The sequence below is a fragment of the Leucopleurus acutus genome (genome assembly GCF_964270905.1).
Source record: "Leucopleurus acutus genome assembly, chromosome: X".
NCBI classification, from domain to species: domain Eukaryota; kingdom Metazoa; phylum Chordata; class Mammalia; order Artiodactyla; family Delphinidae; genus Leucopleurus; species Leucopleurus acutus.
In genome coordinates, this window is record NC_139148.1 from 81,767,791 (window position 1) to 81,839,879 (window position 72,089).

A 72,089-nucleotide genomic window follows, 5' to 3' on the forward strand; every position below is an offset into this window, starting at 1 on the left:
TCATCTGCAAACAGTGAAAGCTTTATTTCTTCTTTTCCGGTTTGGATTCCTTTTATTTCCTTTACTTTTCTGATTGCTGTGGCTAAAACTTCTAAAACTATGTTGAATAAGAGCTGTGAGAGTGGGCAGCCTTCTCTTGTTTCTGATCTTAGTGGAAATGTTTTCAGTTTTTCACCATTGAGGATTATGTTGGCTGTAGGTTTTTCATATATGGCTTTTATTATGTTGAGGAAAGTTCACTCTATGCCTACTTTCTGCAGGGTTTTTATCATAAATGGGTGTTGAATTTTGTTGAAAGCCTTTTCTGCATCTATTGAGATGATCATATGTTTTTTTTTCCTTCAGTTTGTTAATATGGTTTTTCACATTGATTGATTTGCGTATATTGAAGAATCCTTGCATTCCTGGAATAAAGCCCACTTGATCATGGTGTATGATCCTTTTAATGTGCTGTTGGATTCTGTTTCCTAGTATTTTGTTGAGGATTTTTGTATCTATGTTCATCAGTGATATTGGACTGTAGTTATCTTTCTTTGTGACATACTTGTCTGCTTTTGGTATCAGGGTGATCATGGCCTCGTAGAATGAGTTTGGGAGTGTTCTGCCCTCTGCTATAGTTTGGAAGAGTTTGAGAAGAAGAGGTGTTAGCTCTTCTCTAAATGTTTAGTAGAATTTGCCTGTGAAGCCATCTGGTCTCGTGCTTTTGTTTGTTGGAAGATTTTTATCACAGTTTCAATTTCAGTGCTTGTGATTCTTCTGTTCATATTTTCTATTTCTTCCTGATTCAGTCTTGGCAGGTTGTGCATTTCTAAGAATTTGTCCATTTCTTCCAGATTGTCCATTTTATTGGAATAGAGTTGTTTGTAGTAATCTCTCATGGTCCTTTGTATTTCTGCAGTGTCAGTTGTTACTTCTCCTTTTGCATTTCTAATTCTATTGATTTGAATCTTCTCCCTTATTTTCCTGATGAGTCTGGCTAATGGTTTTTCAATTATTTTATCTTCTCAAAGATCCAGTTTTTAGTTTTTTTCATCTTTGCTATTGTTTCCTTCATTTCTTCATCGTTTATTTCTGATCTGATTTTTATGAGTTCTTTCCTTTGCTAACTTTGTGGTTTTTTGGTTCTTCTTTCTCTAATTGCTTTAGGTGCAAGGTTAGGTTTTTTACTCGAGATGTTTCCTGTTTCTTAAGATGGGCTTGTATTGCTATAAACTTGCCTCTTAGAACTGCTTTTGCTGCATCCCATAGATTTTGGGTCATCATGTCTCCATTGTCATTTGTTTCTAGGTATTTTTTTATGTCTTCTTTGACTTCTTCAGTGATCACTTCATTATTAATTAGTGTATTGTTTAGCCTCCATATTTTTGTATTTTTTACAGATCCTTTCATGTAATTGATATCTAGTTTCATAGCGTTGTGGTTGGAAAAGATACTTGATACAATGTCCATTTTCTTAAATTTACCAATGCTTGATTTGTGATGCAAGATATGATCTATCCTGGAGAATGCTCCATGGGCACTTGAGAAAAATGTGTATTTTTTTTGTTTTTGGATGGAATGTCCTATAAATATTAATTAAGTCCATCTTGTTTAATATATCATTTAAAGCTTGTGTTTCCTTACTTATTTTCATTTTGGATGATCTGTCCATTGGTGAAGGTGGGGTGTTAAAGTCTCATACTATGAATGTGTTACTGTTGATTTCCCCTTTTTTGGCTGTTAGTATTTGCCTTATGTATTGAGGTGCTCCTATGTTGGGTGAATAAATATTTACAATTGTTATATCTTCTTCTTGGATCGATCCCTTGATCATTAGGTAGTGCTCTTCTTTGTCTCTTCAAATAGTCTTTATTTTAAAGTCTATTTTGTCTGATATGAGAATTGCTACAGCAGCTTTCTTTTGGTTTCCATTTGCATGGAATACCTTTTTCCATCCCCTCACTTTCAGTCTGTATTTGTCTCTAGGTCTGAAGTGGGTCTCTTGTAGACAGTATATATATGGGTCTTGTTTTTGCATCCATGCAGCCAATCTGTGTCTTTTGGTGGGAGCATTTAGTCCATTTACATTTAAGGTAATTATTGATATGTATGTTCCTATTTCCATTTCCTAAATTGTTTTGGGGTCGTTATTGTAGGTCTTTTCCTTCTCTTGTGTTTCTTGCCTAGAGAAGTTCCTTTAGCATTTGTTTTCAAGCTGGTTTGGTAGTGCTGAACTCTCTCAGCTTTTGCTTGTCTGTAAAGGTTTTAATTTCTCCATCAAATCTGAATGAGATCCTTGCTGGGTAGAGTAATCTTGGTTGCAGGTTTTTCTCCTTCATCACTTTAAATATGTCTTGTCACTCCCTTCTGGCTACAGAGTTTCTGCTCAAAGATCAGCTGTTAACCTTATGGGGATTCCCTTGTGTATTACTTGTTGTTTCTCTTGCTGATTTTAATATGCTTTTTTTTGTATTTAATTTTTTACAGTGATTAATATGTGTCTTGGTGTATTTCTCTTTGGATTTATCCTGTATGTGGCTCTCTGTGCTTCCTGGACTTGATTAACTATTTCCTTTCCCATATTAGGGAAGTTTTCAACTATAAGCTCTTCAAATATTTTCTCAGTCCCTTTCCTTTTCTCTTCTTCTTCTGGAACCCCTATAATTCGAATGTTGGTGTGTTTAATTTTGTTCCAGAGGTCTCTGAGACTGTCCTCAGTTCTTTTCATTCTTTTTTCTTTTTTCTGCTCTTCAGTAATTATTTCCACTATTTTATCTTCCAGGTCACTTATCCGTTCTTCTGCCTCAGTTATTCTGCTATTGATCCAATCTAGAGTATTTTTCATTTCATTTATTGTGTTGTTCATCATTGTTTGTTTCATCTTTAGTTCTTCTAGGTCCTTGTTAAATGTTTCTTGCATTTTCTCTATTTCCAAGATTTTCGATCATCTTTACTATCATTATTCTGAATTCTTTTTCTGGTAGACTGCCTATTTCCTCTTCATTTGTTAGTTCTGGTCCGTTTTTATCTTGCTCCTTCATCTGCGGTGTGTTTTTCTGTCTTCTCATTTTGCTTATCTTATTGTGTTTGGGGTCTCCTTTTTGCAGGCTACAGGTTCGTAGTTCCCGTTGTTTATGGTGTCTGTCCCCAGGGACTCAAGTTGGTTCAGTGGGTTGTGTAAGCTTCTTGGTGGAGGGGACTAGTGCCTGTGTTCTGGTGGATGAGCCTGGATCTTGTCTTTCTGGTGGGAAGTTCCATGTCTGGTGTTGTGTTTTAGGGTGTCTGTGTACTTATTATGATTTTAGGCAGCCTCTGTGCTAATGGGTGGGGTTGTTCCTGTTTTGCTAGTTGTTTGGCATAGGGTGTCCAGCACTGTAGCTTGCTGCTCATTGAGTGAAGCTCGGTGCTGTCATTGAGATGGAGATCTCTGGGAGATTTTCGCCGTTTGATATTATGTGGAGCTGGGAGGTCTCTTGTTGATCAGTGTCCTGAAGTTGGCTCTCCCACCTCAGAGGCACAGCACTGACTCCTGGCTGGAGCACCAAGAGCCTTTCATCCACATGGCTCAGAATAAAACAGGGAAAAAGTAGAGAGAAAGAATTAGTAGAAGTAGGGAGAAAGAAAGAAAGAAAGGAAGGAAGGAAGGAAGAAAGAAAGAAAGAATAAAAGAAGAAATGGAAAGAAAGGAGGGGGGATGGAGGGAGGAAGGAAGGAGGGAAGGAAAGAAAATGAAAGAAAGAAAGAAGATAATGTAAAATATAATAAAGTTATTAAATTAAAAAAAATTATTAAGAAAATAATTTAGAAAAACAAACAAACCAAAAAAAAAAACGGACCGATAGAACCTTAGGACAAAGGGTGGAAGTAAAGCTATACAGACATCATCTCATACAGAAGCGTACACATACACACTCACAAAAAGTGGAAAAGGGGAAAAAATCATAAATCTTGCTCTCAAAGTCCACCTCCTCAATTTGGGATGATTTGCTGTCTATCCATGTGTTCCACAGATGCAGGGTACATCAAGTTGATTGTGGAGCTTTAATCCACTGCTTCTGAGGCTGCTGGGAGAGATTTCCCTTTCTCTTCTTTGTTCTCACAGCTCCCTGGGGCTCAACTTTGGATTTGGCCCCACCTCTGCATGTAGGTCGCCAGAGGGCATCTGTTTTTTGCTCAGACGGGACGGGGTTAAAGGAGCCGCTGATTCGGGGGCTCTGGCTCACTCAGGCCGGGAGGGAGTGAGGGTCACGGATTGCGGGGCGAGGCTGCGGCGGCAGAGGCCAGTGTGACGTTGCACCAGCCTGAGGCTCACTGTGTGCTCTCCCGGGGAAGTTGTCCTTGGATCCCAGGAACCTGGCCGTGGCAGGCTGCACAGTCTCCCTGGAAGGGAGCTGTGGATAGTGACCTGTGCTCGCACACAGGCTTTTGGTGGCAGCAACAGCAGCCTTAGAGTCTCCTGACCGTCTCTTGGGTCTGTGCTTTTAGCCGTGGCTTGCGCCTGTCTCTGGAGCTCCTTTAAGCAGTGCTCTTAATCTCCTCTCCTTGCCCACCAGGAAACAAATAGGGAAGAAAAAGTCTCTTGCCTCTTCCACAGCTCCAGACATTTTCCCGGACTCCCTGCCGGCTAGCCTTGGTGCACTAACCCCTTCAGGCTGTGTTCACGCAGCCAACCCCAGTGCTCTCCCTGTGCTCCGACCAAAGCCCGAGCCTCATCTCGCTGCTCCGCCCGCCCCGGCGGGTGAGCAGAGAAGCCTCTTGGGTGGTGAGTGCTGGTCGGCACCGCTCCTCTATGCGGGAATCTCCCCACTTTTCCCTCCGGACCCCAGTTGCTGCGCTCTCCTCCACGGCTCCGAAACTGCCCCCTCCACCACCCACAGTCTCCGCCCACGAAGGGGCTTCCTAGTGTGTGGAGACCTTTCCTCCTTCACAGCTCCCTCCCATTGGTGCAGGTCCCATCCCTATTCTTTTGTCTCTGTTTTTTTCTTTTGCCCTACCCAGGTACGTGGGGAGTTTCTTGCCTTTTGGGAGGTCTGAGGTCTTCTGCCAGCGTTCAGTAGGTGTTCTGTAGGAGTTGTTCCACGTGTAGATGTATTTCTGGTGTATCTGTGGGGAGGAAGGTGATCTCTGTGTCTTAGTCTTCCATCATCTTCCCCTCGTCCCGATAAAGTACTTTTATGTAGAATATATAAACAACACTTACAACTCACTAATAAAATACTAAATAACCCAATTAAAATAAGGCAAAGGATATGAATAGATCCTTTTTCACAGAATGTGTAGAAATGGACAATAGTCACATGGAAATATGCTCAGCATCATTAGATTTTGAAGATGTGTTGCACACTCTTTGAAAATCCTAAATACCATTGAATTGAATACTTTAAAGGGTACATTGTGTGGTATGTGAAATATGTCTAAACAAAGCTGTAAAAAAAGTGAATGAGAAGAAATTTGCCTTTTGTAAGAATTCTGGGATAATCTGTGTCAGGTGTCATTCCCTCCACAGTGGAGATAGGAAGCAGAGCCCACATTATTTCAATATTTAAAGAAGAGCAATAAGATAACCCAGTAAGTGGGGATTTTATTAGGAGAGTGTGAGCCTGGAAAAACTTAGTGATATTAGGCTGGCCCAAAAGAATTACACCTAAAATCAGAGCTTTAGGATATCATTAATGACACAATTTGATATCTCATAGTATTTTAAATTGAATTCTAATTATGCTGAGATAAGGGGAATCAGGTACAGTGCTATGTTCACCATCACCCTAAATACTGTGCCAAAGTTTTCCACCCTCATCGCCTTACTCATGGGACACTTCTGCCTTTAAGGGTGAAAGACAGAGAAATACCAAAGCTGTATTTTCCAATTGTGCAAAAATAAATTAGGAATAAACAACTCCTGGTATATAGTACAATAAGCTAAACTTTTGAGAACTTCTTTTTCATCACACTCCTAATGATGAAACTTCATGTGACCTCTTTCAGTCTTAAGCTAACCTTCAGTAAGGATTTTACCTATCATTTGGTGAGGGGGAATTAGCTCAAGTTGTAATAATCTCCATTACAATTCATATCAATTCTTTCTGAAGCTATAGAATTGCACGGTCTTCCCCTCATAGGTAAGCCTGAGTTAAATTCTGCTGCCCGGACTTCCCTGGTGGCACAGTGGTTGAGAGTCCACCTGCCGATGCAGGGGACACGGGTTCATGCCCCAGTCTGAGAAGATCCCACATGCCGCAGGGCAGCTGGGCCCATGAGCCATGGCTGCTGAGCCTGCGCGTCCGGAGCCTGTGCTCCACAACGGGAGAGGCCACAACAGTGAGAGGCCCATGTACTGCAAAAACAAATAAACAAACAAACAAAAATTCTGCTGCCCATATAACCAGAATTATGTTTGAAAATAGAACCACTTCAAACTTTCTCTTCATACAGCATCCAACTTATATCTGGGATCTTGTTTTAGTAATAACTACAAGCAGCTATTATTGTACGATTACCATCATTACCAGACTAACATTCTTGGATCATTCCTCCTATTATGTCAACAAAAGCAATTTTCCAGTGCAGACTATGAGTGTTTCTGTCTCCTTATAGAGGCATTTTAATTTAAACAAGATTAACAGGTAGTAAGACAAGAAGATAGAGTAAGAGTAGGGTCCTCTTCTGTGAGTATGTGATCTAATAGCTTCTTGGACTGTGTCCTTGTCATTTTGTTTGATGATGGAATATTTAGTAGCCCTGCAAAGCCAATTGAGATTTTAGGGTATTTATATAAAGAAAACTAATGAAAGAAAACAATCATGTTTTATACTTAAAACCACATTCCCTGCAAGAGTTCTGTCTGCTCGTCTAGGTTATTAATTAGATAAAATATTGCTAGTTATTTTGTCTCAGTAATGACTGTGGTGGGAATAGAGCACAAGTTAAGATTTTCAATTAACATTCTTCACAAAGGAAAACATTTTAAAATGTAGTGTATTCAAACAAATAATTTAATTTTCTTAATTTCCAGCTTATTTTTTAATTATCTAAATCCAACAACCAAAAATGAAAATCATGTTAGGACTGAATACCAACTAGTTGGTATTTCCTTAGTTTACTAAAGCCACTTTACTAAATAAAAGATTTAAATTGTGAATAAATGATAAATTTTCATTATTTTTAAATTGATCATCTTCTTAGATAATCTCTGTACACTTAGTGATAAATGGGGTAATTTAGTGTCAAAAAATAATACAATAGACATTCATTTCTGGGTTGCATTTATTTTCATGGATAATAATTATTTCAAATGGAAAATAAAGAGCACTCACTCTCCACTCTTCCAGGGCTGTATCCTAAACAGAAATATTTTATTTAAATAATAGTGTAGATGAGTAGAACTGTCACAATGGGGCTTTCAGGTAGTATAAAATTTAAACAGCAGACAGGGCGGAAAGTAAAAATTACCTTGCAGAAAATATACTACCACCTGTCAAGTGCCCATATTTCTAACTTAATTTTATCATATTTGTTGTACTACATGCTTCTCTAAGTTTGAAATTTGCATGGTAGTTTCTTTTAAATCACAGTCTCATTTATTGATCAAGTTGAAATCATTCAAATGGAACATTGGAAAGCATTCAGATGTGAAACTGAAAACTCTCATTATTTTCCAGAATAAGAGCTGTCTCCCTTTCCAGGCAGAGGTTCAGAAAATGCTTTTATCTTAACTGGTGTATTAAAGTGCTAATTGTTTTTTTTAAATAATAAAAGTTAATCTAGCATTTTATTTTTTTAACATCTTTATTGGGGTATAATTGCTTTACAATGGTGTGTTAGTTTCTGCTTTATAACAAAGTGAATCAGTTATACATATACATATGTTCCCATATCTCTTCCCTCTTGTGTCTCCCTCCCTCCCACCCTCCCTATCCCACCCCTCCAGGTGGTCACAAAGCACCGAGCTGATCTCCCTGCCCTATGCGGCTGCCCCCCACCAGCTATCTACCTTACGTTTGGTAGTGTATATATGTCCATGCCTCTCTCTCGCTTTGTCACAGCTCACCCTTCCCCCTCCCCATATCCTCAAGTCCGTTCTCTAGTAGGTCTTTGTCTTTATTCCTGTCTTACCCCTAGGTTCTTCATGACATTTTTTTCCCTTAAATTCCATATATATGTGTTAGCATACGGTATTTGTCTTTCTCTTTCTGACTTATTTCACTCTGTATGACAGACTCTAGGTCTATCCACTTCATTACAAATAGCTCAATTTCGTTTCTTTTTATGGCTGAGTAATATTCCATTGTATATATATGCCACATTCTGACATCCTGTGCTGGAAAGCATGCTCTGCCCTATAAGTGAGAAAAAAAAACAGGCTTTAAGCTGGAAAACAATCTCAAAATTACTCAATACTGAGTTAGTGAAAGGCAGTGAAAATATCATGAGCAGTATTTAAAATGCTTTATCCAGATCTGTGTTTACCACCTATCTCTGCAGATGCATATGTTAGAACATATTCTCTATTCTGTCTGCATTTTTCAATATAACTTCTATTGTGCCATTTCCTCTCTTTAATACCATAGACAAATCAATCAGGTTAATTTTCCACTAATAACTTAAAAACACAACAAATCACAAGAACATTCATGTGTTGCTGCTTACTCCAAAGGTCAATGATATTCTCCTGCTTTTTCCTCTCTAGTATGAGATGCTAAATTCATTGTTTCCCAGTACAAATTCACAGTCATTATAATGAGGTATCCTACACTAGTGATAATCCATTTACTATCATTAATTTCTGTGTTTGTTTCTAAGTGGTTTGGCATTTCAGTTAATTTTTATTTTTTTGAGGACTCTTTCAGAGGTTACCATCTTGCCTCATAAAAATTTACTTTCCCAAAATCATGCTCAGGATGAGAAATTCCTCTTCATTTCAATTAAGTAATGAATGTCTGGAACTCAAAAAATTCCACAAGAAAAATCCTAAAATAGAAAATAATTAAACATCAATGACAGGTTGCTTTGTTCATGTTAAATTATGAATGGTTCAAGAAGGCTTGTGTGGTAAATATTAACATGTGAATTCCCTAGGAACTATGAATATCACTATAATCAAGGATGCTCATATCATTGCCCAGAGAGAGTAGAAGGAACTTGAGGAACCATCTAGTAGAACAGCAGTCCCCAACATTTTTGGCACCAGGGACAAATTTCATGGAAGACAATTTTTCCACGTGGGGGAGGGGAGGATAGTTCAGGCAGTAATGTGAGCAATGGGGAGCAATGGGGAGCATCAGATAAAGCTTTGCTCACTCACCTGCCACTCATCTCCTGCTGTGCGGCCCAGTTCCTAACAGGCTGTGGACTGGTAGCGGTCTGTGGCTTGGGGGTTGGGGACCCTTGTAGTAGAAGACAAAATTCAGCCTGTTCTTTCCAACCACTGCCCCTTTGTCCAATCTCCTTCTCCAGCCCAAGCATATGCTAGCTACAACTATCTATTTAGTTCTGCTTGATGTCAAAATTTCAAAAGGAAGATAGCCTACGTTTTCTAAATCACATACTAAGAATTATTCAGACAGCATACTGATTCCAAATGGTTCTTCTTTTTCTAACAGGATAAAAGAAAGTTTCTCTTTTTACATATGCATTTCTCTTTTTACATCTTTCAAATAAATTAACAAGGAGACAGACAGAGGTCATACTCTTTAAAGTATATTCTGACAGTCATGATCAAGTAAGAAACTGTTTTTAACTTAGAAGACACCAGATGAAAATGTGCAAAATGCAATTCCCTTTCTAAAAAAATTGGAAATCAAAGAAAATTTTTTCAGATTTTTTTCCAATTTGAGAAGGTCAAATTTTAGAATTGAGTTTGAAAAACTTTGTTTCTGTATAAACTACTCAGAAAGAACTTTCTTAAAGATTTATGCTACATGTAAATTTACTTGTTGTTGTGTTGTAAGTGTTTATTGTGGTAAAATATACATAATTTACCCTTTTAACCATTTATAATTGTGACATTATATTCACAATATTATGAAACCATTATTATTATTCACTTCCAGAAATTCTTTATCATCCCAAGCAGAAACTCTGCATCTATTAAACAATTACTCTTCATTCCCCCTATTTCTATACTATGTTAATCTCTATTCTACTTTCTGTCTTTATGAATTTGTCTATTCTGAGGATTTCATATAGCTGTAATCATATAATGTTTTTCTCTTCTGTCTGGATTATTTAACTTAGAATATTTTTTCAGAGTTCATCCATGTGGTAGCATGCCTCAGCTTGTAAAGGTTGGATAATATTTCACTGTATGTGTGCACGTGTGTGTGTGTGTATAATTCTATTTTTGGTTGTCATGAATAATGCTGATAAGAACATTGGTTTACAAGTACCAGTTTTAGTACTCGCTTTCAATGTTTGGGATATATAGCTAGAAGTGGAATTGCTCTTACAATTTAGGTTTTACATCCATTTTGAGTTAATTTTTGTGTGTGGTATGGGGAAGGGGTCCAACTTAGTTGTTATATGAGCATGCTTTCATATTAACCAATGCACTTAATTACTTTTTTATAGGATACAGTATTTTAGGACATGTCTATTTCATTCGTAGAAAGGATGCTTCTTCCTCAGGACTTGTGCTTGCTCTTAGCTTTTAAAATTAATTCCCTTATTTATGTAAATTTCAATAATACAGAAAATTTCAGAGGAAAATTTGATAAAATATGTGAACCTATCAATAAGCTCTATACCATATTAATATTTTGACATTTTCTCAGAGTGTTTCCAGAAAATAATTCAATAATAATATATTTCAAGTTTGATATGTACCTCTGCCCAATGCCATTCTTTTCTCCCTGTTGGTAAATACTATACTGATTTATGAAAACGTTTTGTTACATATGCAGTATCCATAAATAATACATATCAATTTTGCATGCTTAAACTGTGTATAATGATATAAATGATATCATATTTCATGTCTCTTTCTGTAATTTGCCCTTTTCACAGAGAATTAGGCTTTGAGAGTTACCTACATTGCTGCATGTAGTTTTGTATAGTGATCAAATGCATAAATGAGCTAAAGCTCATGTAATCAAATGAATAAATGAGCTAAAGTTTATGTAAAGTTTATGTATTTAAAAGATACTTACTTAATGTGTTTCAATTTTATTCTTCCTGAAGTACAACTTTTAACTGATATTTCAGTGAAGGTGTGTTAGTTGTAAAATCTCTCAATTTTTTTCTGTATTGTCTTATTTCACCCACAATTTTGAATGTTATTTTAGCTGAATATAGAATTTTCAATTAACAATTATTTTTCTCATTCTTTGAGATATTATTTTACTGTAATCTTGGTCTATTGTAGTTGTTAACTAAAGATTTTTGCCAATTGAATAATTTCCATATAGGTAATCTATCTTTTTAAATATTTTGGTTCTAAGATTTTCTCTATATTTACATGCTCTGCAGTTTCATTAGAAACTGTGTAAGTATAGAACTCAAGATGGTGGAGTAGAAGGACATGAGCTCACACCATTCTTATGAAAACACCAAGATCACAACTAACTGATGAACAACTATTGACAAAAAAATTCTGGAATCTACCAAAAAAGATACCCTACAACCAAAGACAAAGAAGAATCCACAACAAGATGGTAGGAGGTCACAGTCATGATAAAATCAAATCCCATACCCACCGGGTGGGTGACCGACAAACTGGAAAACAATTATACCACAGAAGTTCTCCCACAGGGGTGAAAGTTCTGAGCCCCACATCAGACTTCCCAGCCTGGGGGCCTGGCAACAGGAGGAAGAGTCCCGAGATAATCTGGCTTTGAAGGCCAGCAGGCTTTGATCACAGGGCTTCCACAGGACTGGGGGAAATAGAAACTCCACTCTTGGAGGGTGCATACAAAATCTCATGTGCACCAGGACCCAGGGGAAAAAAAGCAGTGACCCCCATAAAAGACTGGACCAGACATACCTGTTACTATTGGAAGGTTTCCTGAAGAGGCAGGGTGTGGCTCTCACTCACTGCAGGGACAAAGACACTGACAGCAACACTTCTGGGAAGTACTCATTGGCGTGAGCCCTCCTGGAGGCTGCCATTACCCCACCAAACAACCTGTAGGCTCCACTGCTATGTCGCCTGAGGCCAAACAACTAACAGTGTGGGAAAACAGCCCCACCCATCAGGAGAAAAGTGGCATAAAGACTCCCTGAGCACAGCCCTGCCCACCAGAAGGACAAGACCCAGCCCCACCCACCACCGAGCAGGAATGAGCCCCTCCCATCAGGAAGCCTGTCCAAGTCTTTTAGACAGCCTCATCCACCAGAGGGCACACAGCAGAAGCAAGAACTACAGTCTTGCAGCCTGCAGAACAGAAACCACAATCACAGAATATTAGTCAAAAAGAGATGGCAGAGGAAAATATCCCAGATGAAGGGACAAGATGAAATCCCAGAAGAACAACTAAGTGAAATGGAGATAGCCAACCTATTAAAAAAAGAATTTAGAATAATGATAGTGAAGATGATCTAAGATCTTGGAGAAAGAATGGAGGCAAGGATCAAGAAGATGCAAGAAAACTTTAACAAAGACCTAGAAGAACTAAAGATACAAACAAACAGAGATGAACAATACAATAACTGAAATGAAAAATATACTAGAAGGAATCAATAGCAGAATAAGTGAGGCAGAAGAACAGATAAGTTACCTGGAAGGCAGAATGGTGGAAATCACTGCCACAGAACAGAGTAAAGAAAAAAGAATGAAAATAAATGAAGACAGTCTAAGAGACCTCTGGGACAAGAGTAAATGCACTAACATTTGCATTACAGGGTTCCTAGAAGAAGATGAGAGAGAGAGTAAGGACCTGAGAAAATATTTGAACATATAATAGCTGAGAATTTTTCTAAAATGGGAAAGGAAACAGTTACCCAAGTTCAGGAAGCACAGAGAGCCCCAGGCAGGATAAACCCAAGGAGGAACATGCTGAGACACATAGTAATCAAACTGACAAAAATTAAAGACAAAATAAATATTAAAAGCAACAGGGAAAAATGACAAGTAACATACAAGGGAACTCCCATAATGTTATCAGCTGATTTCTCAGCAGAAACTCTGAAGGCCAGAAGGGAGAGGCAGAATATATTTAAAGTGATGAATGGAAAGAACCTGCAACCAAGAATACTCTATCCAGCAAGGCTCTCATTCAGATATGATGGAGAAATCAAAAGCTTTACCGACAAGCAAAAGCTAAGAGAATTCAGCTCCACCAGACCAGCTTTGCACCAAATGTTAGAAGAACTTCTCTAAGTGGGAAAGAGACCAGGAACTAAAAACAATCTTGTTTATATATAGTCTGATATATCAAAACCTCATGGGAAAGCAAACCCAAAAACTACAGTTTAAACACACACACAAAAAGAAAAAGCAACACAAACACAGCACTAAAGGTGGTCATCAAAACACAAGAGAACAAAAGAGGAAGGGAAGAAAAACGAGCTACAAAAATAAACCCCAAACAACTAAGAAAATGGAAAGAGGAACATGCATATTGATAATTACCTTAAATGTAAATGGATTAAATGCTCCAGCCAAAAGACATAGACTGAATGAATGGATACAAGAGCAGGACCCATATATATGCTGTCTACAAGAGACCCACTTCAGACCTAGGAACACATACAGACTAAAAGTGAGGGGATGGAAAAAGGTATTGCATGCAAATGGAAAGAAAAATAAAGCTGGAGTAACAATACTCATATCAGGCAAAACAGACTTTAAAATAAAGACTGTTATAAGAGACAAAGAAGGACACTACATAATGATCAAGGGATCAAGCCAAGAAGAAGATATAACAATTGTATATGTTTGTTGTGGCAAACATAGGAGTACCTCAATATATAAAGAAATACTAACAGTCATAAAGGGAGAAAATGTCAGTAACACCACAGTAGTGGGGGACTTTAAACCCCACTTTTACCAATGGAGAGATCAGCAAGACAGAAAATCAAAACGTAAACACTAGCCTTAAATGACACATTAGATTAAATGGACTTAATTGATATTTACAGAGCATTCCATCCAAAAGCAGCACAATACACATTCTTCTCATGTGCACATGGAACATTCTCCAGGATTCACCACATGCTGGGCCACAAAGTGAGCCTTGGTAAACTTAAGAAAATTGAAATTGTATCAAGCATCTTTTGTGACAACAATGGTATGAGATTAGAAATAAACTACAAGAAAAAAACTGTAAAAAAAAAACAAACCACAAAACAAGTGGAGGCGAAACAATATGCTACTAAACAACCAATGGATCACAGAAGAAATCAAAGAGGAAATAAAAAGAAAACCTAGAGACAAATAAAAATGAAAGCACAGCAATCTAAAACCTATGGGATGCAGCAAAAGCAGCTCTAAGAGGGAAGTTTATAGCAGTACAATCTTATTTCAGGAAACAAAAAGAATCTCAAATAAACAACCTAATCTTACACCTAAAGCAACTAGAGAAAGAAGAACAAACAAAACCTAAAGTTAGTACAAGGAAACAAATCATAAAGATCAGAGCAGAAATAAATGAAATAGAGACAAAGAAACCAATAACAAAGATCAATGAAACTAAAAGCTAGTTCTTTGAGAAGATAAACAAAATTGATAAACTTTTAGCCAGACTCATCAAGCAAAAAAGGGTGAGGACTCAATTCAATAAAATTAGAAATGAAAAAGAAGTCACAATGGACACCACAGAAATATAAAGGATCATAAGAGACTACTACAAGCAACTGTATGCTAATAAAACAGAAAACTTGGAAGAAATGGACAAATTCTTAGAAAGGTACAATCTCCTAAGACTGAAATAGGAGGAAATAGATAATATGAAAAGACAAATCACAAGTACTGAAATTGAAACTGTGATTTAAAAACTCACAACAAACAAAAGTCCAGGACCAAATGGCTTCACAGGCAAAGTTAAACTGTCACTGTTTACAGGTGATACATTGAAAATCCTAAAGATGCTACCAGAAAACTACTAGAGTACATCAATGAATTTGGTAAAGTTGCAGGATACAAAATTAATACACATAAATTTGTTTCATTTCTGTACACTATCAAAGAAAGATCAGAAAGAGAATTTTTTTTAAAAAAATCCATTTATCATTGCATTTAAAACAATATAATACCTAGGAATAAACTAACTAAGGAGGCAAAAGACCTGTACTCAGAAAACTATAAGATAATGATGAAAGAAATCAAAGAGGGCACAGATGGAAAAATATACAATGTTTTTGGATTAGAAGAATCGATATTGTCAAAATGACTATGCTACCCAAGGCAAATACAGATCCAATGCAATCCCTATCAAATTACTAATGGCATTTTTCACCGAACTAGAACCAAAAAATCTTAAAATTTTTATGGAGACACAAATGACCCCGAATAAGCAAAAAAATCTTGAGAAAGAAAAATGGAGGTGGAGAAATCATGCTCCCTGGCTTCAGACTATACTACAAGAGCTACAGTAATCAAAACTTTATGGTGGGGGCTTCCCTGGTGGCGCAGCGGTTGAAAGTCCGCCTGCCAATACAGGGGACATGGGTTCGTGCCCTGGTCCAGGAAGATACCACATGCTATGGAGCCGCTAGGCCCGTGACCCATGGTTGCTGAGCCTGTACGTCTGGAGCCTGTGCTCCACAACGGGAGAGGCCACAACAGTGAGAGGCCCGTGTACCGCAAAAAACAAAAAACAACAACAACAAAAAAAATACAAAAACTTTATGGTACTGCCACAAAAATAGAAATATAGATCAATGGAACAGGATAGAAAGCCCAGAAATAAACTCAAGCACCTATGTTCAATTAATCTATGACAATGGAGGTAAGACTATACAATGGAGAAAAAAAACAGTCTCTTCAATAAATGGTGCTGGGAAAACTGGACATCTACATGCAAAGAAATGGAATTAGAACCCCATACACAGAAATAAACTCAAAATGCATTAAAGACCTAAAAGTAAGACCAGACATTATAAAACTCTTAGAGGAAAACATAGGCAAAATACTGTTTGATATAAATTGCAGCATATATCTTTTCTGATCTGTCCCCCAGAGGAATGGAAATAAAAACAAAAATAAACCAATGGGACCCAGTTAAACTTGAAATCGTTTGCACAGCAAAGAAAACATAAACAAAATGAAAAGACAACCCCCAGGATGGGAGGAAATACTTACAAATGGTGAGACCAACAAGGAATTGGTCTCCAAAATTTATAAACAGCTCATGGGGCTTAATATCATAAAAACAAACAACCCAATCAAAAATGGGCAGAACACCTAAATAGACATTTCTCCAAAGAAGACAACAGATGGCCAAGAGGTACATGAAAAGATGTTCAACATCGCTAATAATTAGAGAAATTCAATTCAAAATTACAATGAGATACTACCTCACACCAGTCAGAATGGCTATCATCAAAAAATCCACAAACAAGAAATGCTGGAGAGGGTGTGAATGCTCATACACTATTGGTGGGAATGTAAATTGTTACAGCCACTGTGGAGAACAGTATGGAGGTTCCTTAGAAAACTAAAAATAGAGCTACCATATGATCCTGCAATCCCTCTTGTGGGCATATATCTGGAGAAAAACATGGTTCAAAAAGGATACCTGCACCCCAATGTTCATTTCAGCACTGTTTACAATAGCCAAGACATGAAAGCAACCTAAATGTCCATCAGCAGATGAATGGATAAAGAAGACATGGTACATATATACAATAGAATATTACTTAGCCATTAAAAAGAATGAAATAATGCCATTTGCAGCAACATGGATGGACCTGGAGATTGTCATACTAAGTGAAAGAAGTCAGAGAAAGAAAATATATGATATTGCTTATATGCAGAATCTTTAAAAAATGATACAAATGAACTTATTTATAAAACTGAAACAGATTCACAGGCTTAGAGAACAAATTTACGGTTATGAGGGGGTAAGTGTGGGGGAAGGGATAGATAATGAGTTTAGGATTGACATGTACACACTGCTATATTTAAAATGTATAACCAACAAGGACCTAATATATAGCACAGGGAACTCTGCTCAATATTATGTAACAACCTAAAGGGGAAGAGAATTTGAAGAATACATACATGTCTATGTATAACTGCATCACTTTGCTTTACTCCTGAAACTAACACAACACTGTTAACCACCTATACCCCAATATAAAATGAAAAGTTAAAAAATAAGAAATTGTGTAAGTATAAATTCTACTTTATTTATGTTGTCTGGAAATGGTTGGTTATTTTCATAAAATCTGGAGAGCTATTAATCATTATGTCTTCAAATCCCTGTCCTCCACTATCTACGTTCTCTCTTACTGAATTTCCCAAAAAACATATTCTGGAAATTTTCTATCCATACCTGATGTTTATAAAGTGTCATATTCAACTATTTAACCCCTTTTGAGTTGATTTTTCTATATGGTATAAAATACGTGTTCAATTCCATTCTTTTACATGTGGATATGTGGTTTTTCGTAACACCATTTGTTGAAAAGAATATATTTTCCCCATCGTGTATTCTTGGCACCTTTGACGAAAATCAGTTGATTGATTGCATGGATTAATTTCTGGACTGTCTATTCTGTTCCATTCATCTATATGTCTATCGTAATGCCAGAACTATACTGTTTTTCTTTTTTTGCTTTTTGTTTTCTGTTTTTCATGTTTAGACAGTATTCTTTAATTAATTTCTTTTTTTAAACATCTTTATTGGAGAATAACTGCTTTACAATGGTGTGTTAGTTTCTGCTTTATAAAAAAGTGAATCAGCTATACATACACATATGTGAACATATCTCTTCCCTCTTGCATTTCCCTCCCCCCCACCCTCCCAATCCCACCCCTCTAAGGGGTCAAAAAGCAAAGAGCTGATCTCCCTGTGCTATGTGACTGCTTCCAACTAGCTATCTATTTTACGTTAGGTAGTATGTATATGTCCATGCCACTCTCTCACATTGTACCACGTTACCATTCCCCCTCCCCATATGCTCAAATCCATTCTCTAGTAAGTCTGTATCTTTATTCCCATCTTGCCCCAGGTTCTTCATGACCATTTTATTTATTATTTTTAATTTTTTTCGATTCTATATATATGTGTTAGCACACGGTATTTGTTTTTCTATTTCTAACATACTTCACTCTGTAAGACAGTCTCTAAGTCTATCACGTCACTACAAATAACTAATTTTGTTTCTTTTTATGGCTGAGTAATATTCCATTGTACATATGTGCCACATCTTCTTTATCCATTCATCTGTTGATGGACTCTTAGGTTGCTTCCATGTCCTGTCTATTGTAAATAGAGCTGCAATGAATATTTTGGTATATAACTCTTTTTGAATTATGGTTTTCTCAGGTAATATGCCCAGTAAAGGAATTGCTGAGTCGTATGGTAGTTCTATTTTTATTTTTAAGGAACCTCCTTACTGTTCTCCATAGTGGCTGTATCAAGTTACATTCCCACCAACAGTGCAAGAGGGTTCCCTTTTCTCCACACCCTCTCCAACATTTACTGGTTGTAGATTTTTTGGGGATGGCCGTTCTGACTAGTGTGAGATGATATCTCACTGTAGTTTTGATTTGCATTTCTCTAATGATTAATGATGTTCAGCATTCCTTCATGTGTTTGTTAGCAATTGGTATATCTTCTTTGGAGAAATGTCTATTTAGGTCTTCTGCCCATTTTGGATTCTGTTGTTTGTTTTTCTGATATTGAGCTGCATGAGCTGCTTGTAAATTTTGGAGATTAATCCTTTGTCAGTTGCTTTTTCTGCAAATATTTTCTCTCATTCTGAGGGTTGTCTTTTGGACTTGTTTCTGGTTTCCTTTGCTGTGCAAAAGCTTTTAAGTTTCATTAGGTCCCATTTGTTTATTTTTGTTTTTATTTCCATTTCTTCAGGAGGTGGGTCAAAAAGGATCTTGCTGTGATTTATGTCATAGAGTGTTCTTCCTATGTTTAACTCTAAAAGTTTGATAGTGTCTGGCCTTACATTTACATCTTTAATCCATTTTGAGTTTATTTTTGTGTATGGTTTTAGGGAGTGTTCTAATTTCATTCTTTTACATGTAGTGGTCCAGTTTTCCCAGCAAAAATTTTTGAAGAGGCTGTCTTTGCTCCACTGTATATTCTTGCCTCCTTTATCAAAGATAAGGTAACCATATGAGTGTGGGTTTATCTCTGGGCTTTCTATCCTGTTCCATTGATCTATATTTCTGTTTTTGTGCCAGCACCATACTGTCTTGATTACTGTAGCTTTGTAGTATAGTCTGAAGAGAGGGAGCCTGATTCCTCCAGCTCCATTTTTCTTCCTCAAGATTGCTTTGGCTATTCAGGGTCTTTTTTGTTTCTATACAAATTGTGAAAATTTTTGTTCTAGGTCTGTGAAAAATACCACTGGCAGTTTGATAGAGATTGCATTGAATCTGTAGATTGCTTTGGGTTGTATAGTCATTTTCACAATGTTGATTCTTCCAATCGAAGAACATGGTATATCTCTCCATCTATTTGTATCATCTTCAATTTCTTTCATCAGTGTCTTATAATTTTCTGAAAACAGGTCTTTTGTCTCCTTAGGTAGGTTTCTTCCCAGGTATTTTATTATTTTTGTTGCAGTGGTAAATGGGAGTGTTGTCTTAAATTCACTTTCATATTTTTCATCAGTAGTGTATAGGAATGCAAGAGATTTCCGTGCATTAATTTTGTATCCTGCTACTTTACCAAATTCATTGATTAGCTCTAGTAGTTTATTGTTAGCATCTTTAGGACTTTCTATGTATAGTATCATGTCATCTGCAAACACTGACAGCTTTACTTCTTTTCCGATTTGGATTCCTTTTATTTCTTTTTCTTCTCTGATTTCTGTGGCTAAAACTTCCAAAGCTATCTTGAATAATAGTGGTGAGAGTGGGAAACCTTGCCTTCTTTCTGAACTTAGTGGAAAAGCTTTCAGTTTTTCACCATTGAGGATGATGTTGGTGGTGGGTTTGTCATATATGGCTTTTATTATGTTGAGGAAATTTCCCTCTATGCCACCTTTCTGGAGGGTTTTTATCCTAAATGGTGTTGAATTTTGTCGAAAACTTTCTCTGCATGAGAAGATCATATAATTTTTCTCCTTCAATTTTTTAATATGGTGTATCACATTGATTGATTTGCGTATATTGAAGAATCCTTGCATTCCTGGGATAAACTACACTTGATTATGGTGTATGATCCTTTTAATGTGCTGTTGGATTCTGTTTGTTAGTATTTTGTTGAGGATTTTTGCATCTATGTTAATCAATGATATCGGCCTGTAGTTTTCTTTCTTTGTGACATCCTTGTCTGGTTTTGGTATCAGGGTGATGGTGGCCTCATAGAATGACTTTGGGAATGTTCCTCCCTCTGCTATATTATGGAAGAGTTTGAGAAGGAAAGGTGTTAGTGCTTCTCTAAATGTTTGAGAGAATTCCCCTGTGAAGCCATCTGGTCCTGGACTTGGGTTTTTTGGAAGATTTTTAATCAGTTTCAATTTCATTGCTTGTGATTTGTCTGTTCATATTTTCTATTTCTTCCTGGTTCAGTCTCAGAAGGTTGTGCATTTCTAAGAATGTGTCCATTTCTTCCAGGTTGTCTATTTTATTGGCATAGAGTTGCTTGTACTAATCTCTCATGATCCTTTGTATTTCTGCAGTGTCATTTGTTACTTCTCCTTTTTCATTTCTATTTCTATTGATATGAGTCATCTCCCTTTTTTTCTTGACAAGTCTGGCTAATGTTTTATCAATTTTGTTGATCTTCTCAAAGAACCAGGTTTTAGTTTTATTGATCTTTGCTATTCTTCCCTTCATTTCTTTTTCATTTATTGCTGATCTGATCTTTTTGATTTCTTACCTTCTGCTACCTTTGGTGTTTTTTTCTTCTTCTTTCTCTAATTGCTTTAGGTGTAAGGTTAGGTTGTTTTCTGAGATTTTCTTGTTTCTGAAGGTAGGATTGTATTGCTATAAACTAACCTCTTAAAATTGCTTTTGCTGCATCCTATACTTTTGGGTCATTGTGTTTTCATTGTCATTTGTTTCTAGGTATTTTTGTTTTGATTTCCTCATTGATTGCATCAGTGATCTCTTGGTTATTTTTTTTTTCATTTTAACATCTTTATTGGAGTATAATTGCTTTACAATGGTATGATAGTTTCAGCTTCACAACAAAATGAATCAGTTATATATATATACATATGTTCCCATATCTCTTCCCGTTTGTGTCTCCCTCCCTCCCACCCTCCCTATCCCACCCCTCCAGGCGGTCACAAAGCACCGAGCTGATCTCCCTGTGCTATGTGGCTGCTTCCCACTAGTTATCTACCTTACGTTTGGTAGTGTATATATGTCCATGCCTCTCTCTCGCTTTGTCACCTTTTACCATTCCTCCTCCCAATAGCCTCAAGTCCATTCTCTAGTAAGTCTGTGTCTTTATTCCTGTTTCACCCCTAGGTTTTTCATAACATTTTTTTTTCTTAAATTCCATATATATGTATTAGCATACAGTATTTGTCTCTCTCTTTCTGACTTACTTCACTCTGTATGACAGACTCTAGATCTATCCACCTCATTACAAATAGCTCAATTTCGTTTCTTTTTATGGCTGAGTAGTATTCCATTGTATATATGTGCCACATCTTCTTTATCCATTCATCCGTTGATGGGCACTTAGGTTGTTTCCATCTCCAGGCTATTGTAAATAGAGCTGCAATGAACATTTTGGTACATGACTCTTTTAGAATTATGGTTTTCTCAGGGTATATGTCCAGTAGTGGGATTGCTGGGTCATATGGTAGTTCTATTTGTAGTTTTTTAAGGAACCTCCATACTGTTCTCCACAGTGGCTGTATCAATTTACATTCCCACCAACAGTGTAAGAGGGTTCCCTTTTCTCCACACCCTCTCCAGCATTTATTGTTTCTAGATTTTTTGATGATGGCCATTCTGACTGGTGTGAGATGATATCTCATTGTAGTTTTGCTTTGCATTTCTCTAATGATTAATGATGTTGAGCATTCTTTCATGTGTTTGTTGGCACTCTGTATATCTTCTTTGGAGAAATGTCTATTTAGGTCTTCTGCCCATTTTTGGATTGGGTTGTTTGTTTTTTTGTTATTAAGCTGCATGAGCTGCTTATAAAATTTGGAGATTAATCCTTTGTCAGTTGCTTCATTTGCAAATATTTTCTCCCATTCTGAGGGTTGTATTTTGGTCTTCTTTATGGTTTCCTTTGCTGTGCAAAAGCTTTTAAGTTTCATTAGGTCCCATTTGTTTACTTTTGTTTTTATTTCCATTTCTCTAGGAGGTGGGTCAAAAAGGACCTTGCTGTGATTTATGTTATAGAGTGTCCTGCCATGTTTTCCTCTAAGAGTTTGATAGTTTCTGGCCTTACATTTAGGTCTTTAATCCATTTTGAGCTTATTTTTGTGTATGGTGTTACGGAGTGATCTAATCTCATACTTTTACATGTAGCTGTCCAGTTTTCCCAGCACCACTTATTGAAGAGGCTGTCCTTTCTTCACTGCACATTCCTGGCTCCTTTGTCAAAGATAAGGTGAGCATATGTGCGTGGGTTTATCTCTGGGCTTTCTATCCTGTTCCATTGATCTATATTTCTGTTTTTGTGCCACTACCATACTGTCTTGATTACTGTAACTTTGTAGTATAGTCTGAAGTCAGGAAGCCTGATTCCTCCAGCTCCGTTTTTCATTCTCAAGATTGCTTTGGCTCTTTGGGGTCTTTTGTGTTTCCATACAAATTGTGAAATTTTTTGTTCTAGTTCTGGGAAAAATGCCAGTGGTAGTTTGATAGGGATTGCATTGAATCTGTAGATTGCTTTGGGTAGTAGAGTCATTTTCACAATGTTGATTCCTCCAATCCAAGAACATGGTATATCTCTCCATCTATTTGTATCATCTTTAATTTCTTTCATCAGTGTCTTATATTTTTCTGCATACAGGTCTTTTGTCTGATCTCTTGGTTATTAAGTAGTGTATTGTTTATCCTCTATGTGTTTGTATTTTTTAAAGATCTTTTCTTCTAATTGTTATCTATTCTCATAGCATTCTGGTCGGCAAAAGTACTTGATATGATTTCAATTTTCTTAAATTTACCAACGCTTGATTTGTGACCCACGATATGATCTATCCTGGAGAATCTTCCATCAGCACTTGAGAAGAATGTGTATTCTGTTGTTTTTGGATGGAATGCCCTATAAATATCAATTAAGTCCATCTTGCTTAAAGTATCATTTAAAGCTTGTATTTCCTTATTAATTTTCATTTTGCATGATCTGTCCATTGGTGAATGTGGGCTGTTAAAGTCCCCTACTATGAATGTGTTACTGTCAATTTCCCCTTTTATGGCTGTTAGTATTTGCCTTATGTATTGAGGTGCTCCTATGTTGGGTCCATAAATATTTACAATTGTTATATCTTCTTCGTGGATTGATCCCTTGATCATTATGTAGTGTCCTTCTTTGTCTCTTGTTATAGTCTTTATTTTAAAGTCTATTTTGTCTGATATGAGAATTGCTACTCCAGCTTTCTTTTGATTTCCATTTGCATGGAATAACTTTTTCCATCCTCTCACTTTCAGTGTGTATGTGTCCCTAGGTCTGAGATGGGTCTTTGGTAGACAGCATATATACAGGTCCTTTTTTTTGTAACCATTCAACCAGTCTATGTCTTTTGGTTGGAACACTTAATCAATTTACATTTAAGGTAGTTATCAATATCTATGTTCCTATTATGATTTTCTTAATTGTTTTGGGTTTGTTTATTGTAGGTCTTTTCCTTCTCTTGTGTTTCCTGCCTAGAGAAGTTCCTTTAGCATGTGTTGTAAAGCTGGTTTAGTGGTGTTGAATTGTCTTAGCTTTTGCTTGTCTGAAAAGGTTTTAATTTCTCCATCAAATCTGAATGAGATCCTTGCTGGGTAGAGTAATGTTTGTTGTAGCTTTTTCTCCTTCATCACATTAAATATGTCCTCCCACTCCTTTCTGGCTTGCAGAGTTTCTGCTGAAAGATCAGCTGTTAACCTTATGGGAATTTCCTTGTGTTATTTGTTGTTTTTCCCTTGCTGCTTTTAATATGCTTTCTTTGTATTTAATTTTTGATAGTTTGATTAATATGTGTCTTGATGTGTTTCTCCTTGGGTTTATCCTGTATGGGACTCTCTGTGCTTCCTGGATTTGATTAACTATTTCCTTTTCCATATTAGGGAAGTTTTCAACTATAATCTTTTCAAATATTTTCTCAGTCCCTTTCTTTTTCTCTTCTTCTTCTGGGACCCTATAATTCGAATGTTGGTGCATTTAATGTTGTCCCAGAGATCTCTGAGACGGTCCTTAATATTTTTCATTCTTTTTTTCTTTATTCTTCTCTGCTGTATTTATTTCCACTACTTTATCTTAATGGTCAGTTAACCGTTCTGCCTCAGTTATTCTGCTATTGATCCCTTCTAGAGAATTTTTAATTTCACTTATTTTGTTGTTCATCACTGTTTATTTGCTAGTTCTTCTGGGTCCTTGTTAAACGTTTCTTTTATTTTCTCCATTCTATTTCAAAGTTTTTGGATCATCTTTACTGTCATTATTTTGAATTCATTTTCTGGTAGACTGCCTATTTCCTCTTCATTTGTTAGGTCTGGTGGGTTTTTGCCTTGCTCCTTCATCTGCTGTGTGTTTCTCTGTCTTCTCATTTTGCTTAACTTACTGTGTTTGGGGTCTCCTTTTCGCAGGCTGCAGGTTCGTAGTTCCCATTTTTTTTGGTGTTTGTCACCTGTGGCTATGGTTGGTTCAGTGGGTTGTGTAGGCTTCCTGGTGGAGGGGTCTAGTGCCTGTTTTCTGGTGGATGAGGCTGGATCTTGTCTTTCTGGTGGGCAGGTCCATGTCTGGTGCTGTGTTTTGGGGTGTTTGTGGTCTTATTATGATTTTAGGCAGCCTCTGTGCTAATGGAGGGGGTTGTGTTCCTGTCTTGCTTGTTTTTTGGCATTGGGTGTCCTTCACTGTAGCTTGCTCGTCATTGAATGGAGCTGGGTCTTGGTGTTGAGATGGAGTTCTCTGGGATATTTTCACCATTTGATATTACATGGAGCTGGGAGATCTCCTGTGCACCAGTGTTCTGAAATTGCCTCTCTGCACTCAGAGACACAGCCCTGATGTCTGGCTGGAGCAACAAGAGCCTGTCTTCCCCATGGTTCAGAATAAAATGGAGAAAAAAAAAGAAGGAAAGAAAGAAGAAGATAAAATAAATTAAAATAGAATAAAATAAATTATTAAAATAAAGAAAATAATTATTAAAAAATTTTTTTCATGTAATTAAATAAACAACAAAAACGGACAGACAGAACCCTAGGACAAATGGTAAAAACAAAGCTTTACAGACAAAATCACACAGGGAAGCATACATACACATACACACTCACAAAATGATAAAAAGGGAAAAAAAAATATCATTGCTCCCAAAGTCCACCTCCTCAATTTGGGATGATTCATTGTCTATTCAGGTATTTCACAGATGCAGGGTACATCACGTTGATTGTGGAGATTTTATCCACTGATCCTGAGTGTGCTGGGATTGATTTCCCTTTCTCTTCATTGTTTGCACAGTTCCTGGGGTTCAGCTTTGGATTTGGACCCGTCTCTGCATTTAGGTTGCCTGAGGGCATCTGTTCTTTGCTCAGACAGGACGGGGTTAAAGGAGCAGCTGATTTGGGGGTTCTGGCTCACTCAGCCTTGGGGGGGAGGTACAGATGTTAGGCGAGCCTGCAGCAGCAAAGGCCAGCATGATGTTGCACCAGCATGAGGCGCACTGTGTGTTCTCCCAGGGAAGTTGTCCCTAGATCATGGGACCCTGGAAGTGGCAGGCTGCACAGGTTCCCAGGAGGGCAGGTGTGGATAGTGACCTCTGCTGGCACAGAGGCTTCTTGGTGGCTGCAGCAGCAGACTTAGCATTTCATGCCAGTCTCTGGTGTCCGTGCTGAAAGCCACAGGTCATGCCCATCTCTGGAGCTCCTTTAAGCAGTGCTCTTAATCCCCTCTCCTGTTGCACCAGGAAACAAAGAGGCAAGAAATGGTCTCTTGCCTCTTCAGCAGCTCCAGACTTTTTCCCAGACTCTCCCAGCTAGCTGTGGTGCACTAGCCCCCTTCAGGCTGTGTTCATGCCGCCAACCCCAGTCCCCTCCCTGGGATCCAGCCAAAGCCGGAGCCTCAGCTCCCAGCTCCCACCCACCCCGGTGGGTGAGCAGACAAGCCTCTCGGGCTGGTGAGTGCTGGTCGGCACCAATCCCCTGTGCAGGAATCTTTCTGCTTTGCCCTCCGCACCACTGTTCCTGCAGTCTCCTCTGTGGCTCCAAAGCTTCCCCCCTGCCACCTGCACTCTCCGCCAGTGAAGGAGCTTCCTAGTGTGTGGAAACCTTTCCTCCTTCTCAGTTCCCTCCCACTCGTGCAGGTCCCGTCCTTATTCTTTTGTCCCTGTTTTTTCTTTTTTCGTTTGCCCTACCCAGGTACGTGGGGAGTTTCTTGCCTTTTGGGAGGTCTGAGTTCTTCTGTCAGCGTTCAGTAGGTGTTCTGTAGGAGTTGTTCCACATGTAGATGGCTTTTTGATGTATTTTGGGGAGGAAGGTGTTCTCCACGTCTTACTCGTCTGCCATCTTGAAGCTCCTCTCAGAACCATACTGTTTTATTTACTATACCTTTGTAATAGATTCTGGAATCAGGAAATGTAATGTCTCTGGGTTTGTTTTTCCTTCTCGAGATTGTTTTGGCAATTCAGGGTCTATTGTGTTTCCACAAGAATTTTATTTTTTTTCTCCTGTACTTCAAGGATTAAAAAATATAATAAAATGATGTAGAGAAAGGAAGTTACTTTCAGAATATGCTGTTGGTAATTTTTTTATTTTAATTTTATTTTGGAATATAGTTGATTAACAATGTTGTGATAATTTCCGGTGTACAGCGAAGTAATTCAATTACACATATACATGTATCTACACCTTTTTAAATTCTCTTCCCATTTTGTTTATTACAGAATATGGAGCTGAGTAATCTGTGCTATAGAGAGTAGGTCCTTGTTGGTTATCTATTTTAAATATAGCAGTGTCTATATGTCAATCCCAAACTCCCAATCTATTACTTCCCCCTACCCTTCCCCCCCAGTAACCATAAGTTCATTTCTTAAGTCTATGAGTCTGTTTCTGTTTTGTATATAAGTTCATTTGTATCAAATTTTTACCATTCTGCATATAAGAGATATGTGAATTTGTTTTTCTCTGTCTGATTTACTTCACTTAGTATGATAATCTCCAGGTCCATCCATGTTGTTGCAAATGTCATTATTTCATTCTTTTGAATGGCTGAGTAATATTCCATTGCACATATGTACCACATCTTCTTTATCCATTCATTTGTGGATGAAAATTTAGGTAGCTCTATGTCTTGGCTATTGTAAACAGCACTTCAGTGAACATTGGTGTGCCTGTATTCTCTCAAACCATGTTTTTCTCCAGATATATGCCCAGGAGTGTGATTGCTGGATCATATGATAGCTCTATTTTCAGTTTTTTAAGGAACCACTATACTGTTCTCCACAGTGGCTGTACCAATTTACATTCACACCAACAGTGTAGGAGGGTTCCCTTTTTCCCACACCCTCTCCAGCATTTATTGTTTGCAGACTTTTTGATGATGGCCATTCTGAGTGGTGTGAGGTAATATCTCATTGTAGTTTTGATTTGAATTTCTCTAATAATTAGCAATGTTGAGAATCTTTTCATGTGTCTCTTGGCCATCTGTATGTCTTCTTTGGAGAAATGTCTATTTAATTTTTCTGCCCATTTTTGATTGGGTTGTTTATGGTTTTATTTATTTATTTATTTTGGTTTTGCTTTTTGATATTGAGCCACAATAGCTGTAAATTTTGGAGATTAATCCCTTGTCGGTCACATCACTTGCAAATATTTTCCCCTATTCTGTAGGTTGTCTTTTCACTTTGTTTATGGTTTCCTTGGATGTGCAAGAGTGTTTGAGTTTAATTAGTTCCCATTTGTTTATTTTTGTTATTTCCATTACTCTAGGTGATGGGTCAAAAAAGATATTGCTGTGATTTATGTCAAAGAGTGTTTTTCTTATATTTTCCTCTAAGAGTTTTATAGTATCCGGTCTTACCTTTAGTTCTTTAATCAATTTTAATTTTATTTTTGTGTATGGTGCTAAAAATGTTCTAATTTCATTTTTTTAACCTGTAGCTGTACAGTTTTCCCAGCACCATTTATTTCAGAGATTGATTTCTCTCCATTTTATAGTCTTGCCTCCTTTGTCATAGATTAATTGACCATAGTTGCCTGGGTTTATTTCTGGGCTTTCTGTCTTGTTCCATTGATCTATATTTCTATTTTTGTGCCAGTAACATGCAGTTATTTTCTTGGGTTTTTTTTTTTAAGTGGGCAGATTCAGATTTGACTTTGGAGGAATGCAAAACAGGATTTGCTGATGGATTTGATATGGGGAAGAGGAGGGAGAGGTCATTGATAACTTAGATTTCAGGGCATGACCTAGTGAAGCCAGTTTGGAGCTAAAGACAGAGTTGCAGTGTGTATAACCAGGAGGCACTTGATTTCTTCTTTTTTTTAAAATTATTTATTTATTTTTGACTGTATTGGGTCTTCGTTTCTGTGCGAGGGCTTTCTCTAGTTGCAGCAAGTGGGGGCCACTCTTCATCACGATGCATGGGCCTCTCACTATCACAGCCTCTCTTGTTGCATAGCACAGGCTCCAGATGCACAGGCTCAGTATTTGTGTTTCACTGGCCTATTTGTGTCCCCTGAATTGGCAGGCAGATTCTCAACCACTGTGCCACCAGGGAAGCCCTAACATGCAGTTTTGATTACTGTAGCTTTGTAGTATAGTCTGAAGTCAGACAGCCCAATTCCTCCAGCTCTGTTTTTCTTTCTCAAGATTGCTTTGCCTATTTGGGGTCTTTTGTGTCTCCATACAAATTTAAATTTTTTCTGTTCTAGTTCTGTGAAAAATTGGTAATTTGATAGGGATTGCATTGAATCTGTAGATTGCCTTGGATAGTATAGTCATTTTGACAATATTGATTCTTCCAATCCAAGAACTTGGTATCTTTCCATCCATTTGTGTCATCTTCAATTTCAATTTATTTCTTCAGTATCTTATAGTTTTTGAACTACATGTCTTTTGCCCCTTAGGTAGGTTTATTCCTATGTATTTTATTCTTTTTGATGCAATCGTAAATGGATTATTTTCTTAATTTATTTTCTGACGTTTCTTTGTTAATGTATGGAAATGAAACAGATTTATGTGTATTAATTTTGTATCCTGCAAATTTACTGAATTTGTTTATTAGTTCTAATACTTGTTTGGTGGCCTCTCTAGGATTTTCTGGATATCATATCTTGTGATCTGCAAACAGTGACAGTTTTACTTCTTCCTTTGACAAGATATATTACTTTTATTTCTTTTTCTAGTCTGATTTCTGTAACTAGGACATCCAATGCTATGTAGGATAAAAATGGCAAGGGTGGTCATCCTTGTCTTATACCTTATCTGATAGGAAAAAATTTAGCTTTTTACTTTTGAGTATGATATTTGCTGGAAGTTTGTCATATATGGCCTTTATTAGGATGAGGTATGTTCCCTTTGTACCCACTTTGTTAAGATTTTTTATTATAAATGGATGTTGAATTTTGTCACTTTTTTTTGTGTCTATTGAGATGATCATGTGATTTTTATTATTTAATTTGTTAATGTGGTGTATCACATTGACTGATTTGCAGATATTGAAATAACCTTTCATCCCTGGGATAAATACCACTTGATCATGTTGTATGAGCCTTTTTAGTGTACGGTCAATTTCAGTTTGGTAGTATTTTGCTGAGGATTTTTGCATCTATGTGCATCAGTGATATTGGCCTGGAATTTAATTTTTTTGTGGTGTTTTTGGTATTTGCTTGAGGGTAATGTTGGCCTCATAGAATGAGTTCAAAAGTGTTCTTTCCTCTGCAGTTTTTTAAAAATAGTGTGAGAAGGACAGGTGTCAATTCTTCTCATTATTCTTGGTAGAATTCACCTTTGAAGCCCCTCTGTCCTGGATTTCTGTTTTTTGGGAATTAATTGATTACTGATTCAATCTCATTACTGGCAATTGGTCTGTTCATATTTTGTATTTCTTCCTGATTCATCTTTGGAGATTGTACTTTTCTAGGAGTTTATCCATTTCTTCTAGGTTGTCCATTTTATTGGGTATAATTGTTCATAGTAATCTCTTATGATCTCTTGAATTTCTGTGGTGTCAGTTGTAACTTTTCCATTTTTATTTCTGATTTTTATATTTGAGTCCTCATATCATTGAAGAGATTGGCTAAAGGTTTATAAATTTTATTTATATTTTTGAGGAACCAGTTCTTAGTTTCTTTTATCATTTCTATTGCTTTTTAGTTATTATTGTATTTATTTCTGCTTTGATCTTCATTATTTCTTTCCTTCTACTAACTGGGTTTTATTTGTTCTTCTAGTTCATTTAGGTGTTAGTTAAGTTGTTTATTTGAGTTTTTTTTCTTTTTCCCTGAGGAAGGTCTGTATCAGTCTAAACTTCCCTCTTAGAACTACTTTTTTTTTTTTTTTGCAGTACGCAGGCCTCTCACTGTTGTGGCCTCTCCCATTGCAGAGCACAGGCTCTGGACTCACGGGCTCAGTGGCCATGGCTCACGGGCCCAGCCACTCTGCGGCATGTGAGATCTTCCTGGCCCGGGGCACGAACCCGTGTCCCCTGCATCGGCAGGCAGACTCAACCACTGCGCCACCAGGGAAGCCCTAGAACTACTTTTGATATGTCCCATAGATTTTGAAAATGTTGCATTTCCATTTTCATTTGTCTTAAGGTATTTTTTAATTTCCTCTTTGATTTCTTCAATGACCGTTGGTTTTTCAGTAGCATATCGTTTAGCTTCCATGTGATTTCTAGTCCCATAGTGTTGTGGCCAGAAAAAAAATGGTTGATATTATTTCAATTTTCTTAAATTTATTGAGGCTTGCTTTGTGGACTAGCATGTGATCTATCCTGGAGAATGTTCCTTGAGCACATGAGGAAAGTGTATTCTGCTGTTTTGGGATGGAATGCTCTCGATATATCTGTTAAGTCTGTATGATTTAATGTGTCATTTAAGTCCAATGTTTCTTTTTTGATTTTCTGTCTGGATGATACGTCCATTGATATAAGTGAGGTGTTAAAGTCCCCTATTATTATTATGTTACTGTCACTTTCTCCCTACGTTTGTTAATATTTGTTCTATGTATTTATTTGCTCATATGTTGGGTGCATATATAATTGTTATATTTTCTTGTTGGATTGACCTCCTTATGTAATGTCCTTCTGTGTCTCTTTTTACAGTCTTTGTTTTAAAGTCTATTTTGTGTAATATAAGTATTGCTACTCCAGCTTTCTTTCTGTTTCCATTTGCATGGAATAACTTTTTCCATTTCCTCACTTTTGTGAACTTTTTTTTCACTTAGAGAATTACTTTTAACATTTTTTGTAAATCCAGATTAATGGTACTAAACTATTTTAACTTTGCTTGTCTGTACAATTACCTCTCCTTCAAGTCTGAATGATAGCATTGCCAGTTAGTGTATTCTTAGTTGTAGGTTTTTTCTTTTATCATTTAAAATATATTATGCCACTCCCTTCTGGCCTCAAATTTTCTGCTCAGAAGTCAACTGACTGCCTTAAGTGAGTTGCCTTTTATGTAATCAGTTTCTTTTCTCTTGTTGCTTTTAATATTCCCTCTTTATGTTTAATTTTTGACATTTTAATTATAATGTGTCTTGCTGTGGACCTCTTTGTGTTGATCTTGTTTGGGACTCTCTTGCTTCCTGGACCTGGATGTCTATTTCTTCTCCCAGGTTAAGCAAGTTTGCAGCTGTTACCACTTCAAATAAGTTTGCTTCCCATGTCTCTCTCTCTTTTCCTTCTGGGACCCCTAAAATGTTAATATTAGTATGTTTGATGTTGTCTCATAGGTTTCTTAAACTGTTTTCATTTAAAAAAATATTTTCCCTTTTTATCTGCTCAGCTTGGGTGATTTCCACTCCTCTGTCCTCCAGTATACTGATCCATTCCTCTGTATCATCTAATCTACTATTTATTACTTCTAGTGAATTTAAAAATTTCAGTTATTGTAGTCTTCAGATCTCTTTTGTTCTTCTTTGTGTTTTCTAACTCTTGGTTAATATTTTCACTATGTTTACCCATTCTCTCCTGAGTTCACTGAGCATCATATACTTGTACTCTTTATTTGGTAAATTGCTTAGTTATTTTTCTGGGATTTTATTTTTCTCCTTTGTTTGGGACATATTCCTTTGTCACCTCATTTCATCTATTTTATTTGTATGTTTTGTGTATGTCAGTTATATTTCCCAGTCTTGGAGAAGTGACATTATGTGGGAGATATCCTATGGGACCCAGCGGCATGCTCCCCTCTAGGCACCAGAACCCTTATGTAGGCTGAGTGGGCCCTTCTGTTGGTATAGGTCCAACTACTGGGGTCACTCTGATAGGTGTAGCTGGTCCCTGGCACAATGGGCTGCTTGACCCTGTCTTGTGCAAAAGCTCCCAGCTGCTTGTGGGCAAAGCCAAGTTCTTGTACAGATGGCTGTGTGCCCTGGGGAGTTCCAAGGTGGTTCTGGCCCTCTGGAGCATGAGGTCAGGTTCTTGTGCAGCTGGCTGTGGGGCACTGGGGTCCTAAAGCCTGTGCAAGCCCACTAGTGGGCAGGGCTGGGTCCTAGCACAATTGGCCTGGTGTCCCAGAACCTCTAGTTGCAGGGACATGGGTCCTGGGGCTGGTGCCAGCTCACTTGTGTGTAGAACTAGGTCTCAGTTCAGCTGGCTGAGGGTTTAGGGTTGTCCTGGAGCAGTTGGCTCTGAGGCTCAGGGCACTTTCAGCTGCCAGTCTACTGGTGGGTAATTCTGTGCCTCAACATACCAAGATGCTCAGCCTGGGCAGGGGTGAGGTTCCAGGACTGGTGTCACTTAACTGGTGAGCAAGGGCAGGTTCTGGCACTAGTAGTCTAGAGAGAGGACTCCAGAATGGTACTTTCCAGCACCAATGTCCTCATGGTAGAACAAACTCTGCAAAATGCCTGCCACCACTGTCTATTTCCCCAGAGGAAGTCCCATTGGCCTCCTGCCTCTTTGGGAGGCTCTCCAAGATCAGCAAGTGTGTCAGACCCAAGCTTCTATCAAATTGTTGCCTCTGCACTTGGTCACAAAGCATGTGAGATTTTGCATGTGCTTTTTAATATCAGAGTCTCTGTTTCCTACAGCCTTCCAGCTCCCCTGTATGAAAGCCCCACTGGCCTTCAAAGCAAGATGTGCTGGGGGCTTCATCTTCCTGATGCATGATCCCCAGACTGGGGAGCCTAATGTGTGACTGGCTCAGACTCCTTCCTTTTTAAGGATAAACAGGAAAATTATGATTATCCTCTCATTTATAGGTCACCTACCCAAGGGTGTGGGTCATGACTGTACCTCATCTCCATGCCTTCCAAACATCTAATTTTGGTTCCTTCTTTATATCCATAGTTATGGAAAATCTGTTCTGCTAGTCTTCAGGTTGTTCTTATCAATAGTTGTTCTATAAATCATTGTAATTTTGGTGTGTCCTTGGGAGGACGTGATCTCAGGGTCTTCCTACTGCAACATATGGGCCACACCTCCTTTTCTTTTCTTATTACATTAGCTAGGACTTCCAATACTGGTGAATTATGATGAAACTATAATGGTAAGTGGGGACATCTTTCTTTGTTCCTAATTTTAGCAAGAAATCTAGTTTCTCGACATTGTATGATGCTAGCTGTAAGTTTTCTGTAGATGTGATTTATTAAGTTGAGAAAGTTTCCCTCTATTCCTAGTTTGTTGAGAGTTCTTTTTTTGCTTTTTTTTTTTTGTGTTTGGTGTTTTTTGCAGTACGTGGGCCTCTCACTGCTGTGGCCTCTCCCGTTGTGGAGCACAGGCTCCAGATGCACAGGCTCAGTGGCCATGGCTCACAGGCCCAGCCACTCTGTGGCATGTGGGACCCTCCTGGACAGGGGAAAGAACCCATGTCCCCTACATTAGTAGGCGGACTCCCAACCACTGTGCCACCAGAGAAGCCCTGTTGAGAGTTTTTAAATCATGAATGAGTTTTGTAATTTGTCAAATGATTTTTCTGCATTTACTCATATGATCATCTAAATTTTCTTCTTACTTGTTGATGTGATGGATATCATAAATTGATTTTACAATGTTGAACCAGACTTGTATACCTGGAATAAATCCTGCTAGTTTGTGGTGTATAATTATTTTATTAATTGTTGGATATGATATGCTAATATTTTTTGAGGGTTTTTGCATCAATATTCATGAGAGATATTGGTCTACAGTTTTATTTTATTATCTTCATCTAGTTTGGATATTAAGGTACTGTTGACCTCATAAAATGATTTAGAAAGTATTCCCTCTACTTCTATCTTCTGGATGAGATTGTAGAAAATTGCTATAATTTCTTCCTTAAATATAAGTAAAAATCCACCATTGAACACATCTGTGCCTTTTTTTTAATTTGGAAAGAATATTAATTATTTTTTTTCAATTTTTTAATGGATATAGGCCTATTCAGATCATTTATTTCTTCTTGTGTGAATTTTGGCAGATTGTGTCTTTCAAGGAATTAGTCAATTCCATCTTGTTATCTAATTTGTGGATATAGTTTGTCATAATATTTTTTATTATCCATTTAATGTTCATTGAATATGTTCTGATGCCCCCTCTCTTATTTCTGGTACTAGTAGTTTGTGTCTTTTTTCCTGCCTAGAGCCTATCAATTTTATTGTGCTTTCAAATAATGAGATTTTGGTTTTGTTAATTTTCTGAATTGATCTTTTTTTTTCAATTTCATTGATTTGTGTTCTAATTCTTATTATTTCTTTTCTTCTGCTTACTGTATACATAATTTCATTCTCTTTTTTTAGTTTCCTGAGGTAAAAGCTTAGGTTATTGATTTTAGAACTTTCTTCTCTAATACATGCATTCAGTGTTATAAATTTCCCTCTAAGGACTGTTTTGCTGCATCCCACAAATATTGATATTGTATTTTCATTTACATTTAGTTGACACTTCTATTTAACATAGTATTGGAAGTCATAGTAACAGCAATCAGACAAGAAAAAATAATAAAAGGAATCCAAATAGGAAGGGAAGAAGTAAAACTGTCACTATTTGCATGACATGATATTATATATAGAAAACCCTAAAGTGTCCACTTCAAAATTGTTAGAACTAATAAATTCATTTAGACAGTTGCAGGTTACAAGATTAATATACAAAAATCTGTTGCTTTTCATTACACTAATATTGAACAATCAGAAAGAGAAAGTAAAAAAAATATTTTTTATAATAACCTCAAAAAGAGTAAGATACCTAAGAGTAAACGTAACCAAAGAGGTGAAAGACCTATACTCTGAAAACTATAAAACGCTGATGAAAGAATGTGAAAATGATACAAATAAATGGGAAGATAGTCTGGGTTCTTGGGTTAGAAGACTTAATATTGTTAAAATGTCCATACTACCCAAAGTAATCTACATATTTAACATAATACTTATCAAAATACCCATGGCAGTTTTCATTGAGCTAGAACGTATAATTCTAACATTTATATGGAACCACAAAAGAGCCCAAATTGCCAAAGCAATCTTGAGGAATAAAAGGACAAAGCTGGAGTTATCACACTTCCTGACTTAAGAATATACTACAGAAATACAGTAATCAAAACATCATGTTACTGGCACAAAACCGGACACATAAATCAATGAAAAAGAATAGAAAGACCAGAAATAAACTGATGTGTTTGTGGTTGATTAACCTATGACAAAGAAGACAAAAATATACAATGGAGAAAAGACATTCTCTTCAATAGGTGGTGCTGGGAAAACTTGATAGCTACATGTAAAAGAATAAGATTACAACATTTCCTCACACCATATACAAAATAAACTCAAAATGGATTAAATAACTAAATGTAAGACCTGAAATCATGAAACTCCTAGAACACTCTTTGACACAAATGGTAGCAATTTTTTTATCTGTTTCCTAAGGCAAGATAAATAAAAGGAAAAATAAATAAATGGGACCTAATTAAACTTAAATATTTCTACACAGTAAAGGAAACTGTCAACAAAACAAAAAGACAGCTTACTGAATTGGAGAAAATATTTGCAAATGATATGACCAATAATGGGTTAATATCAAAAATTTATAAACAGTTCATACAACTGAATATCAAAAAAACAAAAAGCCAAATTTAAATATGGGCAAAAGACCTGAATAGACATTTCTTTCTAAGAAGATATACAGATGGCCAACAGGCACATGAAAAAATGCTCAACATAGCTAATCATCAGAGAAATGTAAATCAAAACCACAAAGAGATATCACTGCACACCTGTCAGAAAAGCTATCATCAAAAAGTCCATAATTAACAAATTTTGGTAATAATGTGGAGAAAAGGGAACTCTAATACACTGTTGGTGGGATTGTAAATTGGTGCAGCCACTATGAAAAACAGTATGGAGGTTCCTCAAAAAAATAAAAATAGAACTACCATACAATCCAGAAACTCCAATCCTGTGTTTATAGCTGAAGAAAACAAAAACACTGATTCGAAAAGATGCATGCACACCAGTGTTAAGAGCAGCATTATTTACAGTAGTCAAGATATTGAAGTAACCTAAATACCCATCAACATAAGAATGGGAAAAGAATATATAGTATACTGAGAAAACCATAATTCAAAAAGTCATGTACCATAATGTTCATTGCAGCTCTATTTACAATAACCAGGACTTGGAAGAAACCTAAGTGTCCATCGACAGATGAATGGATAAAGAAGATGTGGCACATATATACAATGGAATATTACTCAGCCATAAAAAGAAATGAAACTGAGTTATTTGTAGTGAGGTGGATGGACCTAGAGTCTGTCATACGGAGTGAAGTAAGTCAGAAAGGGAAAAACAAATACCGTATGCTAACATATATATATGGAATCTAAAAATATGGTCATGAAGAACCTAGGGGCAAGACAGGAATAAAGATGCAGACCTACTAGAGAATGGACTTGAGGACATGGGGAGGGGGAAGGGTAAGCTGTGACAAAGTGAGAGAGTGGTAGTGTATATATGGACATATATACACTATCAAACATAAAATAGATAGCTAGCGGGAAGCAGTTGCATAGCACAGAGAGATCAGCTCAGTGCTTTGTGACAAGCTAGAAGGGTGGGATAGGGAGGGTGGGAGGCAGGGAGACGCAAGAGGGAAGAGACATGGGGATATACGTATATGTATAACTGATTCACTTTGTTATAAAGCAGAAACTAACACACCATTGTAAAGCAATTATACTCCAATAAAAATGTTAAAAGAAAAAAGAATATATAGTATATATATATACACAATGTACTATTAGCCTTAAAAAGGAACAAAATTCTGCCATTCACAACAACATGGATGAACCTAGGGAATATTATGCTTAGTGCAATAAGTCAGACAGAGAAAGACAAATAATGTATGATATCACTTATTTGTGAAATCTAAGAAAAAAATACAATTTATTGTACATGCAAAACAGGAACAGACTCACAGATATAGAAAACAATCTTGTGGTTACTAAAGGGGAAGGCAAGAGGGGTTACTAAAGGGGAGGCACAAATTTGGGGTATGAAATTAACAGATACAAACTACTATGTATATAATAGATAAACACCAAGTATATATTGAATAGCACAGGGAATTATAGCCATTATGTTGTAAAAACCTATAATGTAGTATAATCTGCAAAAATAATGAACCACTAAGCTGTACACCTGAAATTAATATTGTAAATCAACTATACTTCAATTTGAAAAGATCTACAAATTCAATATATCACCCAAGGCAATCTACAGATTCAATGTATTTTCTATCAAAATACCAATGGCATTTTTCACAGAACTGAAATAAATAATCCTAAAATTTTTATGGAACCACAAAAGACCTGAAATAGTGAGAAGAATCTTAAGAAGGAACAAGACTGGATGTATCTTGTTGCCTGATTTCAAACTATATTACAAAGCTATAGTAATAAAACTGCATGTTACGGGCATAAAAATAGACACATAGATCATTGGAATAGAATAGAGAACCCAGAAATAAACCCATGCTTATATGATCAATTAATTTACAACAATGGAACCAAGGATATACAATGGGAAAAAGTCTCTTCAGCAAATGGTGTTGGGAAAACTGAGTAGTTACATGCAGAAGAATGAAACTAAACTCCTTTCTTACACCATATACAAAAATAAACTCAAAATGTCATAAAGACTTAAATGTGAGACATGAAATAATAAAACTCCTAGAAGAATATATAGGCTAAATGGTCTTTGACCTCAGACTTAGCAATATATTTTTTCAATAATTCTCTTCAGGCAAGGGCAACAAAAGGAAAAATAAACAAATGGGACTACATTAAACTAAAAAGCTTTTGCACAGCAAAAGAAACCATCAACAAAATGCAAAGGAAACCTACTGAGTGGGAGAATATATCTGCAAATCATATATCCTATATGAGGTTAATATTCAAAATATACAAAGATCTCATATAACTAAACATCAAAAACACAAACAACCTGATTAAAAAATAGGCAGAGAATTTGAATAGATATTTTCCCAAAGAAGATATACAGATGGTGACAGACATATGAAAAGCTACTCAACATCACTAATCATCAAGGAAATGTAAATCAAAACCACAATATCACCTCACACCCATCAGAAAGACTATTATCAAAAAAAAAAACTTAGCAAATGACAAGTGTTGGCAAGGATGTGGAGAATGGGGAACCTTTGTGCACTGCTAGTGGGAAAGTAATTTGGAGTGGTCACTATGCAAAATTGTACTGAGATTCCTCAAAATGTTATAAATAATGTCATTTCATGGGGCTGGTTTGAGAATATGCTAAGATATGTCTGCAAAAAGCCTAACACAATCCCTGGCCTGTATTTAGCACTCATTGAATATTAAATTATTTTATGCCACTTGACCCTGAAAATTATCATGGGCTCTGTACAAATCCAGCAGCACAGTCAGAAAGTAAAAGAACTGAGAATAAAGATGGAGGGCTATCTCCCAGACAAAAATGCTTTTTAACCTCTTTACCTACCCCAATATCATTATTTTCCTCAAGTCCAGTTTATAAGATTTTATTCTATAATATCACTTCCCTTTCCTACTCATACTTTTTCATTTTAATCTGATTTCACATGGATGAATATGTTAGGAGAAACAAGTCTATTTTTTTCAGGGCCCTTCATCTTCCTACTGAAAGCCTTGTCTCTTAATTCTATGAAAACTCTGATCACTTAAGTTATTGCTCATTTCCATAGCTGGAGAGTATATGCAAAATACAGTCTTCTTTACTATGGTGATCAATCCAAGCTTTTCAATTTCCTAATCCTTATTTGTGCTTAATAGACAAAGACAAAAGATTAACAGACTGTGTACAAATATTTCAGACTTTGAAGCTTAAAGTCTGAAGCTTAAGTACATCACTACAATTTCAGAGGAAAAGATACATGAGAAACATAGCAAATCTAACTTTTAAAACAGTGATTAATTAAGTGATTAATTTTATTGAGACAATAGTTAAGATTCCGTTTTAAACCTTCTATTTGTTCATAATGATTCAGAAAATAATCACATTTTGTTGCAATGTGTTAGGCTGATTCAATCACCCAATGTAAATAGTGGTTGATTAATATAACTTGACTGAAGTTATTGCACAGAAAGTATGAAAATAAATACAAATAATTTGGTGAAAACCTAATGTAAGTAGTTTTTTTCCAAATAAACAATTGCAAAAATCTTTTTCCTGATGGCTCACAATTAGTCCTGATATGAAATGAAAGGAAATGATAATATTAAAATTGATATATACTTTTAAATATTCATATTTAAAGAACTTATACTAGAAAGAGACATGTGTTCCTCAAGGACAATATTAAAAATTTAGAGGGTTTTTGGAGGACACGTGGGGGCTGCAATGCACCATCTGGATCTCCCATAAGAACTGAAATGATTAATTTCCCCAGTGGCTAGGAGTGTTGCTTGTTGACAGTCCTTTGCTGTCAGTCCTTTGAAGGAATTGCCCTACACTGCAGAAAGCTGTTTCACCCTCTTCTCCAAGAGTAGCTCATATCTAATACAAATTCATGTGGGCTTAAAAAGGCCTGATATCCTTGTCCTATCTTGGGACAATTTTGAAGAGTCATTTCTGTTTGAGAGATTCCCATTGGGTCAGCTGAGGCCTTTGTTGAGACTGCTCACAAAGTGAGCAAATGCTGTTGGAAAAATGGTGCTGATATACTTGTCTGATGCAGGGTTACCATAAACCTTTAATTTGTAAAAAAAAAAAAAAAACACAATACCTGCAAGGAGCAATAAAGTGAAGAGCAGTCAAATGAGATGTGCTTGTAATGCCATTCTGGTACTGATGATATATAAATACTTAAATTATTAAAAGTCCTTGGAATTCTTGAATGCTTAAACGACAGTATCTCAACCAAGCAAATATTGGTATATTTAGGGGTCATGGTCAATTCAGGGGCTATCTCTAAGCTGTACTCCTCTCCAGAACACTCAGAACTGCACATTGTTCCTCAGAGTAACAGAAAGTCACCCTCAGACTTTGTTACACCAGTCTAGTCACACCCAAGAGATAAGAAGCCAAATAATCAATTTAGGTAAGATCGTTTTATTATGTAGGTCTGTTGCCTTTTGGTAAGCTGACTCTTTCTGGAGAATTCCATTGATTAGAGAAGGATGTTAATTTAATAAAGTGAAGGTCAGGTTTCTAAGGATAAATTGCTGTCTTACTTTATTCCATGTTACAGACACAGACAACCATCTTAAAAATAGCAGCAATGACCATAACGGGAACAGAATGAGAAGGTGAAAATAAATTTATAATTTTAAAAAATGAAATGAAAAAAAATTTACAATTACTCAGTAGTAATAGCTTCACATAGCAAAGACACAAAGTTTATCATTTCAACTGATATGCTAATTGCTTATATCATTTGGGGATTTCCATTTCCATACCTTGGTCACCTGAAGCTCGGTTGAAGTATAATCTTATTTCTTCATGAATACTCCCTGACCAAAATAGGCAATATTTTCCTTTACAAATCCTTTTTTTCCACTTCTTAAAATTCTGGATTTAGAATAACAGAGTTAAATTAGATTAATAAATTGTTCATCAACTCTTTGTTTTAAAATATTCTGCATTGTTAGCTTGTACATTTGAGATAAACTAAGGAGGGTATTACAATCATAAGTTATAATTTACTGAGAATTCATCTTACTTTTTATATACTGCAGAAATTTTTCTAAAATATTATATGACAGGAAAAGTCAAAGTGAATTCTTATTACAGAAGTTTGATTTAATCTAGTGCTCATTCCATTTGCAAAGACAAGTCCACAAATATTAGGTACAAAAAAACTTAACTTGCATTGTCACACATTTTAAATGCCAAGTTATTTCTTTATTTTCTACTTGTATTCAATATAAATTATTTATTACATGTGAACATTTACTGTATATGAATATATATATGGTGTGTAAATGTTGATGTGTTTTAAGGCCATTTGTTCAGTAGGACATACTCACTGAAAACAAATTATTTTTGCTTTACCTTCTACTTTGGTCACTTACTAATTCTGATTAAAATGGCAAGGAAATCTGTCCTCATTATGGTCTGAGTAGCAGCAATTTATGGATGAATAACATGATATAAATGATAACAATAATAAACACTAACATTTATGTTTTGCTTATCATATGATGCCAGATGCTATCTTAAACACTTCCCACTTATTGACTTATTAAACTTTCATAGCAATCACAGCAGACACATACTCTTATTATCCTTATTTAACAGCTTAGAAAACTGAGGCACAGGCACTATGTAACCTGTTCAACATAACAAAGTTAGCATTTACTGAGGCTGGGAGTTGAACCCAGGCAGGCTGTCTCTAGAGTCTGTACCCTTAACTGCTATGTATATTGCTTCTCATAAATCATAAAAGACCTACGGATTCCATGAATCTACCTAACATTTTTAAATTAATTACATTTTATTTATGTAATGCATTAATGTGATTTAAAACTAAAACACAAAGACTTATATTGAGAAAAAATTAAAGAGTTCAATGCCTCATCTTTCTCCATCACCAGTTTTACTCCCAGAAACAACTGTTTTCAAATATTTTAGTTATTTTTCTGAAACTTACCTTTCTGTTTCAAAACAATGAGCTTAAACTGTTTTACTTGATGAATCAATTCTAGACAGAATTTTCTGATTTTTTTAATAGCAAAGGAAGATTTATTTCTAGTACTTGAATTATTTCTAGTACCTTCTCCCCATCCTTTTAATTAATTTATATATATTATGTTTTCTTAAATGGATAGTTAACATTTGCAACATTAAACTAAGTTAATGGTGTTCATTGCAGAGCCATATAAATACATTATGACCGTCTTTCCTTTCCTGGGCAACAATTTTCTCCATGAGTTAATAATTGCCTTATTTTTTAAAAAAATGCTTAGTTTTCTATGTACCTATCCACAATTATTTTCATATACTCTCAGATCTGTAATTATATACCTTTAAACATTAATTTCCTAATAAAATTGTTAGACAATGTAGAACTTTTTTTCCCTCTTTCTCTGGAAATCTCTTTCCTGGAGGTTTTTGTCCACTTGTCTCATTCCTGACTTGTTCTGTAGGATTGCTGTTTAGTTATTCTGGGACTTCCATTAATTCCTTTTCTTCCCTGGAACCACTATTTCATATATCACATATCTTCTTTATATTTTGTCTAAATCTTTCTTTTTAAAGGAGACGCTTCCAGAGAAAGGGTGCATAGAAGGTAAATTTTTGATGACCTACCCTTATACTTGATTCTTAGTTTGGTCTGATATAGAATTCCATATGGAAAATTATTTTCCCTCAGAATTTTGAAGACATTTGACTATTATTTTCTATATTGTAATGTTTCTTTTAGAGTGTGTAATGACATTCTAATTACTTACTATTTATGTATGTGACATTTTCTTCCCAATAATTTTAAGGTTTCTCTTTGTCCCTAGGGATAGGACATTTTTAAATCTTGTTATAACCAAGCAGGACCCTATGGGACCTTCCTGGATCAGATCCCTCCCCCATATCCTGGGCTTTAGCTCCTCTCTGAAGTACCTAGATAACAGTATCCAATGCACATTTCCTGAGTTGTTTTACAGGTGCTAAAACCCCCACCAAAAGGAAAATGTTAACTACTTGATGACCATGGGCACATAGGCCTCCAGGCCTACAGGAGCCTAAGGACTGATAATGTTATCCCCAGTGACACTGCCCTGCTACCTCACCATCAACCAATCAGAGAATTTTGTATGAGCTGATCACATACCCTGTGACCACCCTCTCTTACCTGGCCTTTAAAAATGCTCTCCTGAACCCCATCAGGAAGTTCAGGTGTTTTGAGTATTAGCTTCCCTGGACTCCTTGCTTGCTGCACTGCAATAAACATTGTACTTTCCTTCATCACAACTCAGGGTCTTTGGCTTTACTGCATGGATGAATGGACCAAGTTTGGTTTGGTAACAATGTGCCATGGTAGGGTTGTGTTTTTTGTTTTTGAATTTTTCAAATCAGTGTCCTAGGACTGGACCATTCTTTTATAATTTTTTTTTCTTTTTTTACATGTATATAATTGCATCTACTGTCTTTTTTCTGTTCTCTTTTTGAAAGTACCACTAGTCATATGTGAAAACCTCATAGTTTTATCTTGCCCAATTTCTTCTAAGAATAAATCTGCAGTCTTCTGCCTGGGTGGAGAAAGAGTTTTCACATTGCTGAATGGTGTAAAAATCACAGGGGATCTAATGACTGCATGTAACAGTGTTTAATCTCCCTGGGTTCAGTCATTCCCTCCTCATCACTCTCTAACACTTCTGCTCCCCAACCTTCAATCATACTTCAGATCTTTAAATTGTGAGGCTTCCAGAGGTTCTGCGGAAGGGATTGATCCATTTAATTTTATCATGTCCTTTACAACGCATTTTAGATTGTAGATTTCTCAACTCTGCAAAGACTGTTACCACACTTTTATTCACTTTCTGCTTTTAATAAGAGTATTGCAATCTCTTGCCCACTGATATTCCCTTCCTGTTCACTGTGTCATTGTCAATTTATACCTTATACATACCTTCAATGTCATTATAGTAAGGTTTCAGATGGGAGAGTAGATAAACACATGAGATTAACCTGTTGTGTTTAGAGAAAAGTTTAACAAAGCATTTCCCCCTACAAATGTGACCTACTTTTTCCCCAAGAATTTTCCTACCAAAAGTTGACAGCACACAATTTTAAGGAACTGTGAACATTTTACTGAAGTAATCTTATCAAAAAGATGGTGTGAACTTACAAAGAGTTTATTGAATTTAAGAGTCACAAGATATACTTTTCAACATCTCTCCTGTCTGCATAGCTGGGTAAAAATTTCTATCACTGTCCTTTTCACTGTGCATTAAGGACAATTCTTCCAACAGGAGAAAGGTTAGTCCAAATGATGCCCTAAGTTTATCTCAGAACTATAATTTCATTAATTTATCTAAAGTAATAAATGGCTAATAGTCTCTTGAATTTTTTTTTCCTGTTCATTTCACTTATGGCTCCGGATAGTTTCCCTTCTCCACACATCATCTTTAAAATTCCCATATTATAGGGGAGACGCCTTCAAGATGGCAGAGGAGTAAGACGTGGAGATCACCTTCCTCCCCACAAATACATCAAAACTATCTACATGTGGAACGACTCCTACAGAACACGTACTGAACACTGGCAGAAGACCTCAGACTTCCCAAAAGGCAAGAAACTCCCTGCATACCTCGGTAGGGCAAAAGAGAAAAGGAAAACAAGAGACAAAAGAATAGGGATGATGCCTGTACCTCTGGAAGGGAGCTGTGAAGGAAGAAAAGTTTCCACACACTAGGAAGCCCCTTCACTGGAGGAGATGGTGGGCAAGAGGGTTGAGGGGGAAGTCTCAGAGCCATGGAGGAAAGCGCAGCAACTGGGGTGAAGATGCTAAAGTGGAAGGATTCCTGCACAGAGGATTGGTGCTGACTAACACTCACCAGCCTGAGAGGCTTGTCTGCTGACCTGCCGGCCAAGACGGGTGGAGGCTGGGAGCTGAGGCTCAGGCGTTGGAGGTCAGATCCCAGGGAGAGGACTGGGGTTGGCTGCGTGAACACAACCTGAAGGCAGCTAGTACACCACAGCTAGCCGGGAGGGAGTCTGGGGAAAAGTATGGAACTGCCTAAGAAGCAAGAGACCATTCTTTCAGGATGCACAAGAAAAGGGGATCCAGAGCACTGCCTAAACGAACTCCAGAGACAGGTGCAAGCTGTGGTTATCAGCACGGACACCAGAGATGGGCATAAGATGCTAAGGCTGCTGTTGCAGCCACCAAGAAGCCTGTGTGAAAGCACAGGTCACTATCCACACCTCTCATCCCGGGAGACTGTGCAGCCCGCCACAGCCAGGATCCCATGATGCAGTGACAGCTTCCCGGGAAGAACACACGGTGTGACTCAGGCTGTTGCAACATCATGCTGGCCTCTGCCACCACAGGCTAGCCCCGCATTCTGTACCCTTCCCTCCCCCTGTCCTGAGTGAGCCAGAGCCCCCTAATCAGCTGCTACTTTAACCTCATCCTCTCTGGGTGGCGAACAGATGCCTTCAGGTGACCTACATGCAGAGGCACGATCAAATACAAAACTGAACCCCAGGAGCTGTGCAAACATAAAAGACAAAAGGAAATTTCTCCCAGCAGCCTCAGGAGCAGTGGATTAAATCTCCACAATCAACTTAATGTACCCTGCATCTCTGGAATACCTGAATAGACAATGAATCTTGCCAAAACTGAGACAGTGGACTTTGGGAGCAACTGTAGAGTTGGGGTTTGCTTTCTGCATCTAACTTATTTATTGTTTATGTTTATCTTAGTTTAGTATTTAGAGCTTATTATCATTGGTAGATTTCTTTATTCATTTGGTTGCTCTCTTCCATATATATATATATATACATATATATATGTATATATATATATATATATTTATTTATTTCATTTTAATCTTTCTGTGAGAGTGTATGTGTATGCTTCTTTGTGTGATTTTAGCTGTATAGCTTTGCTTTTGCCATTTATCCTAGGGTTCTACCTGTCCATTATTTTGTTTTTTTGTGTTTTATATATTTTTTTGTTAGTATAGTTTTTTGCACTTGTTATCATTGGTGGATTTCTTTTTTTTTTTTTTTTTGGTTTGGTTGCTCTTTTTCTTTCTTTTTTTTTTAAATTAATTTTTTTTATTTTTAATTCTTTATTTTAATAAATTTATTTTGTTTTATTTTTCTTTCTTTCTTTCTTTTTCTCCCTTTTCTTCTGAGCCATGTGGCGGAAGGGTCTTGGTGCTCTGGCTGGGTGTCAGGCCTTAGCCTCTGAGGTGGGAGAGCCAAGTTCAGGACATTGGTCAACTAGAGACCTCCCGGCCCCACATAATATCAAACAAAAAAGACCCCAAAGAGCCAAAGCAATCTGGAGAAAGAAAAATGGAGCTGGAGGAATCAGGCTCCCTGACTTCAGACTACACTACAAAGCTACAGTAATCAAGACAGTATGGTACTGGCACAAAAACAGAAATATAGATCAATGGAACAGGATAGAAAGCCCAGAGATAAACCCATGCACATATGGTCACCTTTTGTTTGATAAAGGAGGCAAGAATATGCAGTGGAGAAAAGATAGCCTCTTCAATAAGTGGTGCTGGGAAAACTGGACAGCTACTTGTAAAAGAATGAAATTAGAACAATCCCTAACACCATATATGAAAATACACTCAAAATGGATTAAAGATCTAAATGTAAGGACAGACACTATCAAACTCTTAGAGGAAAACATAGGCAGAACACTCTATGACATAAATCACAGCAAGATCCTTTATGACCCACCTCCTAGAGAAATAGAAATAAAAAACAAAATTAAACAAATGGGACCTAATGAAATTTAAAAGCTTTTGCACAGCAAAGGAAACCATAAACAAGATGAAAACAAAACCCTCAGAATGAGAGAAAATATTTGCAAATGAAGCAACTGACAAAGCATTAATCTCCAAAATTTACAAGCAGCTCATGCAGCTCAATACCAAAAAAACAAACAACCCAATCCAAAAATGGGCAGAAGACCTAAATAGACATTTCTCCAAAGAAGATATACAGATTGCCAACAGACACATGAAAGAATGCTCAACATCATTAATCATTACAGAAATGCAAATCAAAACTACAATGAGATATCACCTCACACTGGTCAGAATGGCCATCATCAAAAAATCTAGAAACAATAAATGTTGGAGAGGGTGTGGAGAAAAGAGAACCCTCTTGCACTGTTGGTGGGAATGTAACTTGATACAGCCACTTTGGAGAACAGTATGGAGGTTCCTTAAAAAACTACAAATAGAACTACCATACGACCCAGCAATCCCACTCCTGGGCATATACCCTGAGAAAACCATAATTCAAAAAGAGCCATGTACCAAAATGTACATCACAGCTCTATTTACAATAGCCAGGACATGGAAGTAACCTAAGTGTTCATCAACAGATGAATGGATAGAGCAGATGTGGCACATATATACAATGGAATATTACTCAGCCATAAAAAGAAATGAATTTCAGTTATTTGTAGTGAGGTGGATGGACCTAGAGTCTGTCATACAGAGTGATGTAAGTCAGAAAGAGAAAAACAAATGCCATATGCTGACATATATGTATGGAAAAAGTACTAGTTTATTTAATTTCTTACTCTGACTAAGCAGATTTATTCATTCAAGTGCAGGAAAAAGAAAAAAAAAAGAAGAAAGAAGAGGACTTCAGCTCTTCCAAAATGTAAATTACTAACACAATTGCAGATACTTATGCCAACATAAAGCTAAATTTAACAAGCCCTCTGGAGTTTGAAATCCTCTGAACAGTTAATCTAATGGTTGGTATGCACTTTCTTTCAGGGAAGTTGTCTGTATTAAAATGAGAAATATGCAGGTAGGGAAATAGACACCTTAATGAACTATGTGCATAATAAAAATTAATGGTCAGTTTCTTCTTTATGTCCAGTTCACAGATTATCAATAAAAAATATTGCAGCGGATTCTATTATCCATATTTATTAAAATTACCCTCCGAGTCTATTAGAGAATGTTTGTAAGTTAACAAACATTGAAACAGTTTTCTGACACGCAATAATAATTAGCTTGAAGTTTAGGGGAACTCTTTACCACACTTGTATTTTAGTAGTCTTCTATAATATACACACTTTTCTTGTCCATATTGCTGAACCATAATAATCCTGAAATCATTTTCTTAAGAAATTTTATTCCATGATAAAATACTGTAATCTGAGTCATAAATCAATCAAAAGCTGATTTAATTTAATGGACAGTGTAATTAGTATTTTAGAAATAATTTAAATGCCAACTCTTTTCCAATACAAATGAAGAAATTGTCATTTTATGCCTAGATAATTCAGGAGGAAAATGTGGTGAAACTGAAGAATGTTCTATGTAAGAATTTTATATTAATACACATGCTTTCTAATATTTTGAGTTCTTAAATATTCAGATTTTAGGTCAGGCTAAAGGAACAGGGAGGTGCACTGAACAAGCGTTCAATCACCTAAAACTAATTGAAAATCCACCCTATTAACCATTTCATTTCTTATTACACTAATTAAAGATACAGAATTCATTAATATATACCTACATATATTACAGTTGGAAGAAACATATTCTAATTTAAACAAGACTGTAAGATCCTTGTGGGTAAGATATTGCTATATATTTTAGACTATTGTATTCCCTAGCATACAGTTAGGCATAGCCCAACAAATTAATATCTCTAATTATTAAAGAACTAGCTGTATATCCTTCAACTATGCCACTAAGGAAAGTAACATTTTGACAAAAAGCTCTAAAATTAATATTGATGCATACAAATCATCACCAATGTGGAAAATGTTTCCTTAGAACTTTCCACTGGATACATTCACTATAGAATCACAGTAGGATTAATATATTTGATTTGAGAAATGGAAAAAGTTTTAAACCGTAGGATATTAGACCCATAAGTCATCATACAGAATATCTACTTCAAGCCCTACAATACTCAGTTGAAAGAATTTGTAACCAGAGAATTGTTTTTCTGTGCTCAGCAAGTTAATTGGCCATATATTACCATTCTTATCTTAGTCCCACCCTTAATTTTTTAAAAATAAAAATACACATATATTTGTATATTAACAAAGAGAAAATTCTTCTTCTCATTTTATTTATGGTAAATAATCAAATTTTAAGAAAAAGACATTCTTCACCTTTATAGTTATAGTTCTCTCTGGCATTTATTAAATACCTGGATCGTGCTTGTCTTACAAAGGAGGACCAATACGAGAATACTGACTGAGTTGAATTATCTTTTTTTTTTTTTTAACATCTTTATTGGGGTATAATTGCTTTACAATGGTGTGTTAGTTTCTGCTTTATAACAAAGTGAATCAGTCATACATAAACATATGTTCCCATATGTCTTCCCTCTTGCGTCTCCCTCCCTCCCACCCTCCCTGTCCCACCCCTCCAGGCTGTCACAAAGCACCAAGCCAATATCCCTGTGCCATGCGGCTGCTTCCCACTAGCTATCTACCTTACTACGTTTTTTAGTGTGTATATGCCCATGACTCTCTCTCGCCCTGTCACAGCTCACCCTTCCCCCTCCCCATAACCTCAAGTCCGTTGAATTATCTTAATAAGGTGCTACTTCCCTTACCCAAAAGCCATTTATTTGTAAAGCAACCTGAAGCCAACTAGATTTAGAGAATGTGCATAGCCAAAGCATTAGGTTCTTTATTCTAAAATGGTTGTCTGCTTTCTTTACCATACCTAGGCTGCATGTATTAGAAGACTGTTTACTAAACACACAACATAAAAAAATGGTGAAACCTCAACTATTCGTATTTAGAGTCTTTGGATTTTGGCGTACATTAAAAGAACTGGAAAGATCAGTTCTAAAAGATATTGTTTTTATTTTTATTTTAGAAAAAGCTATTCAAAATCTCTGAATTAAGCTGCTTTTCAATCCCAGTTCACTGTGCAAAAACTAATCTTAAACTTCTAAATATATTACTTGACATTTTATAGTCTTCAGAGCTGAATATCAATTTTTTAAATGTTAGTGGAAATTGGATAAGAAACCAAATCTCAAAGGAGAATCACCAGAATATGGAAGAAAGGCTAGTAATTTACTTCCCATTACCACCTGGAATCTCCTTTAAATGCTCTCACCTATCTATCGTCTGCTCTGTTTAGACTATACCCATAAAAATAATTTCCTGAGTAAGGGACAGAAAAATACCATTTTATGATTTACATTTGATCACTAATCTATGATTCATACTTGAAATTAACTATTTTAAATCGTATTTAATTTTGATGTAGCAAGATAGCTACTAGTGAATATTATGTTAAATAAGTTTTAATGGCTAAAGGTCATTTGTGTAGAGTTCACAATCATTTCAGTGTACATGTTTTGGCCTTTGATATGCAAGATAATAACCAACAAATCATAGACTCCTGAGATCATAAATAACCTGTTCTTCTGTTTCACCTTTAAGCAGAATCTCATTTAACCCACTTGATGTTCTTTCTTTCATACAAAAAGAAAGTGTTACCTTTTCTTAAAAAAAATCCATATTTGTTGAAAGAATAAATAAAAGCACAGAAAAGTTCCCCACTATGTCCCATGTTTTATAATCCTATCACCAAGAGATAAGTATTATTGTGTATACACTTCAAGGTATCTTTACCTTCTTTACCTGTGTGTTTGCATGTATGCACATGTTTTTTAAGCTATAACTATATATGGTATATATATATATATATATATATATATATATAGTTATTGATTTGTTTTCATCACTTAGAAATACATTTGTGAACCTCTTTCTAGGTCAATAAACATAAAGACAAGTTATCATTATTTCTTCCAGGGTATCCCACTGCATGGATGCACTATAGTTTAGCCACACCCCTATTGTTGGTCTTTTTACTCTTTAAAAACATTTTGTTTTATTTTAGATACGTTTCAATGAGCATCCTAGTATATATGTTTTGTGGATTTGTCTTGGCTTTTCTTCTTTCGGATAAACTTCTAGAAACAGTATTTTTTAGTCAAAGTATATCATGTTTTGGGAGATTTTGATAATACTGACAAATTGTACTCTAGAAAGGTGTAACAATTTACACTCCATCAGTGATACTTGAGATTGCCTATTTCCCCAAGCTCAGACAAAATGGTAGCGATGATAATCTTTAATTTGATGGGTAAAAGAAATGGAACCTCATTATTTCTATATATGATTCTTTGATTTTTCAGTAAGGTTAAATAGTTTTTACATAATAGTTAACCATTTTGAACTCTTGTGTTAATTGACCACCTTGTCCTTACTAATTTTCTGTGGTATTTTTATCATTTTATTGTGGGTCTGTACTGCCATGTTTTCTAAAGTGAAGAATAAATAAATTCAGTTCTGGAACAAATTCTTTTTTGTTGGTTCACCTGGGAATCTCTTACTTTTTTGAGCAGTAGGATGAAATTTTAAGACAAACCTCTAGTTAGCAGAGATTCAATTTAATCAAGCTGGATTGAATAATTAACAGAGAATAAACCTGTTAAGAATAGATGCTTTTTAGATAACTAATCATATTCTCAATTATAGAATAAGTACACAGAAAATATAAAGTAATTTCCTTTTTGTCTTTGGCTAATGTTACTTTCCTCTTGAGGAGCAACTCACTTGTTAGCACAGGGCAAAAATATCCAATCTGCTTTTACCTTATATGAAATTGCTTACTTGGACTTTCAGCTGTACTGCCACTAATCAAAGCCACTTTGATTCCATTTTAGTGACTACATTTTACAAATTCTTAAGCCAAACACTCAACTACAATAGGTCCTGTTTATGCCATGTGAGAGATAGCAATATCCACCTTCTATCTGTTATAGCTCACCATCTCTATCTCATGGTAATTGCTGTCATCCATTTCTATAATTTTGTCATTTTAAGAATGTTACATAGGGCTTCCCTGGTGGTGCAGTGGTTGAGAGTCCGCCTGGTGATGCAGGGGACACGGGTTCGTGCCCCGGTCCGGGAAGATCCCACGTGCTGCGGAGCGGCTGGGCCCGTGAGCCATGGCCACTGAGCCTGCGCATCTGGAGCCTGTGCTCCGCAACGGGAGGGGCCGCAGCAGTGAGAGGCCCACGTACCGCAAAAAAAAAAAAAAAGAATGTTACATAAATGAAATCATACAGTGTATAAACTTTTGGAATTGGCTTTTTTGCCACACAGCACGTTTTCTCTAAGATCCATCCAAGTTGTTGCATATTTCAATAGTTTGTTTCTTTTTATGGCTAAATAGTATTCCATGGTAGGAATGTACCACAACGTGTTTAACTATTGACCTTTTGAAGGGTATCTGAGTGGTTTCCAATTTTTGGCTATTACATATAAATCTGATATAAATATTAGTGTAAAGGTTTCTGTGTGAACGTACTTTTTATTTCTCTGCAATAAATCACAAAGTGTACTATTGCTGGTCACACAGCAGTGGCATGTTTAGTTTTATAAGAAATTGCCAAACGCTTTTTCAGAGTTGCTCCATTTTACATTCTCAAAAGCAGTAACAAGTGATCCAGTTTCTTCATATCCTTACCAGCATTTGGTGTTGTCACTATTTTTTATTTTAGTCACTCTGTTAGGTATATAGTAATAGCTCAGTGTGGTTTTAATATTCATTTCTCTGATAGTTAATGATGTGGAAGATATTTTCATGTGCATATCTATAATTTGCATATTCTCTTTGGTGAACTGTTTGTTCATGTCTTTTGCTTATTTTCTAATTGCATTTTTTCTGTATGAGTTTTGAGGCTTCTTTATACATTCAAGATACAAGTCCTTTGTCAGATATGTGGTTTAGAAATATTTTCTCCCAGTCTGCTTTATTTTCTCATCCTCATAAGTCTTAGAGCAAATTGTTAATTTTGATAAGGGCTGATTTATCAAGCTTTACTTTTCCTTTTCAATAAATGTTGCTGGAGCAATTGAACATTCAAAGACTGAAAAACAAGTAACTAAACCTCACACTTTATACAAAAATTAACTCAAAATTGATCATAGACTTAAATGTAAATATAAATTTTTAACTTTTTAGAAAACAATTTTAGACAAAAATTATTAGAATAATATATCAGAGAAAATCTTCAGGATTCAGGGCTAGACAAAAATATTTTTTTAAAGATATAATCTAGTTTTATTTAGAAGCTGCTGGTCGTATGCTGGAAAGGCATGCATGATACAAAATTATAGTAACTTAGTTCATTATACAATACACATCGTTAAGTCTTTAAAATCCATTACAGAGCTTTTGGACTTTTTGGACTCCTATTTCATGTGTAGCAAATCAATATATTCTCTTAATAAAAATAATTTCTTTACATATGAATCCATCATATTTACTGAACTCTGCACATAGAGAAGATGTTCCAAGACTCTTGAAACAAAATTAGTGCCAGGAGCCTGGCAGAAGGCAAAACGGACTTCTCTGAAAGAAAGGTGCATGTGCATATAGTCGAGTCAGAGTTTTGGGCATAAAATATAGGCTGCACTCTAGGTCCCCAGAAGGTAGGCGCGGACAGACAGACAGTTGCCCGCCACCTTGGGTACTCCTGTCTGAGGAGGCCCTGGTAGCTGATAGCACCATGAGATGCAGGCCCACAGGCAGATCTCTGGCAAACAGGCCTAATCAACTTCTTGTCTGTTTCATATACAGGGAACTTCAAGCAAAGAGGAGAAAATAGAAGGAAGTAACAGGGCATGTAAACACTTTCTAAGCCTTTCAAATTCTTCAGTGCCTATGTTCACAGCTCAGTTCTCTCATTTAACACACAAGTCCTCCCCACTTGCCCTGGCTACACTCACTGGCTATGTTTTCTCATCCTCTGGCCAGGCCTGTGTACCCAAGACATCTGCTCCACACTGTCTGCCACAGTCCCCTGAGTTGGGGGCCGGTGGTGACTGTGAGTGTGCAGAGGCCCAGAAGAGTCCCTGCCTGGTCTTACACATCTGCCTGTCCAATGTGGCCCCTCATGTCCTCCTCACACTGGCTTGGGGGTGCTCATGTGGCACAGACAGCCACAGACCCGGTACAGGTGCATCCCTCACCTGGTCCCAGCTTCCACGTAGACCATCCGCTCTTGCTGCCTATAAGTCCCAGAGCCTGGGACCATCTAGGAATTGCATTGAGAATCCTAATGCTGGTACTTTATTTTAAATTAAATCTGTTTATTAGTCAGGTGAAAACATAAAACAGACAAAATGGAGCCCTTTGCCAGATCCTGCCCTTACATGACTCTCAAGCCTACACCTTTGGCCCAATAAATGCTGTGTCCTAGGGACTGCTTGGGCTTATGGCTTTGGTGACCATGTCTAGTGTACATTACCACTTTTCCAGTCACAAATTAGCATTAGCCTGCACCAAGAAGTGGTAGACTGGAGCAGGGTAGGCTTCCTTCAGACCTGCACTGCTCACCACCTAGAAGGAGGTGCCCTGAGCTGCCCAGGAAGAGAGCTGGACTGCAGTTGGGTGACTCCATGAGCACACTGCCATGTATCCTGCTAGATCCAGGACCACACTGGCCTTAAAGTGATGTGCAGGCTGTAGAACAAGACAGGGTCAGGACCACAAACCCTGCATCCCCGCAAGGATCCAGCACAGCTCCCATGCTGTTTTTCAGAGGCTTCCTCATCTGCCTTTATGGGTCACTGGATGTATGTGGGGCCAGAGCTGGGTGAAGAGAGTCAGGTCAACTCTCCTGTGTTCTGACAGCAATGCTGAAGACAGAGATGCCCAGGGTGGGCAAACCCACCCCTCCCAGCACAGGGCTGGCCTAGTGTTGACCTCCTAGCCCCACTACAGCTCACCAAGAACACCAAGGGGACTCTCCTCTTTAACACGCTACCAGGACAGGACCTCAAATATGCTTCATCATAAGAAAAATCCAGGCAAGCTGAAAGCTATGATACTTGAGAGCAGTGATAGCACTTTCTTCCTGCAAGAAATGACTATTTGCCACACAATGGTGTGAACATCTTGCCCCTGCAGGGATAACTGAAAGCTATGAACAAAGTAGTCCTGCCTCAGCCACATTAGGTCAGCTGCTCACCAATCTTGGGGCGCTTCAGCACTAGGCTGAGGAAATGCCATAGACCCTAAGGAAATGCTGTCTCCCTGGGAGGCAGAGATGCTAGAAAAGAGCCCAGTGGTTGGCAGGGCTAGTTGGAGAATCTCAGACAAAGGAAACTGGAAAATGTTTAATAAGTAGACCCAGGGAAGAAAGTGAATCTGTGTTGGGCTGCCTGAGGAAGTGAGGCTGGGAGAAAGAGAAGGAGGTAGTCCCCAAACCTCTTCAGATAACAGGGCTGGCCCAGGCTAAATCATTTAAGGCTTTTCCATTGTTCCTGCAAGCTCCAGCTAATAAGAATCTGCTCAAGTCAATAATTCCACTATAGACTATCCCATTTTAATTAAACTGAATAATAAAAAGAGAGCCTGACAACCCTCATACCCCAACTGATCTTCCCAAGATGGTACTAGGGAAGGTTGTTGACAACATGTTATAGGGCAGATGAGCTACAACAAGTACTTTACTAGTAAGTCAGAAAGAGAAAGACAAATACCATATGATATCACTTATATGTGGAATCTAAAATGTGGTACAAACGAACTTATCTGCAAAACAGAAACAGACACACAGACATGGAGAACAGACTTGCAGTTGCCAAGGGGAGAGTGGAAAGGATGGATTGGGAGTTTGGGATTTGTAGATGCAAATTCTATATATAGAATGGATAAACAACAAGGTCCTACTGTATAGCACAGGGAGCTATATTCAATATTCTGTGATAAACCATAATGGATAAGAATATGAAAAATATATATATACATACATATATATGTATATATGTATATATATATATATATATATATATACATATATATAACTGAATCACGTTGCAGTACACCAGAAACTAACACAACAGTGTAAATAAAGTATACTTCAATAAAATAAATTTTTAAAAAACACAAGTACTTCACTAAGTAAGTAAGGATCAAAAACACCCAAACAACCTTCCATTTCTACAGTGTCTTCTCTCCACCAAGCTTGGTGCATGACTTTCTGCTCACGGGCAGATCAGCTAAGGCTGTGGGAGCAAGAGCTGTTCTCCTCACAGAAAGGGGTGGTGATGGTACCTATGTCAATGGACCAAATTGATGATGGTGTCCACTGAAACTGATAGATTTTTAAGAGCATCTTCTGTGCGGAGAAAGAGGTTAAATAGAAAAGCTGGCACAGAATTAAAAACACTAAATTCAGGGACACACACCCAGCAGGTGTTCCCCAAAATGCCAGCAGAAGAAAGGAAAGAATATGAATTAGTGCCTGCCTCCAGATGAGTGGGGTCCGCACAGACCAGGCACTCTCAGCAGGCCCCTACTGTTCCCCCACCCCGATGGGAAGGAGACATGATTCTCCTGGCCAGTCCTTTCAGAAGGCAAACCGCCAGCCCTTGGTGCCCTCTTGTCTGGCTGCCAGGGCAGGATGCTTGGAGCCCTTGCCAGGAAAACCCAGGCCAGCCATCTGCTGGGCATTGGGACAGCAGATCCTCGTGAGAGCACTGGGTTAAATTACTAAAACCTGGCAGATTCTGTGAGCTGCCAGGAATGTTTGCTCTCTGTGACAGGGCAGAGGTCAAGGTGGGCTAGTAGGTAGCTCATGGTCCTCTAAGGAGTGACATGCAGTCAGCTGGCTGGTGTTTTGCAGGGACAATGGAAAGAGCCCATGCTGGGATTCAGAAGCTGAAGCTTCTGTAAACTGGAGAAAATCACAACTTTCCTTGGTTTTAGCCTATTCCCTATGAGAAGATCGCTTCAGGCTGTAAAACTATGAATATTTTCTGAGATAAAGCTACAAATGGAGTGTACTATTAAACTAGTCACCCTGCCTGTGACCCATTCCATAAAAATGGGGGATGAAATGACACATTGTTGCTCTTGGCGGGTTGAGATCTTGTCAGGGGCCAGTGAACTCCCAAGGTGAGATGAAGCAACCTGGCCTATCACAAGCTAAGCGTGAATGATTCCACACCATCCTGTAGCCTCTCCAACCACAGGGACCAGGAGGAGGACAGAGAGGCAGCTAATCACTTGGCAAACAGCTAATCAGCTAAACAGTTAGGAACTGTTATCTGATTTTTTAGAAAAAAAATTAGACAAAATATTAGAAAAATACATAGGAGAAAAGCTTCAGGCTTGTGGGCTGTGCAAAAACCTAATTTTCAATGTCAAAAGCTGAACATTATTTGGATCTTAGTCTTTGTGTTTCTTCTGTAGCAAACCCTAATTCCCCTTCAGACCGATGGATGCCTTAGGCAGAGTAGAATTACAACTGTGTGTTTGGAAAAGCAAAAGTAAAATATATATACACTTTTTCAAAATATTACCTTGTTTATTCATTTTAATATGAAATTGACTGAATCTTCAGATGTTACACTAAATGGTCAACAAAAATACCCATGAATCTGCCTCCTGTGCAGTTAATTTTACTAGAGCAAACAATTTTTATATTTTCCAAGGTTAGTCTGTTCTAAACTCCATGATGCTGTACCTTACTAGGTTTCTCATAGATAAGAAAGCATATCAATGTAGGCAGAAACTTCTCTCTCTGATTTTCCTATATTCATGCCTACATTGAAATTTGGTGGGCACAGAAGGTAGCTTACCAATAATTCAACATGTTTAATCAAACATATGTTTAATCAAGGAAGTCATTACATTTTGCTGTGTTAACAAGACAAAACAAACTTTAATCAGTGTGACTTAGAGTGAGAATGAAAAGTAACTTTATAGGTTGATTAATCACCACAACATTCATAATGACCAGGTTGCCACTTTATATATTTAAGTTAAAACAAGTAATTCCTTTTCCATTGGAATCAACATGTATGGCACTTAAATCCTATTTTGATTAGTAATTAAATGCCACACACCAACAAAATGCTTCCTGAACTTCATCTGAAGACTCACCTTTCTTTTTTTTTTTTTTTTTTTTTTTTGCGGTACATGGGCCTCTCACTGTGTGGCCTCTCCTGTTGCGGAGCACAGGCTCCGGATGCGCAGGCTCAGCAGACATGGCTCACGGGCCCAGCCGCTCCGCGGCATGTGGGATCTTCCCGGACTGGGGCAAGAACCCGTGTCCCCTGCATTGGCAGGCAGACTCTCAACCACTGTGCCACCAGGGAAGCCCTCACCCTTCTTAAAATATAAATATTTCAGGAAAAAGTAGGCTTTAAACTAATTAATAAATATTTTAAGGCAGGCAAGTGTGAGGTAATGAAACACTAAATGAAAATTGTAAATGTTGGTGGAGGTTGGAATTGTCTCCAAATAAGGAAAACATAAATGGAAGGAGGATGGAAATAGAATACTTGGTTTACTTCACATCTTTATAACAAACTAGCAAACCAATACATGATGGGAACATATCTCCAAATCATACTGGCTACAGGTTCAAGTGATTCATAGATTATAGTTTCTGTGGGAACCAAGTCCCAAATCAGTGAAGCATATTCAACTGAAGTACAGTCTAGAGGCAGTCTGAGCTACTCATATCATAGAGCAATGAACAAATGTTCCAAAAATGGCCCCTCACAGCCCATATTAGCTGCAACTTTAAGATCATTTAAGTGGCTAATTTTCTGTCAACTTCCTTTAGTGAAAAAAAAAGCTGAGCCACTAACTTTATAAAGTTATATATTTAAAGAATAAATTAAGATTATTTGATCTTAACTTAATAATATTTTCCTCCAGCTCTCATTTCTCACTATCAGGCTCTTTAAAGATATGGATATATCAATATTCTCACTAAATGTTCATGTTTTACCTTTTCATTTATGGTTTAAAAGAGACTAAATATATTCTTACCTTGCATTTTTATGACATTCTGAGAATAAATACCTTATTATGAACATATCACCTGCTTTATATTGAGAGTCAAGAGGAAAACAGTATTCGGTGTACTGTACACATTTCTATTTTACATACCTTGATGACATGCTTGGAATAATAGCTTTTAAAATCATTTAACTAACTCAGGCATATCTACTGGATGCTGACTACTGAAATGCAGTCTTCTAGTGTTGTTTCTCTAATTCCCCAAACAGAAAGAAACCTCTATGTGAAAATTCTTTCATCAAGTAGATTTTAAAATGTTCATTTCATCTCCCCAGTTACCACCTGTGAAATAAACACAAAAGAAATTTAAATTGAATGTAAGACTTTTCCCAAGCAAACTTAAAGGAACTTATTTCTGAAGAGACAAAGTCTCATGCTCAATAGTTTTCCTTAATCTAATCATTTTCAGGAAGAATTGTTTCTTCCTCAGAATAAATCTGTTATCTGGAGGATATAACCTATGATCATAGCGAAGGAAATGACAAATTAAACTGTGAAATGAAACACTTTTTATGAGTCTGTTGAAAAAAATATTTTTTACTATCAAAGCATGCTATAATTTGTACTATGAAATGTTAATTGATAATCATCATGTAACAATTGAAGCATATTCTTCAAGGGACTAAACTGGTCTGTTTGCTTAAAATTAAGGTGAGGGCTTCCCCGGTGGTGCAGTGGTTGAGAGTCAGCCTGCCGATGCAGGGGACACAGGTTCATGCCCGGTCTGGGAAGATCCCACATGCCACGGAGCGGCTGAGCCCGTAAGCCATGGCCGCTGAGCCTGCGCGTCCGGAGCCTGTGCTCCGCAACAGGAAAGGCCACAACAGTGAGAGGCCCACGTACCTCAAAAAAAAAAAAAAAAATTAAGGTGAGCACAAATGTAGTATACTATTTTCCTAAAGGAGTAAACACAACTTCTCAACACATGTAGTTAGCAACTTATAAATGGCTTTTTTTTTGAAAGTTCATTTGTTAGTGACTTTTATGATATGCTGGACAGAAAACACAATTCAAAAAACTCACCTATGAATGACACAACGATTCCTAGTCTAACCCACAAGGGCTTATTTAATCCATAATGTTGTTTACATGTTGTATATGTAAAGTTAGCATTCAAAAAAATTGAAAATAACCGTTATGTACAGCTTTTGTCCTCATTTAAAAATGATAATTATGTCACCAAATTTTCAAAAAGTGTTCACAGTAGCTTCCTGATATGCTGAACTATTATCTAACAAAAACAAATCAAAGAAACAAATATAATTATTTTTTAAAAAAATCATCTTAAACGGCCATGCTTCAGAAAAACGGTAGAGGCAGATGTGAAAGTAGATAAGACTTTCCTAAAGATTATTATTAGGAGGTATTTGGTTATTTCTAGGAGTATAAAGGGTGATGGCATTGTTTCCTTATACATATTTATACATGAAAAAGTGTAGATTTGTTAATAGAGGAACATTCCTAATCTACTGTGTAGTCAGGGTGAATTTAGAACTCATAAATGGAAAAAATAAATGCATAATCTTTTTCTTTGAAGGTAATAAAATTTCCTCAATCACAAAAGGAAAAGACCTTTTAAAAATTTTCCAGGATTACCTCTCTATTTGTATTGTAGGCATTCTTGGTCTCTCAGTGGTTCTCTCTAAGGTTCTAACCGCCCCCCCCCAATATTCTAAACTTTCACTATTTCTGATTCGAAGGTACTCAGGTGATGTCAGTACAGTGGCATTCAAGTCTTGTCCTCTCACTAAGATCATGGCTCCTCTAACTGCCAGAGATCTGTGACTGTTGGACCTGAACTCCTAGGACCTATGTGGTAGATTAATGGAAAATGCTTATGTCTGCCACCTGATCCCTGAATATACATCCACTGGGGGAAGAGGAATGGAGAAAGGGAGAAGAAATAATCTAAGAGGGGCAGAGATTGAAAGATTTTGTGCAGCAGAGAGGAAAAATAACTAAACAACACTCAGCCTTAGGTGCAAGCCCATGTCTCCATCCTTACAAATCTCAGAAGAATCAAGACACCACCTATCTTACCAAGGAAGATGAGAAGCAAGATGGTATTGTCCCTGTGAATATATTGAGAGTTGCAAGACTTAAAACCATCCAGCATTAGACCTATAACCTATGAACAACCAATAATTTAGAAGGACACTTTAAAAAGGTGAGAGTAAATTGTAATTTAAGTGTTATATACTAGTAGGCATTTCATATAACATCAAATAAAACCTACTTCCCAGAACACTTACCTCGTTGTAGTTATTCATCTAGTGGAGCAAAGTCTGAAATTGTCCTTAGGAATCATGGTGTTTGAACATTCCTACTGGGCATATGAAATTAATCCTCAAACTTATAATAAATTGGAAAGAGGAGTATTCCATATTCTAAGAAACTCATCATTATCTAGTTTTAAATGATGTTTCCCAAACACACTGCAGCCACTTCAAGAGATTTTGGAGGAAGTTCTATAAGGTCATATTTTCACTGATACATAATTTTAAATACCCTTTCTGTACATTAAGAGGATTGGGCTCAGAAAAAATTATCCACTCTTTTTATTTGAGTTTTCAAAAGGAATTCAACTTTCTAGTCTATTTTCTATAATTTTATCCCTATTCTCATCATCTTTATTGGGTTGCTTTGTGCAACCATATTTTTTTCTCTACTTTGCATCACCCCCAAATTATAGATATGACTGGGTTAACTAATATTCCTTTTAACAAAATAATATTATCATATCTGGGAAGGAACTTAAAACCCTCTGGTTCCACCCCCCCCCCATTTTACAGTAGAGTATACTAGGGCCTATAGTCATACAGTAGAAGATAGTAATTCTAGGATTCAGATCTCAAACCTCTAGTGTTGTGTTCTCTGAACTGAACCACATTTTCTAGTTCATCTGGATTCTTGGGCTTTAGCATCTTGTATTTAATATTTAAAAAAAAACTGTATTGCCAATATAAGAAGCCTGAAATGAAACTAATACAGAAAAAGTATAGAAAAATGAATAGAATAATTCATTAAAAATGCAAGTCTGATCACATTTCTCCTCAGTTCAAAACTCATCAGTGCCATCTCATCTCATTCAGGATATTAGCCAAAGTCCTCACAATGGCTTTTGAGAGTTTTTATCATCTTGATCCCTGCTGTTTCTCTGACCTCTTCCATTATAGTTCTCACTCTCATTGACTCTGATCCAGCCATACTGGCCTCTACTATTCTTTAAAGCACCAAACAGTTTCTCCCTTAAGGCCTCTCCACCTGCTACTCCCTCTCCCTAGAATACTCTTCTTTCAGATATCTACATGGCTTACTCCCTCATTTTATTCAGGTCTCTGATGTCTTGCCTGACCATAATATTTAAAATAGAGATAGTCCTCCTTCAGTGATCACTCCTTTTTTCTTCTCTGTTTTTTTATACTATTTATTACCATGTAACATAATCCACTTAATACACTTCATAAGGGTAAGGACTTTGTTACTGTTGTTGGTTGCAAGAAAAATTCTTAACAAACCAGTCTCACAGACTGTCAGTAGATATATGAGCCCAATCAAGAATGTATATGTGATTATGTACAACATCAAACCAAACTTGTCAGTCCTTTCTCTTTGAAATTGGGAATTAGAGCTGATTTTTTAGTAGCCATCCTCATTTGTGGAACAACTTTTACAAAGAGATAGTAAACCCAAGGTTATTCTTTGGACAAAACAATTTATACAAGGACAAACATGGGTATTCCCTTCTTCCATGTTTGCCCCTCCATAAATCTTTCCTTGCCACATAAATACAGAGCTCAAATCCAAAGTAAGAGATACGCAGAAAAAAAAAAAAAGAGAGAGAGAGAGAGAGAAAGTCCATGCCTGATTCCAGTCAGGATAGGTACTTACAAAATGGGAACATTTCTAGGTGTTAACAACAAGCAAGGAGGATGCAACTCGTTTTGCTGTGTTTGTAGCATTAAACACTCCATCTATCAAAATGAGTTTGCTTCCCCAAACTCTCTTAGAAATCCTATAGGATCAAAAACTAATGTAAGAATGTTCTTTTCTGTCTCACTGGAAAAAAATAGAAATAAATATTCAGTTTTTCACTTATCATGTTACTAAACAGATCAAATTGTGAAAAGGGATCCATATGCTTTGAGTCAGATTGTAAATAAATACAATCTGGGAACCTATATGTTCATATGTATCAAAATCACTTTTAAAGTTTTATATCTCTAGGTCTGATGATTTATAATAATTTATCATAAAGAATGAATTACTCCAGTACAGATTTATTAACCAGGATACTCATATTGCATTATTTATAATAGCAAAAATATTAGGAAGAAATACTTAAATGTCCAACAATGCAATATTGATGTCTCACATTTTCCACAATGATCATTTACTATTTATGTACCTTATTCAGAAACCATCCTATTCCTTCATGCACATGCATTAGTATTATGACATAAAAGGTATGATACGAACAATGCAATAAGTAGTACTAAAGTTAATCATTAACTGTAAAGTTTACAAATACGTTTTTTTGTATTTTTAACTTGACAACAGCTATGAAACCAAATGTCTCCTAACACATAAAAGTGAGTTTGGATAACAATGGATGTCTGTATTTAACATCAATTAATCACCATTTTCTTAATATATTTGGTCATGGGATCCTTTCTTTTTGGTAAAACGTTAACATCTTAATATAAAAGTTTCCCTTGATATCAATTTAGGAAACATTGTCCTTATACTACCTCATCATTTTAGGTAGTAAGTGGTGATGTGAATCAACCAACTTTGCACATTGTAATTATTTACCAAATTGAGATTAGAACTCAGATCTCCAGACACCGAGGCCAGTATTGTATTTCTTTTATCAACTTTTACTCTGTAGGCATGCGTCTTATGTAACTGTAAGTTGTATGAGTTGCAGTGCATATACCCTATTATTTTTTTTTCCACATGGGCAAAGGTGAAATTAACGAGAACTTTACATACTTTAGAGAACAAAAAATGTTAATAAACACGTTGTAGAAGTAATACACATGAAATAATGTTTAAAATTGATAACATATACTTTTTCAAAGATTTCATATTTATAACAATAATAAAAATTTACATGTATACAGTGATTTAGAGCTAATAAAGAATATGCATTCTCATTGTGTCACTTAAATGTTCTGCGATATGAACTTCAAACTCATTTGTCCTCATTGGAGTCAGCATGGTCTGATGTGCACATGAATTTTCAGAGGGCATGGACTTTTTCATGACCATTTCTTGATTTTCAGTCAGCAGTTCTTTCTAAAGACTTGATTTGAGGAGTATTCCTGGATTTATATTGGATTGACCTCTCAAGTTTTAAATAATTTGGGATCCTTGACTTCAGGCTATTTCTCTATCAAGCGAATTAATATGGTTCTCAGACTACACTTTTATAAACTCCCTCAACTTTTTAAGTCTTTGTTCAAATGTCACCTTCTCAGCGAGGTCTTCATTATCCACCCTAATAAAAGCTGCAATCAACCACTTCTCCCCCAATTCCACTTTTTAAAATCTTCTTTACACAGCTCTCTATCTTATCCATAGTACTTATCACCTGCTAACACTCTGTATGATTTAGTAATTTGTTGTTTTTCTAACTCATTATCTATCTGTTATTGCTAGAATTTAAGTTCCATGAGAGCAGAGCTTTTTAATTCTTCTTTTGTTCACTGACATATGCTTATTGAGTGCTTACTATATGCCAAGCCCTTCTCTAGGCATATAGTAAGCAATCAATATATATTAGCTGAAAGAAAGAAAAAACTCCTTCTTGCTCAAGGACTTTCAGTGACTCCTTCCTGCCTAATATGATAGGCTAAAGTCTTCTCCATATTCTAAATTCTTTAAAACCTGCTGACACACTACTTACATATTGCCTTTCCTCCTCAACTTACATCCTGTGATGTAATTACGCCAATCCCTTAAGAGCCCTAAACTGTCAACCTTTATAAAATAAAGACCAGATTTGTGAACGCTGTATAATAATCTTCCATAATCTATCCTCATCATGTCTTCTCAGTGTCAACTTCTGGCATTCATCTTTCCTTGCATCCTGTTAAGACATAAAAGAGACATAACCACCATTCATTCTTCCAGGACTCAAGTTTCACTTCATCATTGAAGCCACTCCAATACTCCTACGTCCAGCCTTATTCCTTTTCATTCTGAATTGAGCTCTACACATACTTCAATATGGATATATTGGTCTACCAATTAGACCATTATCCCTTAACATTTGGGGAAATTTCTTATGTGTTTTTGTTTTTTAGGTTTTTTTGTTTTGTTTTGTTTTTTGTTTTTTTTAACATCTTTATAGGAGTATAATTGCTTTACAAAGCTGTGTTAGTTCTTGCTTTATAACAAAGTGAATCAGTAATACATATGTTCCCATATCTCTTCCCTCTTGTGTCTCCCACCACTACCCTCCCTATCCCACCCCTCCAGGCAATCACAAAGCACGAGCTGATCTCCCCGTGCTATGCAGCTGCTTCCCACTAGCTATCTACCTTATGTTTGGTAGTGTATATATGTCCATGCCTCTCTCTCGCTTTGTCACAACTTACCTTTCCCCCTCCCCATATCCTCAAGTCCATTCTCTAGTAGGTCTTTGTCTTTATTCCTGTTTTATCCCTAGGTTCTTCATGACATTTTTTTCTTAAATTCCATATATATGTGTTAGCATACGGTATTTGTATTTCTCTTTCTGACTTACTTCACTCTGTATGACAGACTCTAGGTCTATAGACCTCATTACAAACAGCTCAATTTCGTTTCTTTTTATGGCTGAGTAACATTCCATTGTATATATGTGCCACATCTTCCTTATCCATTCATCCGATGATGGACACTTAGGTTGTTTCCATCTCTGGCCTATTGTAAATAGAGATGAAATGAAGATTTTGGTACATGACTAATTTTGAATTATGGTTTTCTCAGGGCATATGTCCAGTAGTGGGATTGCTGGGTCATATGGTAGTTCTATTTGTAGTTTTTTAAGGAACCTCCATACTGTTCTCCAAAGTGGCTGTATCACTTTACATTCCCACAAACACTGCAAGAGGGTTCCCATTGCTCCACACCCTCTCCAGCATTTATTGTTTCTAGATTTTTTGATGATGGCCATTCTGACTGGTGTGAGATGATATCTCACTGTAGTTTTGATTTGCATTACTCTAATGATTAATGAGGTTGAGCATTCTTTCATGTGTTTGTTGGCAGGTCTTCCTTGCAGAAATGTCTATTTAGGTCTTCTGCCAATTTTGGATTGGGGTGTTTGTTTTTGTTATTGAGCTGCATGAGCTGCTTATAAATTTTGGAAATTAATCCGTTGTCAGTTGCTTCATTTGCAAATATTTTCTCCCATTCTGAGGGTTGTCTTTTGGGCTTGTTTATGGTTTCCTTTGCTGTGCAAAAGCTTTGAAGTTTCATTAGGTCCCATTTATCTATTTTTGTTTTTATTTCCAATTCTCTAGGAGGTGGGTCAGAAAGGATCTTGCTGTGATTTATGTCATAGAGTGTTCTGCCTATGTTTTCCTCTAAGAGTTTGATAGTTTCTGGCCTTTTATTTAGGTCTTTAATCCATTTTGAGCTTATTTTTTTGTAAGGTGCTAGGGAGTGATCTAACCTCATACTTTTACATGTACCTGTCCAGTTTTCCAAGAACCACTTATTGAAGAAGCTGTCCTTTCTTCACTGTACATGTCTGCCTCTTTTATCAAAGATAAGTTGACCATATGTGCGTGGGTTTATCTCTGGGCTTTCTATCCTGTTCCATTGATCTACGTTTCTGTTTTTGTGCCAGTACCATACTGTCTTGATTACTGTAGCTTTGTAGTATAGTCTGAAGTCAGGGAGCCTGATTCCTCCAGCTATGTTTTTCGTTCTCAAGATTTCCTTGGCTATTTGGGGTCTTTTGTGTTTCCATACAAATTGGAAAATTTTTGTTCTAGTTCTGTGAAAAATGCCAGTGGTAGCTTGATAGGGATTGCATTGAATCTGTAGATTGCTTTGGGTAGTAGAGTCATTTTCACAATGTTGATTCTTCCAATCAAAGAACATGGTATATCTCTCCATCTGTTTGTATCAACTTAATTTCTTTCATCAGTGTCTTATAATTTTCTACATACAGGTCTTTTGTCTCCTTAGGTAGGTTTATTCCTACATATTTTATTCTTTTTGTTGCAATAGTAAATGGGAGTGTTTTTTTGATTTCACTTTCAGATTTTTCATCATTAGTGTATAGGAATGCAAGAGATTTCTGTGCATTAATTTTGTATCCTGCAACTTTACCAAATTCATTGATTAGCTCTAGTAGTTTTCTGGTAGCATCTTTAGGATTCTCTATGTACAGTATCATGTATTCTGCAAACAGTGACAGCTTTACTTCTTCTTTTCCCATTTGGATTCCTTTTATTTCCTTTTCTTCTCTGATTCCTGTGGCTAAAACTTCCAAAAGTATGTTGAATAAGAGTAGTAAGAGTGGGCAATCTTGTCTTCTTCCTGATCTTAGTGGAAATGCTTTCACTTTTTCACCATTGATGATGATGTTGGTTGTGGGTTTCTCATATATGGCCTTTATTATGTTGAGGAAAATTCTCTCTATGCCTACTTTCTGGAGGGTTTTAATCATAAACGGCTGTTGAATTTTATCCAAAGATTTCTCTGCATCTATTGAGATGATCATGTGGATTTTCTCCTTCAAATTTTTAATATGGTATATCACATTGATTGATTTGCATATATTGAAGAATCCTTGCATTCCTGGAATAAACCCCACTTGATCATGGTCTATGATCCTTTTAATGTGCTGTTGGATTCTGTTTGCTAGTATTTTGTTGAGGATTTTAGCATCTATGTTCATCAGTGATATTGGCCTGTAATTTTCTTTCTTTGTGACATCCTTGTTTGGTTGTGGTATCAAGGTTGTCGTGGCCTCGAGTTTGGGAGTGTTCTTCCCTCTGCTATATTCTGGAAGAGTTTGAGAAGGATAGGTGTTAGCTTGTCTCTAAATGTTTGATAGAATTCGCCATCTGGTCCTGGGCTTTTGTTTGTTGGAAGATTTTTAATCACAGTTTCAATTTCAGTGCTTGTGATTGGTCTGCTCATATTTTCTATTTCTTCCTGATTCAGTCTTGGCAGTTTGTGCATTTCTAAGAATCTGTTCATGTCTTCCACGTTGTCCATTTTATTGACATAGAGTTGCTTGTAGTAACCTCTCATGATCTTTTGTATTTCTGCAGTGTCAGTTGTTTCTTCTCCTTTTCCATTTCTAATTCTATTGATTTGAGTCTTCTCCCTTTTTTTCATGATGAGTCTGGCTAATGGTTTATCAAGTTTGTTTATCTTCTCCAAGAACCAGCTTTTAGTTTTATTGATCTTTGCTATTGTTTCCTTCATTTCTTTTTCATTTATTTCTGATCTGATTTTTATGATCTCTTTCCTTCTGCTAACTTTGGTGTTATTTTGTTCTTCTTTCTCTACTTGCTTTAGGTGAAATGTTAGGTTGTTTATTCGAGATGTTTCCTGTTTTGAAGGTAGGATTGTATTGCTATAAACTTCCCTCTTAGAACTGCTTTTGCTACATCCCATAGATTTTGGGTTGTCATGTCTCCATTGTCATTTGTTTCTAGGTTATTTTTTTAATTTCCTCTTTGATTTCTTCAGTGATCACTTCGATATTAAGTAGTGTGTTGTTTAACCTCCATGTGTTTGTATTTTTCCAGATCTTTTCCTGTAATTGATATCTAGTCTCATAGCATTGTGGTCAGAAAAGATACTTGAAACAATTCCAATTTTCTAAAATTTACCAATGCTTGACCTGTGACCCAAGATATGATCTATCCTAGAGTATTTTCCATGAGCACTTGAGAAAAATGGTTATTCTGTTGTTTTTGGATGGAAGGTCCCATAAATATCAATTACGTCCATCTTGTTTAATGTATCATTTAAAGCTTGAGTTTCTTTATTTATTTTCATTTTGGATGATCTGTCCATTGGTGAAAGTGGGGTGTTAAAGTCCCCTACTATGAATGTGTTACTGTCGATTTCCCCTTTTATGGCTGTTAGTATTTGTCTTATGAATTGAGGCGCTCCTATGTTGGGTGAATAAATATTTACAATTGTTATATCTTCTTCTTGGATCGATCCCTTGATCATTATGTAGTGTCCTTCTTTGTCTCTTCTAATAGTCTTTATTTTGAAAGTCTATTTTCCCTGATATGAGAATTGCTACTCCAGCTTTCTTTTGGTTTCCATTTGCATGGAATATGTTTTTCCATCCCCTTACTTTCAGTCTGTATGTGTCTCTAGGTCTGAAGTGGGTCTCTTGTAGACAGCGTATATATAGGTCTTGTTTTTGTATCCATTCAGCAAATCTGTGTCTATTGGTGGGAGCATTTACTCCATTTACATTTAAGGTAATTATCGATATGTTTGTTCCTATTCCCATTTTATTAATTGTTTTGGGTTCATTATTGTAGGTCTTTTCCTTCTCTTGGGTTTCTTGCCTAGAGAAGTTCTTTTAGCAGTTGTTGCAAAGCTGGTTTGGTGGTGCTAAACTCTCTCAACTTTTGCTTGTCTGTAAAGTTTTTAATTTCTCCATCAAATCTAAATGAGATCCTTGCTGGGTAGTGTAATCTTGTTTGCAGATTTTTCTCCTTCATCACTTTAAATATGTCCTGCCAGTGCCTTCTGCCTTGCAGAGTTTCTGCTGAAAGATCAGCTGTTAACCTTATGGGGATTCCCTTGTGTGTTATTTGTTGTTTTTCCCTTGCAGCTTTTAATATGTTTTCTTTGTATTTAATTTTTGACAGTTTGATTAACATGTGCCTTGGTGTTTTTCTCCTTGGATTTATCCTGTATGGGACTCTCTGTGCTTCCTGGACTTGATTAACTATTTCCTTTCCCATATTAGGGAAGTTTTCAACTATAATCTCTTCAAGTATCTTTTCAGTCCCTTTCTTTTTTCTCTTCTTCTTTTGGAACCCCTATAATTCGAATGTTGGTGTGTTTAATGTTGTCCCAGAGGTCTCTGAGACTGTCCTTAGTTCTTTTCATTCTTTTTTCCTTATTCTGCTCTGCAGTAATTATTTCCACTATTTTATCTTCCAGGTCACTTATCCATTCTTCTGCCTCAGTTATTCTGCTATTGATCCCTTCTAGAGTATTTTTCATTTCATTTATTGTGTTGTTCATCATTGTTTGTTTCATCTTTCATTCTTCTAGGTCATTGTTAAATATTTCTTGCATTTTGCCCATTCTATTTCCAAGATTTTGGATCATCTTTACTATCATTATCCTGAATTCTTTTTCAGGTAGACTGCTTATTTCCTCTTCATTTGTTAGGTCTGGTGTGTTTTAATTTTGCTCCTTCATCTGCTGTGTGTTTTTCTGTCTTCTCATTTTGCTTATCTTACTGTGTTTGGGGTCTCCTTTTTGCAGGCTGCAGGCTCATCGTTCCCGTTGTTTTTGGTGTCTGTCCCCAGTGGCTAAGGTTGGTTCAGTGGGTTGTGTAGGCTTCCTGGTGCAGGGACTAGTGCCTGTGTTCTGGTGGATGAGGCTGGATCTCATTTTTCTGGTGGGCAGCTCCACGTCTGTTGGTGTGTTTTGGGGTGTCTGTGGACTTATTATGATTTTAGGCAGCCTCTCTGCTAATGGGTGGGGCTGTGTTCCTGTCTTGCTAGTTGTTTGGCATAGGATGTCCAGCACTGTAGCTTGCTGCTCGTTGAGTGAAGCTGGGTGCTGGTGTTGAGATGGAGATCTCTGGGAGATTTTTGCCATTTGATATTTTGTTGAACTGGGAGGTCTCTTGTTGACCAGTGTCCTGAATTTGGCTCTCCCGCCTCAGAGGCACAGCACTTGCAGCACCAAGTGCCTTTCATCCACACGGCTCAGAATAAAAGGAAGAAAAAGTAGAAAGAAAGAATTAGTAGAAGTAGAAGGAAAGAAAGAAAGAAAGAAAGAAAGAAGGGAGGGAGGGAGGCAGGGAGGGAGGGAGAAAAGAAGGAAGGAAGGAGGGAAGGAAAGAGAAAAAATAAAGAAAGAAGATAAAATAAAATAAAGTATAATAAAGTTATTTAAATAAAAAAATAATTATTAAGAAAAAAATAAAATTAAATTAAATTAAAAAAGACAAAAAAAAATGGATGGATAGAACCCTAGGTCAAATGGTGGAAGCAAAGCTATACAGCATATATCTTGCTCTCAAAGTCCACCTCCTCAATTTGGGATGATTTGTTGTCTGTTCATGTATTCCACAGACATCAAGTTGATTGTGGAGTGTTAATCCACTGCTTCTGAGGCTGCTGGGAGTGATTTCCCTTTCTCTTCTTTGTTCCCACAGTTCCTAGGGGCTCAGCTTTGGATTTGGCCCTGCCTCTTCATGTAGGTCGCAGGAGGGCATCTGTTCTTCGCTCAGATAGGACGGGGTTAAACGAGCCACTGATTCGGGGGCTCTGGCTCACTCAGGCCGGGGGGGAGGGAGGGGCACGGAGTGCGGGGCGAGCCTGCGGCGGCAGAGGCCAGCATGACGTTACACCAGCTTGAGGTGTGACTTGCGTTCTCCCGAGGAAGTTGTCCCTGGATCCTGGGACCCTGGCAGTGGCGGGCTGCACAGGCTCCCCAGAAGGGAGCTGTGGATAGTAACCTGTGCTTGCACACA